The sequence below is a fragment of the Trachemys scripta genome, chromosome 8 (genome assembly GCF_013100865.1).
Source record: "Trachemys scripta elegans isolate TJP31775 chromosome 8, CAS_Tse_1.0, whole genome shotgun sequence".
Classification (NCBI taxonomy): domain Eukaryota; kingdom Metazoa; phylum Chordata; order Testudines; family Emydidae; genus Trachemys; species Trachemys scripta.
The window spans coordinates 44494132-44566220 of record NC_048305.1 but is presented as its reverse complement, the minus strand read 5'-3'; the positions used below and the strand labels follow the sequence as shown (position 1 = coordinate 44566220).

At 48.6% G+C, this 72089-nt stretch overlaps 1 protein-coding gene across 1 annotated transcript; it reads right to left on the bottom strand.

Annotated features, from left to right (window-relative positions):
• Positions 1-38662: 38662 nt before the first annotated feature.
• Positions 38663-68291, bottom strand: FAM78B (family with sequence similarity 78 member B). The gene is made up of 2 exons (XM_034780436.1): positions 68029-68291; positions 38663-43044 (listed from the first exon to the last, which is right to left on the bottom strand). Exons 1-2 carry the CDS (start codon positions 68289-68291, stop codon positions 42522-42524), a joined length of 786 nt encoding a protein of 261 aa, XP_034636327.1. The 3' UTR covers positions 38663-42521.
• Positions 68292-72089: the final 3798 nt, after the last annotated feature.

Below are 72089 nucleotides of genomic sequence, written 5' to 3'. Positions count from 1 at the left end.
TTTTTGTGGACAATATCTTGTTTGTTTGCCATTGGTAAAAGTCCAACATGATTTCTCAAATGGACCAGTGTGGTGCTGACAGTCATTTGGTCCACGATCAATCCAGTAAGCTACATCATCAGTACTGAAATCAACACACATAACAGGATCTTTTCTCCTATTATTTACAGCATGAGCAGGTTCAGTCTCTGACATCTACACCTTCTAGAACAATGTCTGTTTTACCACCAGGAGTAGGATGATCAGTTACAGTCTCTGATTTCCTCGCATTATTTCGATCTACATTAGTATGACACCCCCCTGGTTTAAGTGGGGATAAGTAATAAAAAGAGAACAGAAAAATGGAGGAAGAGTGTGTAGTGGAGTGTAAAGAAGTCTAACAAAGTTCTGATTTTTTCCATGATGACTACTTTGATGCTTTTTTTAAAATATCAAATATTAATTTTTTTCCAAAAAAATCTCATTTTTTTGGTGCCCCCTGCTTTGCTGGTGCCCTAAGCATGTACTTTGTCTGCCTATTGGGTAATCCAGCCCTGGGGGGATGAGTTTGTAGGACTACAGGGTTTGCCATGGTGGCATTGGCTCAATCTCCCTTTCCCCAAAGATGTACCACATGCACTTACTGGCTGCTGCCCTCCCTCCCCAAGTTGGCTGCGTCTCATCCAGGTGTGGCGATCCTGCAGGTTCCTATGCAAAGAAAGATTATCCTGCTCTGAGCAGTACTAGGCCAGACGCCTTCACCTTCCTGGGCAAAGAGCACCTGCTGCCCCAGAGCTGACACCTTGTTTCTAGCTCTCCTGTCCTGCTTCTGCCAACAGGGGAGAGCACAGAGCAGAACACACCCACCCCACCCCACCCTGTCCTGCAGCCACCTGGGCGATGCTGCAGAGCTTCTGGGCCTGGTCCAGCTCCTGGAAACCTGCAGAGAGAGCAAGACTGAGCCCAGGTTGCTGTTAGACCCTGGGTTGGGGCAGCGGGGACACGGCACCACCTAGAGGAGTTTAATGAGCGGGGTGTCATCTTAGGCAGAGGAGCAGATGGTGCTGTCACCGCCCTTGGAGAAGCCAGGAGTTGGTCCCACTGGGTGGGTCCCAGCCCAGCTCCTGCTGGACAGGGGTCCCCATCTCAAAAGCTCCAACCCCACCTGTGCTAATCGCCCATCCTTGGCAGCCTCAGCAGAGCGGCACAGTCAGGCCTTCCCCTCTCTGCCCAGAGCAGGTCCCCTAGGGCAGGCTGGTGAGGGGCATTGTCAGAGGGTGAGGCGGGAGAAGTTTGATCTGCAATCAGTTCCATCTCCTGGCAGCGCATCCATCTGTGGGGCTGGTCACACAAGCACCCACCTCCCGCCCCTCACGGCCTCTCCCTAGACTGCTGTGCCAGGTCTTTTAAGCTTGCAGAGTCTGAACAGAGCTCAGACACTGCAGTCCCTGGCCACACGCTTGGGGCACATAGCCTCTATTCAGCACCTCAACCTGAGAGCTCTGACCATGCAGTCCCTTGCCCAGCCCCTAGAACAGTGGTCCCCAAACATTTGACAGTCATGCCCCCGGTCTCTGTGTTCGTGCCCCCACCAGAAGCCAGGAGCGTGGCCAAGGCTTTGCGGGAGGGGGGTGGGGAGAGAAACGGATGCAGACAAGTGTAAGGGGGCTGGGGCTGCAGCTGGGGATAGGGCTGGGTCTGGGTCCGGAGCCAGGGGCCAAGGCTGGGGACAGGGTTAGGTGCAGTGCAGGGCTGGGAGCTGGGTCTGCGGTTGGGGGCGGGGCCGGAGTAGAGCTGGGGGTGGAGCGGTCAGGGCTGGGTGGCGCTCCCTCCTGCCCCCCCAAGGGGGCTTGCCTGGCCCACTGCACCTCCCCAAACGTTCCTCCATGCCCCCCTAGAGGGGTGCGCCCCGCAATTTGGGGACCTCTGCCCTAGAACCTGTGCTGACCCCTCAGGCTGCCCTAGAGCTTAAACACACCCTCTCCCAGGATCCCACTGAAGGTGTGAGCTGACCTCTCTCAGGAGGGCCTGTGAGCAGGGGGAGCCCATAACACACACGCACTCGGTGCAGGACTCAAATGCAGCACTGCTCCTTACTTACCAGCATGCAAAATACACAGTTCTCTACCAAACTCTGAAATCTGGCTTGCATGTCCCCACTTGGTTCCCTCGGCTCTCCAGAGGGTGCTCTGGGCTGGGCTCAGGGTGGTCTGGGCTCCTCCAGCCTCCTTCTGCTGCAGGGTGTGGCTTGGGTTCTGAAACATGGATCCATCTCTCCTCCAGCTCATCCCCTAGGGCTGACCCATCCCCTTCCCCTCTGCTGTCCAAACTCCCTACGTGTGCCTCTCCGACCACCCCCAGGAGTCTATTTATAACCCCCAGCTTAGTCACCCCTCTCTCTTTGTCCTGCTTGGGGAATTTCCACTCCCCTAAAGCCCAGCAGATCAACTTGGCCAGACTGGTTTCCCAATGCAGGCACCCTCCTTAGCGTAACTATTACGTGGTCACAGCACAGTCATTAGAGATAAGAACTCCCCATTGCCCGTTGTCTGGTGTGGATCCTGCCCACAATGGTGAATACTAGGGCTGTCAAGCGATTAAAAAACATTAATCGCGAGTAATCACATGATTAATCGCACTGTTAAACAATAATAGAATACCATTTATTTAAATATTTTTGTATGTTTTCTACATTTTCAAATATTTTGATTTCAATTACAACACAGAATACAAAGTGTACAATGATCACTTTATATTTATTTTTGATTACGAATATTTGCACTTTAAAAAACAAAAGAAATACAGGTCTGTCACATCTTGGCGCATTTAACATGTGCAATTTCAGATTTATGCGGTCGGCAAAAACAAAACAAAACAAAACAAAAAAAAGAGAAAAATAACAATTTAAATACTGTTTCTGTAGTGCGGGCAATTCCGCCCGCCATTACACTCAATGTAATTTTGACTATACGTGATTTTCTGTTTAGGTGCTGACTGCGGAACGTAACCTCAGCATAAGATGAGACAGACCTGTAGTATTTTTCAATTCATCTTATACAAGTACTGTAACGCAATTTTTTTATCATGAAAGTTGAACTTACAAATGTAGAATTATGTACAAAAAATAACTGCATTCAAAAATAGAACAATGTAAAACTTTAGAGCCTACAAGTCCACTCAGTCCTACTTCTTGTTCAGTCAATCACTCAAAAAAGTTTGTTTACATTTACAGGAGATAATACCGCCCACTTCTTATTTACAATGTCACCTGAAAGAGAGAACAGGCATTCTCATGTCACTGTTGTAGCCAGATATTTACCTGCCAGATGCGCTAAAGATTCATATGTCCATTCATGCTTCAACCACCATTCCAGAGGACATGTGTCCATGCTGATAACAGGTTCTGCTCAATAGCGATCCAAAGCGGTGCAGACCAATGCATGTTCATTTTCATCATCCAAGTCAGATGCCACCAGCAGAAGGTGGATTTTCTTTTTTGGTGGTTTGGGTTCTGCAGTTTCCACATCTAAGTGTTTCTCTTTTAAGACTTCTGAAAGCATGTTCCACACCTCGTCCCTCTCAGATTTTGGACAGCACTTCAGTTTCTTAAACATTGGGTCTAGTGCTATAGCTATCTTTAGAAATCTCACATTGGTACCTTCCTTGCGTTTTGTCAAATCTGCAGTGAAAGTGTTCTTAAAATGAACAACATGTTCTGGGTCATAATCCCGAACTGCTATAACATGAAATATATGGCAGAATGTGGGTAAAACAGAGCAGGGGACATACAGTTCTCCCCCCACGGAGTTCAGTCACAAATTTAATTAACGCATTATTTTTTTAACAAGCATCATCAGCATGGAAGCATGTCCTCTGGAATGGTGGCCGAAGCATGAAGGGGCATACGAATGTTTAGCATAACTGGCACATAAATACCTTGCAATGCTGGCTACAAAAGTGCCATGTGAATGCCTGTTCTCACTTTCAGGTAACATTGTTGTCACGGAGTCACGAGGGCGATGTTCTGGAACTGCTCCATATGAAGCCAGCCAGGACTCTGGGGGAGCATGCCTCCTCTCTCTGAGCATACTGTCTCCAGGGCAAGAAGCTTATACAGCTTCGACTTTCCTGGGTCTGACCTCGGAGCATTCAGCATCCCCTTCCACATTGTGTGCTTCCCACAGCGAGTCCGCCCGGGTGGGGCTCCTGGGGAAGCCAGAGGGCCCTGCACCCCAACTCCGCAGTCAGATATGACTCTCAGCCAGTGTAAAATGGAGGTTTATTAGTTGACAGGAACATAGCATAGAACAGAACTTATTAGCACAGAAATCAGTGACTTTCAGCCAAGTCCATCTTGGGGAGTCCTGGGCCAGATGGCCTGTACTCCCCCTCTTCCAGGCCCCCCAAACACACTGCCAGCTTCCAGCGACCTGATCTCAGACACCCCACTGATTCTCCCCCTTCTTTTTCTCTTTCTTTCTGGGCAGTCATTTGGTCATCACCTGGTTGCATCCCCCTCCTGGGTCTCATGTTATGAAAGGCATGGGTCATTGCATATGTGCAGGCAGTTGGAGCAGCTTCACCTGCCCCAGAGGTCTCATCCAAAGTCACACACCCCTATTCCCACCACCGAGGTATTGGTGCAGCACACAGGGAAACTGAGGAACACACAGTATTCATGTAAAACTCACATAGGCTCAACAGTAAGACTCACACACAACATAACAAGGGAAAATCCCCACTTCATCACATTGTAAATAAGAAGCGGGCAGCATTATCTCTGGTTTGTCTTAGCAATTGGCTGAACAACAGGTAGGGCTGAGTGGACTTGTAATCTCTAAAATTTTACATTGCTTTGTTTTTGAGTGCAGTTATGTAACAAAAAAATCTACATTTGTAAGTTGCACTTACACAATAAAGAGATTGAACTACAATACTTGTATGAGGTGAACTGAAAAATCCCATTTATTTTATTTGCCATTTTTACAGTGCAAATATTTGTAATAAAAAATAATATAAAGTTATTGGGGCTGACCAAAGTTACCTTGGGCTGTTGTTACAGCATGGTTCGGGGGAGCTAGTGGTGAACTGGCTTTGACTGCCCAGGCTGGCTTGCAGCCACTTGGCTGGATAAACAAATGAAGAGATAGGCAAGGCCCAAGACTGTGAAGTGTGAGAATAGGAAGCAATAGTGTTTCCTGCCAGAGCCTGCTTGTGGGTGAATACGCCCCCCCCTTAGAAGGAGATGATGATAAAAGCAGCTATGTGAATTGCCTTAGATGAACAGTCTCACCTGCGGACCCTGGCCTTGTGGGTGCCCAGGAATTCCCCACACTGGAGCAGCGCCTGCTACAAGCTCTCAAGGACAAGGCAGGAGGGTCCAGGACTGTCCGTAGCAGAAGGGGCCTAAGCATTGATTCTTGCTTGCTTGCTTGCTTGCTGGAAAGCAACTATTTAGTAATGCGTGAAGACTGGGAGGCTTATTATACGTTGGCAATAAAACCTGTTATGCACCTGGCGTGGCTTCACCTAGTGTATCCGAGCCTCCCCCGCCCCGGGACCGACACCTGGTGTAGTTGGCAGGATACACTCAGTGACACCCCCGGGAGGTGTAGCCAGATGTGGGGCAAGTGAGGATGTGGGGTTGTGGCCACCGACAAGATACCCAACTGGGGTAGTACCTCCCACTGGGCACTGGTGGCCAAATTGTTATGCCAGGTGGCTCCCCCGGTTGGATGGGACAGGAACGAAGTTCCCCTCACCCTGGCCAAATTGGCTGAGCAGATGGAGAAGGCAATAGAGTTATATGGGCATAATAAACTTTATGAGGATTGGGGGTGGGGGTGGTTGTTCTTGACGGTGGTGGAAAAGCTGTCGGCAGATAATAAGCAGCTAGAGAAGAATGTAAGCATCCTGGCGGATGATAAGCGGGCTCTCATGGATAAGAATAATATGTTAACTGAGGCCTTGGAAGCGGCTTAGCAGAGGGCCTGCAAGCAGCAGGAGATAGCTGAGATTATGGCGATCTGCTATGCCCAGGACTGCCATCATCGCCTCCTGCAGAACCCCTGCCCCACCGTGTCACAGTCCAAGTTTAGGGCCCTTATGGCGTCGGATTGGGAGCTCAATTGAAATTGAACGCCTGACTGAGGGGCAGATTGTGGTTTAACAGCCCAGAATCCCCATTATGAATTGGATTCTGTACCCCAGGGCAGTAGTAAGCTTCATGAATAGTTGGTGCATCCCCAGGTGGAGGGTGGGGCAGCTTCCTCCCCCCCGCTGCAGCCCAGCCTCCACTCGAAGCCCCCATTGTGCAATGGGGTGCCTCATTTGATAGTTTGAGTGCCGCCAAGCAGGCCTACGCCTGGTTTACTGATGGCTTGGCCAGGTACATTTGTAATACGCGGCGCTGGAGAGCTGTCGCCTCAAATCCTCTTCACCAGTTGCACAAGACTGCCGAGGGACAGGGAGCCTCCAGTCAATATGCTGAGCTTTATGCTGTGCTGCTGGCAGTGAGGTGGGCACTTGCCCTTGGGGACTTCTAGGTACACCTGTACACTGACTCTTGGGAAGTGGCTCAGGGACTGGCCACCTGGATGGGCCACTGGAGAGCCCAGGATTGGGCCATCCATGGCAAGCCCGTGTGGGGCGCCCCTATTTGGCAGGAATTGTATTCTGCTGCGCAGGACCTTTTGATTTATGTGTTTCATGTAGATGCCCACCAGAATCGTACCCAGGAGCATTATTGGAATGCTGCCATGGACCAACTGGCCCACATAGCCTAGTGTACGGCGGCACCCGCTGATGAGGGGCAGGCCTTTTCCCTCTTGGCTTCCTGGATACACACACACTCAGCGCACTTGGGTCCAGAGGGGGCGTACTGTTGGGCGCAGGCCCGAGGTATCCCCACTTCACATGTAGCCCTAAAAACAGCTAAAGCCATTTGTAAGATTTGCCAGATTGTTAAGCCCTTACAGGTGGAAGCCCCAGACAGGTACCACGGGGAGACCAGCCTACTCAAATTTGGCAAGTTGATTATGTTGGCCCACTCCCTCACGACCACCGCAAGGCGAATATTCTCACCATGGTCGATATGGCCACCGGCTCTGGAGAGGTCTGGCCAGCATCTCATGCCGATCAGTGGAATACAATCACTAAATGATTCCTCCCACTGGCGTGGACAGGTGATGCTGCAAATCCAATCCTCTTATACAACTGCCCTACAAGAGTTGCTTAACTGCACTGGGAATGATACCTGTTTTCTCGTAACCCATGGGACTATGTGGAGCTTCACCAATAAGACTTACATAGAGGGGCGAGACCCCTTTTGATATTGCTATATGTACTTTCTGTTTTTGCCCTGCTGAATTGAAGCAAACCACATTTAGTACTTTTGCACGACTCGTGTAGCCCCGTAATTGTGAAGCCACAGATTGATGAAATTAATGTAAATATTAATGTGGGTGCAGGCCGTGTTGGGTTGTACAATGTGAGCTGTTGGCCCTGGACAGACGGTTTGTGGGAGCAATGGCGAGCCTCAGTTGGCCCACGGGCGGGGAAGGGTTGCAAAAAAGGAGGGCCTTATGGAGACAGTGCTAGGAGGGGTTAGGACTGGTATGGGGATATTAAATTCCTTTGATATAGAAGTATTGCAAAATAAGCTTGCCACATTGGGCGCCCTCAACTCAGGGGTGATCCAGCTGCAGGCGGACTGGCTCCCCTTGTTGTTGGGAGCGTCAATTCAAAATTGGAAGGACAATGGCAAATGTGGAAGGTATTAAACCATAGTGGTTGGGAAACAGCTCGTGTTGCTGCTAATATTGCACAGAATAGTAGTTTAATGGTGTCATGTGTAGTGGAGCAAGTTGTAGCTTTGATGCAAATAGAGATGTTGTGGTTAACCCTGGTGCAGGAAGAACCGGTTGGGTCACAATGAGTGCTTGCCCCCGTTTTTTGAGGGGTGCTGAAAGGCTGGGTTTGTGTTAGTGCCGGCCCGATTTTTATTAATGAGCACCTGCGTGTCCAATTTCAAACTGTGCGCGCACATCCAGGGCAAATTCCCTCAATGTGGTCCGATTATGTGGCCCTGCCACGAATTACTGGCACCAGTATGTGGGCCCCTGAGTTCCACGGAGATAAGGTGATGCTCGGTAGTAATAGCACCTACTTGATCCATGAGTGCCAACACTGGGAGTCCGCTTGGGTGTGCCCTGAGATTCCCCCCACTCCCTAGCCCTGCAGCCTCCGGCATGTCGCCTGCTCCCTCCCCAGATGACAGCCCCTCCCGCCACCTTCCCAGCAATGGGAGAAGGGTTAAGTTTGCTTTGGGCTGGTGCAGGAGATGTGAGGTGCGGGGGTCACCTCGCAGTCTCGGGTGCAATGGATGGGCCACTAAGGAGCTGACTGGAACCTGCTGAAATGCATGTGGGGGGACCAAAGCCCTTTCTCGTCCAAACAGGTAAATGCCAGATCTCTGGAATGTTCTGGCACCATGCACCTCGCCAGTGCGTCCAATGCTGGGTCCATGAAACCCCCTCTGTGGTTGACCAAAGGCTTTGTAACAAGGGAGCAGTATCCTTTCCAGCTGCCATATTCCTGTGCCCCTCGTGCTAGGCAGACCATGGGAACAGGAGTGCCAGCAAAGGCCCCTACACCAGGGGTAGTCAATAGGTGGACCGTGTCCCAAATCCAGACCACCAGACGCATTTGAACAGACCCTGAAATCCTTCTACTTACTTATGATCATATTTATTGTTATTATGTTTTAAAATTTTCCTCTGGAGTGTGGACCTTGACTATACCTTCACCAAGAAATTTGGACCTTGATAAAAAGCAATTGACTACCCCTGCCCTACACAGCTCGGGAAGGCCATCTGCTCAAAGCCAGCCAGTATTTCGGGGCCCTTAGTAATTGTCACCACCCGTGGGCAAACCACAGGAATAATCACCTCCCAAACCTTCATCACCACAATGGCTGGCGGATGGCTTGTCACCACCAAACTGACCAGCCACTGACCTGCAGCAGTCTGGGACGGCCAGCTTCCATATGGCAATGGCAACCCATTTCTGGACTGGTATGGCCTCACTGCATCCTGGGGCTCAAGGGTCGGGCAAGCTCCTCACATGGCTCCTGTTTCCTGACTTGGTGGGCTAAAAACACTTCCACACCCGGGCCGAGGACAGACAAGTTCTCCCATAATACATTACATAACAGTTCAGAGAATGGCTTGGTTTAAAAATTGCCAGTTATGGGGAATCTGCCACAACCGTTGGCTGTTAAAAATGTGTGTCTTATTTCCAGTCTGAATTTGTCTGGCTCCAAATTCCAAGGATTGGATCTTGTTAGAACCTTTGCCTGCTAGATTGAAGAGCCCATTTTAAAATTTCTCCTTCCAAGTAGGTCCTTAGAAACTATGATCAAGTCAAACCTTCTCCTTGCTAAGTTAAATAGACAGAGCTCCTTATGTCTCACTGCAAGGCAGGTTTTCCAATCCTTTAATCATTCTGGCAGCTCTTCGCTGAATCTCTCCAATGTTTCTACATCCTCCTGAACTGTGGGCACCAGAACTAGACCCAGGATTCCAGCAGCAGTCACACCAGTGATAACACAGAGGTGACATAACCTCTCTGCTCCTCCTCAAGGTTCCCCTGTTTATACATCCAAAGATCACATTAGCCCTTTTGGCACAGTGTCACATTGGCAGTTCACGTTCAGCTGATTGTGCAAGATGATCTCCAAGTCTTTCTCAGAGTCGCCGCTTCCCAGATAGAGCCCCCCATCCAGTAAGTGTGGCCGGCGATCTTTGTTCCTCGATGTACATTTACATTTGGCCATATTAAAATACACATTGTTTGCTTGCGCCACATTCACCAAGTGATCCAGACGCTCTGTATCAGTGACCTGTCCTCTTCGTTATTTACCATCCCTCCAATGTTTGTATCGTCTGCAAACTTTATCAGTGATGATTTTTTGCCTTCATCCAAGTCATCGATGAAAATGTTAAACAGTGTAGAGCCAAACTCTGATCCCTGTGGGACCCCACTGGAAACACACACATCAATGAGGATTCCCTCTTTACAGTTACCTTTTGAGAATTCTCAGCCAGACAGTTTTTAATCCATTTAAAAGGTGCCACCATGTTAATTTCATACTGTTCTAGTTTCTTCATCAAAATGTTGTGTGTCAAAGTCAAATGCCTCACAAAATTCTAAGTATAGAACATCAACCCTATTACCTTTATCAACCAAACTTGTAATCACATCAAAAAAAGATATCAAGTTAGTTTGAGAGGATCTATTTTCTATAAACCCATGCTATTGGCATTAATTATATTACCCTCTTTTAATTCTTTATTGATTGAATTGGATATCTACCATTCCATTATTTTGCCAGGGATCAATGCCAGTCTGACAGGCCCATAATTACTCAGGGTGTCCTATTTACCCTTTTAAAATACTGGCTCAACATGAGCTTTCCTCCAGTCCTCTGGAATTTCCCCAGCGTACTAAGACTTATCGAAAATCAGCATTAATGGGGAGCAAGCTCCTCGGCCAGCTCTTTTAAAACTCCTAGATGCAAGTTATCTGGATCTGCTGCTTTAAAAGTAGCTGCTGTTAACATCCTCCTTAGTCACTGTTGGAATAGAAAGTATTTTATATTATATAACATGAATACATTATCTGGCATTTTCCCAAATGGAAAACAGAAATATTTATTGAATACTTTGGCCTTTTCTACTTTATTGTCGTCAGCTCTACCATTTCCACCTAGTAATCGACAAATAGCATTGTTAGATTTCCTTTTATTCTGAATATTCTTAAAATGGGGTTTTATTGTCCTTAACTCAGCTGGCCATAGATGAGCTCCTTGTGTCCTTTGCTTCCCTTAGCAATTTTCTACAATTCCTAGCGTCTAATTTATATTTCGCTCCATATGTTACATATTGTATTTTTTATAGCTGTTTTCACTTCTCCTCCAAGCCAGGTGGTTGTTGTTTTTTCACCTGTGTAGCCTTCTTTCTTGTTTGGGGGATTCTGGCTTTTTGGGCATCTAGTACAATGTTCTTATACAACTCCAAAATAGCATTCACAATTTTCTGATTAAATCCTTTCTCCCAGCTCATTTGACTCATCTCTGTTTCCAGCTTTGTGAAACTGGCCCTTTTAAAGCAGAAGTGCAGATATAATTATACTGGTTTGGACATTATTCTGTTTGCACATGACAAATGTAATCAAGTCATGATCATTGGCACGTAAGCAATGATCAATGAACCCAAGATGCTGCTCCTTAATAATAAAATAAGAGCTGGGTCTTATTATTTTATTTTATCTAATGCTTTTCATCACTAGAGATCAAAGTGTTTTAAAAAGGTCAATAATATTATCCCTATTTTACCAATAGGGAAACTGAGGCAGAGAGCGAGGCAGTGACTTGCCCAAGGTCACCCAGTAGGCCAGTGGTGCACCCAGGAATCCTTCTCCTCTGGTTTCCACCCCAATGCCCCCTGTTACATGATTCCCAAGCAATCAATCAGTCCAGGAATGTGCTCCCTTTCCCCAGCCCACAACTCACGGCAGACCCCACATGCCTTGAATGGTGTGTGATGCAGAACGTGTCTGGTGGGACGGGGCTCTGAGGGTCCAGATGACGCGGCCCTGTTGGTTTCTATGCGGGGCGGAGGGGAGATGTCTCTGATGCACCACCAGCTGTAACGCTCCCCACAGTCAATGCACAGAGGGGGTTTCTCTCTGTGCAGCTCCAGAGGGTGCCCACTGCTTCGCTCACTCTCCAGTTGGGATTCCCAGGTGAGGATTCTCGAGTTGGAGACACAATCCCGTCATCATCTGGGATAAAGAGGTGTCTGGGCATGAGCCGTCCCCTGGGGGTTGGAGACAGGGAACCTTGGGAATAGAAACCACACACAGCTGTGGCACCGATATCCACTGCTCCCAGGCCACAAACCCCAGAGCTGAATGCACAACATCCATCTGCCGAGAGGAGGAGATGGAAGAGGACAGCTAGGGAAGGAAACGGCGAAGGGAAGGTGACAGAGTGCGGGGGCTGCAGGGATCTCTCTCTCTCTCTTTGGATCCCCAAGATCCTTTCTGGCTCAGTCATTAGCCACTGGGCTGGATACAGGATTCTCCAGAGGAGGTTCTCTGGCCTGGGTGATTAAGGAGGCCAGACTGCATGGGCCTAATGGTCCCTTCTGGCCTTAGGACTCTATGTTTATGTTTTGTTTTACGTCTCCAGAACACTCTGGTACTTAGGGGGTGAATCCCCCCAAACGGAAAGGGGTTGCTCAGAGCTATGGCAAATACTGCACATCTCTAGCCGAGACCGGCCTCTGCAGAGCTCACAAGAGGAGGCAGAGCTGGGGACACTCATGCTGCTTTCCCAGGGTCCCAACTAAAGTTTAGGCCCTAGCAAATTTTTCCTCCACACATTTAACTCGTTGATTGGTTCGGAGGTGCTTTATCCCCTCCCTCACCTGTGTAGATGCCTCTCAGGATCTCTGATTCCTCAACGCCCTGGGCAGCTGGGACAAAGGGCTCCTCTCCTCACTCCAGGCAGGAGATGATCTCAAGCTTGTGAATGGGAAAGTCAACAGGTAAGGTCCCAGCCTGCCAAATGTCTCAATGAATGCTGTTCCATTATTTAACCCCAGCCACCCTTCCCGTGCTCACAAGGACATGGGATCCGCACAGCTGGGGAAATACTACAGAAGCCTTCTGGGGAGGTGAAGTGTCTGCGAGGGGGGTTGATGTGCCCCTGTTAAGACACCAGCGCCTTTGTTAAATGCCAGTGGACCCTCTAGCTCCAACTCAGAGGGCTAAATCCAATCCCTGCACTGACACTACTGTCCTCATCCCCTCTGGGGGCAAGTTACGAGGGGGAGGGGCACAGGCTAAAGGGGAGGATGTGACTGCCCCATGTATCTCCCCTACCGAGTGACCCCACCCACCTACCCAGCCAGGACCGCCGCATTCTCCCGACCCCTTGTGACCTGCAGGGAGGGGCCTGCAGGTTCTATCCTTCTCTCCCTATGCCTCCCTCCTCCCCTAGGCAAGTTTGACCCACTCTCCCTGGTAGCCGGGCAGGGAGCGGGACAGAGCCGCTTCTGCCTGAGACAGTCTGGCTGGGAGGCCGCCTGGGCTCGGTTGCCGGAGGTGAGGGAGTGGTGTTCCGCCTCGCTTGGCCCTTGTCCCTGCAACAGGGCCCAGATTGGGGGTGGCCCACTGCCACCCCAATTGCCAGGGATAGAGGTGAGCGAACCAGAGTCACCCCCACCCCCAGCATGTTTCTGGCTGCCCTCAGCCTAGGCCCTGCTGCGGAGACAGGGGCCGAGTGAGCTGGAGTCCCCTCTCTCCAGCCCCCACCACCAAGCCCATGCAGATGTGGCTATGTCCTGCTCTCTGCCCGGCTGCCAGCATGAGCAGCCAATTTAGCCAAATTGGCGGGCGGAGGGAGAGAAGGCTCAGGGAGAGAAGGTAGAAGAGCCCCTGTCCCTCCCCGGCCCTGGCAGGCCAAACTGGGAGGAGGACACTTGATCCCCCATGCCCCTCCCCATGCATCGCCTCCTCCCAGGAATTACCCTGTTCTTTAGCTGTAGTCCAGGGGGCTTGTCTTGTTATTTATTAGAGTTATTTATAGAACTCCAATGGGGAGCATGATAATTTCTAGCAGGCCCAGGCTGTGTTGCTCCTCTGTACATCGGAGGGGGATGGGAACGTTTGCAGAAATGTTTGACTTTAAAAAAAATAGGAAAAAATGTGGACAGTTCAAAATTCAAGCTGTTGGCACCATTTCAGAAATGGCTTGGGTGGTGATGGGCTCAGGGGCATTTTTCCTACAGCTGGGGGGACTCGTCCCAAAAACACGGCTGCCATTTTCCCCTGACATTGTGGTTGTTTTCACAATTTGCAATCAGGTGGAGGGTTCAAAGAATCTCACCAACATTTCCCCCTGCCCTCAGCAGCTTCAATGGAATCTGCCTGCACCTCCTAAAACACAATTGTTGTTCCCTCCAATCACAGAATCATAGAAGATTAGGGTTGGAAGGGACCTCAGGAGGTCATCTAGTCCAATCCCCTGCTCAAAGCAGGACCAACACCAACTAAATCATACCAGCTAGGGCTTTGTCAAGCTGGGCCTGAAAAACCTCTAAGGATGGAGATTCCACCACCTCCCTAGGTAACCCATTCCAGTGCTTCACCATCGTCCTACTGAAATAGTGTTTCCTAATATCCAACCTAGACCTCCCCCACTGCAACTTGAGACCATTACTCCTTGTTCTGTCATCTGCTACCACTGAGAACAACCTAGCTCCATCCTCTTTGGAATCCCCTCCCCCTTTCAGGTAGTTGAAGGCTATTAAATCCCCCCTCACTCTTCTCTTCTGCAGACTAAATAACCCCAGTTCCCTCAGCCTCTCCTCATAGATCATGTGCCCCAGCCCCCTAATAATTTTCGTTGCCCTCCGCTGGACTCCAATTTGTCCACATCCTTTCTGTAGTGGGGGGACCAAAACTGGATGCAGTACTCCAGGTGTGGCCTCACCAGTGCCGCATAGAGGGGAATAATCACTTCCCTTGATCTGCTGGCAATGCTCCTACTAATACAGCTCAATATGCCGTTGGTCTTCTTGGCAACGAGGGCACACTGCTGACTCATATCCAGCTTCTTGTCCACTATAATCCCCATGTCCTTTTCTGCAGAACTGCTGCTTAACAAGTCGGTTCCCAGCCTGTAGCAGTGCATGGGATTCTTTCTTCCTAAGTGCAGGACTCTGCACTTGTCCTTGTTGAACCTCATCAGATTTCTTTTGGCCCAATCCTCCAATTTGTATAGGTCACTCTGGACCCTATCCCTACCGTCCAGCGTATCTACCTCTCCCTCCCATTTAGTGTCATCTCCAAACTTGCTGAGGGTGCAATTCATCCCATCATCCAGATCATTAATAAAGATGTTGAACAAAACTGGCCCCAGGACCAACCCCTGGGACACTCCCCTTGATATCAGCTGCCAACTAGATATCGAGCCGTTGATCACTACCCATTGACCCCAACAATCTATCCAGCTTTCTATCCACCTTATAGTCCATTCATCCAATCAATACTTTTTTAACTTGCTGGCAAGAATACTGTGGGAGACTGTATCAAAAGCTTTGCTAAAGTCGAGATATATCATATCCACCGATTTCCCCATATCCACAGAGCCAGTTATCTCATCATAGAAAGCAATCAGGTTGGTCAGGCATGACTTGCCCTTGTTGAATCCATGTTGACTGTTCCTGATCACCTTCCTCTCCTCCAAGTGCTTCAGAATGGATTCCTTGAGGACCTGCCCCATGATTTTGCTGGGGACTGAAGTGAGGCTGACCAGTCTGTAGTTCCCCGGGTTCTCTTTCTTCCCTTTTTAAAATATGGGCACTATATTTGCCTTTTTCCAATTGCCTGGGACCTCCCCCAGTTGCCACGAATTTTCAAAGATAATGGCCAATGGCTCTGCAATCACATCAGCCAACTCCCTCAGCACCCTTGGATGCATTAGATCTGGATCCATGGACTTGTGCACGTCCAGCTTTTCTAAATAGTCCTTAACCTGTTCTTTCACCACTGAGGGCTGCTCACCTCCTCCCCATACTGTGTTGCCCAGTGCAGCAGTCTGGAAGCTGACCTTCCCTGTGAAGACTGAGGCAAAAAAAAGCATTGAATTCTTCAGCTTTTTCCACATCATCTGTCACTAGGTTGCCTCCCCCATTCATTAAGGGTCCCACATTTTCCCTGACCACCTTCTTGTTGCTAACATACCTGTAGAAACCCTTCTTGTTACCCTTCACATCCCTTGCTAGCTGCAACTCCAATTGTGCCTTGGCCTTCCTGATTACATCCCTGTACGCTCGAGCAATATTTTTATACTTGTCCATAATCATCTCTCCAAATTTCCACTTCTTGTAAGCTTCCTTTTTGAGTTTAAGCTCACTGAAGATTTCACTGTTAAGCCAAGCTGGTCGCCTGCCATATTTGCTATTCTTTCTACACATCGGGATGGTTTGTTCCTATGCCCTCAATAAGGCTTCTTTAAAATATAGCCAGCTCTCCTGGACTCCTTTCCCCCTCATATTAGCCTCCCAGGGGATCCTGCCCATCAGTTCCCTAAGGGAGTCTAACTCTACTTTTCTGAAGTCCAGCGTGCGTATTTTGCTACTCTCTTTTCTTTCTTTTGTCAGGATCCTGAACTCAACCATCTCATGGTCACTGCTGCCTAGGTTGCCACCCACTTATACTTCCCCTACCAATTCTTCCCTGTTTGTAAGCAGCAGATCAAGAGGAGCACGGCCCCTAGTTGGTTCCTCCAGCACTTGTACCAGGAAGTTGTCCCCAACACTCTCCAAAAACTTCCTGGATTGTCTGTGCACTGCTGTATTGCTCTCTCAGAAGATGTCAGGGTGACTGAAGTCCCCCATTAGAACCAGGGCCTGTGATCTCACCAGTACCATGTTCTGCCAGTTCCTGCACACCCTGTCCAGCGTAAAACGGTAGAGAGAGATCTCATGAGGTTCCCTAGCAATGGGTGAGCCAACATGCCCCATGTCCCCTTGGTTAGAGTGCAGGAGCGAGGTTTGCACACTCGCGCCAGCATACTGCATGACTGAGTCTTGTGATCCCTGTGTTCCTAGCACAGTAATGCTTGCTGTGACAACATGACAGCTCCTTTAGAATGACTCCACTGTGGTGCAGGGCCTGAGCCCAATGAATCAGATGCCTCTTTAAGTGAGGGCTGCCCCGGCCCATGGTCTGTGCCAGGTGGCAGGGGGAAGCTGCCTTTTACCACAGAGCTACACCCATTGGCACCCTGAGATTGCATTAGGAAAGCTGAAGAAGCTGCAGCCATGGGCTAACATAGAAGAGGATAATTGAGACTTGGGCATCGTGCAGGGAGAGTAATCTGTGGTGTCACTAACTACAATAGCTAGGTCAGCAGCTCAAAAGCTGTGCGCCATTGAGCTACTCTTGGCCCAGGACTGAGGCACTGACACGGTGCATTAATGGTCTCCCCAGCCCGGATTCTCATAGGTGCTGCAGCAGCTTTTTCTGAGGGTATGTTTACACTACGGGATTATTCCGATTTTACAGAAACTGGTTTTTGAAAACAGATTGTATAAAGTCGAATGTTTGCGGCCACACTAAGCACATTAATTTGGCGGTGTGTGTCCATGTACCGGGGCTAGTGTCGATTTCTGGAGCGTTGCACTGTGGGTAGCTATCCCATAGCTATCCCGTAGTTCCCCTCCGCCCATTGGAATTCTGGGTTAAGATCCCAATGCCTGATGGGGCCAAAAACATTGTCGTGGGTGGTTCTAGGTACATCCTTCCCTCCCTCCTGGAAAGCAATGGCAGACAACCGTTTCCTGGGTGAACAGTGCAGACGCCACACCGCGGCAAGCATGGAGCCCGCTTAGCTCAAGACAGCAGTCATGAACATTGTAAACACCTTGCGCGTTACCATGCAGTTTATGCTGAACCAGAACCTGCAAAACCAGGCGACGAGGAGTAGGCTAGGGCAGCGTGGCAACGAGAGTGATGAGGACATGGACATGGAATTCTATCAAACCGCGGGCCCTGGCGCTTTGGAGATCTTGCTGTTAATGGGGCAGGTTCATGCTATGGAACGCCGATTCTGGGCCTGGGAAACAAGCACAGACTGGTGGGACCACATAGTGTTCAGGTGTGGGAAGATTCCCAGTGGCTGCAAAACTTTCGCCTGCGTAAGGGCACTTTCATGGAACTTTGTGACTTGCTTTCCCCTGCCCTGAAGCGCCAGAATACCAAGATGAGAGCAGCCCTCACAGTTGAGAAGCGAGTGGCGATAGCCCTGTGCAAGCTTGCAACGCCAGACAGCTACCGGTCAGTCGGGAATCAATTTGGAGTGGGCAAATCTACTGTGGGGGCTGCTGTGATGCAAATAGTCAAAACAATCACTGAGCTGCTGCTACCAAAGGTAGTGACTCTGGGAAACGTGCAGGTCATAGTGGATGGCTTTGCTGCAATGGGATTCCCTAACTGTGGTGGGGCGATAGATGGAACCCATATCCCTATCTTGGCACCGGAGCACCACGGCAGCCAGTACGTAAACCGCAAGGGGTACTTTTCAATGGTGCTGCAAGCACTGGTGGATCACAAGGGACGTTTCACCAACATCAACGTGGGCTGGCCGGGAAGGGTTCATGATGCTCGCATCTTCAGGAACAATACTTTGTTTAAATGGCTGCAGCAAGGGACTTACTTCCCAGACTAGAAAATAGCAGTTGGGGATGTTGAAATGCCTATAGTTATCCTTGGGGACACAGCCTACCCCTTAATGCCATGGCTCATGAAGCCATACACAGGCAGCCTGGACAGTAGTGAGGACCTGTTCAACTACAGGCTGAGCAAGTGCAGAATGGTGGTAGAATGTGCATTTGGACGTTTAAAAGATCGCTGGCGATCTTTACTGACTCGCTCAGACCTCAGCGAAAAGAATATCCCCATTGTTATTGCTGCTTGCTGTGCACTCCACAATATCTGTGAGAGTAAGGGGAAGACCTTTATGGTGGGGTGGGAGGTTGAGGCAACTCGCCTGGCCACTGATTACGCGCAGCCAGACACCAGGGCGATTAGAAGAGCACTCCAGGAAGCGCTGTGCATCAGAGAAGCTTTGAAAACCAGTTTAATGACTGGCCAGGCTACCAGTTTGTTTCTCCTTGATGAAAACCCGCCCCCTTGATTGACTCGTTCTCTGTAAGCAACCCACCCTCCCCCTTCAATCCCATCTTGCTTTCAAAGGAAATAAAGTCACTATCATTTAAAAATCATGCATTCTTTATTAATAGATTATAAAAAGAGAGAGAGAACTGAGAAGGTAGCCCGGGTGGGGTTTGGGAGGAGGATAGGAGGGAAGGAAAAGGCCACTAAAAAAGTTCAAAGTAATGACAGCCTTTTGGTTGGGCTGTCCACTGGGGTGGATTGGGAGGGTGCACGGAGCCTTCCCGCCTCCTCCCCCCGCTTGGCTAACTGCAGGGAAGGATTTCTGTTCAGCCACAGGCAAACAGCCCAGTAGGAACGGCCACCTCTGTTCTCTTAATTAAATTCCCATATTTCAACCAGGTTACCATGAACGATATCACTCTCCTGAGGATAACACAGTGAGATAAAGAACGGATGTTGCTTGAATGCCAGCAAACACTGGGACCATACGCTGCCAGGCTTTGTCATGCAATGATACCAGATTACTTGCTACTAGCATGGCGTGATCAAGTGTCCTACCATGGAGGACGGAATAAGGCTGCACTGCCAAGAAACCTTCTGGAAAGGCTTTTGGAGTACCTCCAGGAGAGCTTCATGGACATGTCCCTGGAGGATTTCCGCTCCATCCCCAGACACGTTAACAGACATTTCCAGTAGCTGTACTGGCCGTGAATGCATCCCAAGTCCTCAGGGCAAATTAATCATTAAAAAACGCTTTCTTTTAAATCATGTTTTATATTTACAAAGGTACACTCACCGGAGGTCCCTTTCATGGCCTCATTGTCTGGGGGTTGGGAGGGTGCTTCAGTCAGGCTGAGAAAAAGATCCTGGCTGTTGAGGAGAACGGAGTGCTGTGTGCTCTCCGCAAGCTCGTCATCATCCTCCTCCTCCCCATCTGCAGAATCCTCAGACATGGCTGAGATTACCCCCGCCTCGGAATCCACAGTCAGAGGTGGGGTAGTGGTGGCGGCCCCCCCTAGAATTGCATGCAGCTCAGCATAGAAGCGGCATGTCTGGGCTCTGACCCGGAGCGACCGTTTGCCTCCTTTGTTTTTTGATAGGCTTGTCTGAGCTCCTTAACTTTCATGCGACACTGTAGTGAGTCCCTATTGTGGCCTCTCTCCATCATGCCCTTGGAGAGTTTTTCAAATGTTTTGGCATTTCATCTTTTGGAACGTAGTTCTGCTAGCACTGAATCCTCTCCCCATATAGCGATCAGATCCAGTACCTTCCGTACGGTCCATGCTGGTGCTCTTTTTCAATTCTCGGACTGCATGGTTACCTGTGCTGATGAGCTCTGCATGGTCACCTGTGCTCTGCACACTGGGCAAACAGGAAATGTAATTCAAAAGTTTGCGGAGCTTTTCCTGTCTACCTGGCCAGTGCATCCGAGTTCAGATTGCTGTCCAGAGAGGTCACAATGGTGCACTGTGGGATAGCTCCCGGAGGCCAATACCGCCCACTTGCGGCCACACTAACCCTAATTCGAAATGGCAATACCGATTTCAGCGCTACTCCCCTCATCGGGGAGGAGTACAGATATCGATATTAAGAGCCCTTTATATCGAAGGGCTTCGTTGTGTGGACAGGTGCAGGGTTAATTCGGTTTAACACTGCTAAATTTGAGATAAACTCCTAGTGTAGACTAGGCCTGAGTAACCAAGCCAACCCACCCCTAAGCACCCTGCACGGTGACCTCCGCAGTATAAATGCATGTCAGCAAATTTGGGGGTGATGTCGCAACCGGGGGAGTAATAATCACAGGCAGACAGAACTGAACTGCAGCCTGAGCTGAGGAGAGCAGTGCAGTGCCGGTAAATAGGAATTTAATAGGACTATACCTAGGCGGAGAAATAAAAAGTACAGATCCCAAAGAGGGGGATCAGAACCAAACAGTTGCAGCCATCACATTAGAGCAGGCTTGCATTAACTGACTCCCTTAATTCTGGTGTGCAGTGTAGTTGTAGGTGTCGGTCCCGGAATGTTAGAGAGACAAGGTGTGGGAGGGAAGAGCTTTCACCAGTGGACGTTGATCCAATAAGAGAGATGAGAGTTTGAGCCACACAGGAATTCTGGGCCCGTGTTACTTTGCAGTGGACACTGGCAAGCTCACACCAGACTCGGTATGCAGCCCTCTGCCATAGGTGGGCGCCATCCACTCAAAAGCTATGGGAGGGGCGGCTATGTCGGTACCTGGGCATGCAGGCGTGGGAGCTGGGCAGTGCTATTACAGCACCAGCGTCTGATGCTTGGTTCCTGGGAGTGCAGCCAGCTCACTGGTACGCTGACTGCAAACAGTGCCCTGGACCTTTCCATGGGGGAAGCAGCACTTGCTGGCTCCCAGGCACCCCGGCAGGCTGCACTTTGCAGGTGCTTCTGGGTTGCACCCACACCCCATTATCTAGTGCAGACAATAGACCGAGCATAGGAGGCTCTCCTCAGCAACTCCCTCCCCCCCCTCTCAGCTGCTCCAGCCCTGTGGCTCAGCCCCCAGCCAGGTCACTTACAATTCTCTCTTCGGGGGTAACAGACCCCAGTGGCTTCATGCCCAGGCTTTGATCCAAGTCCTGCCACCCTAGACTCCAGGGTCTTGCCACCATCTGTCTCAGTGGGCCTGGAGGAGAACCCAGGCCCTCTCAGTTCCAATGCAGGGACCATGTAGTCAGCAAGGTCGGGGGCGGGGGGTTTGAAAAGAGAGAGTCCCCAAATGCCTATATGAACACAAACCACTTCTGCATGGTGACGCTGCTTGCCCTGTAGTCCCTGGCCTGACTTGGCTGTGATGGGAAAGAGACGACACCCCTTCACTGCATGGGCTGACCATACTGACCCCACCATGCCCTTAGTCCCTGCCAGCTCAGGGCTTCCAGCAGCGCAGAAAAGGGCCTTCCTTCTCCAAGCAGCACTGGCAACCCCTGCTCAGCTGGGGGCAGAGACAGGAGGCATAACCACAGAGAGGTGCCAGGGAGCTCACCGTGCTATTGCCTGAATGTGCCATCAATGGTGAGGCAGACCCGGATAATATCCTGCCACCATCTGTGACCAAGTGGGAATTGTGGGAATATTTTTATTAGGCCTATGCGTGCCTCAGTTTCCCTCTGTGCTTTGTATTGCTATGCATAGAGAGCACCAGGGATCGGTGGTGCCTGGAGACCCAGTTTCGGAGATGTAGAAGCTACAGGCCTGCTCCTGTGGAACTGTATGGGTCTTTGGGGCCAAGCCCCCTAATGGGGTCACTTCCAAGGTAGGGCCTAGACCAGACCCTATGGATGTGAGATACCATCCATAGCACATTCCCTATGGGTCCTCTTCCATGACTTCATTCTCATCCTTGCTTTGCTGATGGTCTGCAGAAGAGGAAAGACAATGGGACATGGCTACGGGGCTGGTGGCAGAAGCCCTAAGCTGAAATGACCAAAAGATTGTAAGACATCTTACATGATGCCTGGCCAGGACACACAGGAGGGGCCCTGCTGCTCCATGCCAGGCACTTGGAAGGACGCACAACACATGGCTTTTGTTCCAGAAACTACTGCTTGTGCTTGACAGCCTAGCCAACTATTGACCTCCTAATCCCAAGATGGAGGAGAAAGTAATGGCAAGCCAGCTCCAGAAGGATATACACGTCTCAGCTCACCTCTGCTTTGGTCAGCCTGGTAGTGGCTTTGGCTAGCAGTCGATGCCCTCCCGCTGGCTGTAGATACAGAGGGAGCATCCCTGTCTTTAGATCTAGCAGCAGCTGCCTGGGATCATTACGTTTTGTGCCAGCTGAGTGGGGCTTTGCTCTCTGCTTGGGACAGGGACTGTCCTTCACCCTGTGTATGTACAGCCCCTAAGAGCTCAACAACCGAAGGTGGGAAGGGAAAGGGATGGGACGGGACAGGACGGGATCGGGACAGGGTCACACACCAGACTGACAGGAAAGCCCAGTTCCCTGAGTCTCAGGCCAGTGTCTTATGCACTGGCTTCCTATTGGCTTCTGAGTGGGGGTTAAGCTGTGGGGGTTAAGAAACCCTCTCTCCCCGGCACGTGGGCAGGGTTGCTTCGACCAAAGCCCCCTTGGTGTGGAAGAGAGGAGTGGCTGGCTTGGTGTTCAGGAGGGGCCCTTGAGTCTGGAATTCCCCCCCTTCCCCAAAGTTTGGGGGTTGGGTGTAGGTATGGGGTTGGGTGCAGGTGTGGGGTTGGGTGTGGGGTCAGGGTCCTGTGGGAGCCAAAAAGGGGTCACTTCAGGCCTGCCGCCTGGCTCCTTTTGTGCTCTGAGAGGCTATTGCTTTGTTCTGGCTCTTTGTGCCATTGGCAGCTGGGGTTGAGCACTGTTTTTCCCAGGCTCTGTGCCTGCTTGGCAGACGCCCTTTTGTGTTTATTTTGATTTCAGTTTAAGCCTGCCTCTCCTTGGCACACTGTGCCCAAGAAGCAGACCCAGCACAGACAACGGCCCACCACTGATAAGGCTACCACAGACTCCCTGTGCTGAACAAGTTAAACTAGACACAGGGATGACTATCACCATAACGCTCTCCAGCTACAGGCAAGCATCTTCCCTGCTTAAGTCTGGTCCAAAGAGCACAGTTCCTCCCTGCCAAGAATATCTGAAGAAGGCACAAACTTGTTAAGTGATGTTGTAATATCATTCTAATCTGTCAGGCCCGTGAAATACTCATTGAATAAATAATGTTTGCACTCCACTAACATACATCACTGCCTGGTACAATCAGGACTCTGAAATGAACATCGATTAAAAGGACCAACCCATCTAGGGAACAGATTTGCTGTACCGTAAGCAGAGACGCTGGAATTAATAGGTTTCGGTTTCATTATAAACAGCCTCTCGTTTGGGGAAAAACAAACCAAAAGTCCCCACCCCTAATACTGTACTCAGGGCCCCTTATAGGCTGAGCAAGAGCTGTACTGAACATGAACACCCTGGCTCTGTCCCAATGAGTGGCTGAGAACCTACCCAGTGCCTCCCGCTCAGCAGCCTCTGGAGGTTCCAAGGAGGGATCGCAGCCACAGGGCGCTAGGTGCTGTACACACATATGACATAAAGAGGGTCCCTGCCCAATCCAGAATCCTTACAGCCTAAGGGCAAGACTAGAGACAACAGGTGGGGGAAGGGTTCCAAGAAACTCAGTCCCAGACAGTGATGAAAGTGGAGGCGAGCGGCTGCAGGGAAGCAGCTGCTTGGTCTCGTAGATACATGGACTTTAAGGCCAGGAGGGACCACCAGCTAGTCTGATCTCCTGCATGTTGTAAGCCACAGAACCTCACCCACCCACTGCTGCTTGGTCCTTGAGCTTGGCCCAGGCCTTTGGAGGCAGCAGGATTGGGTCTGGGATGCCGGTTGGCTCAGTGTCACATTCCAGCAGGGCTCCAAGCCTTCAGACAGGTCTAGGAGGGACGATTAGAGCCAGCATTTCTCAGCCCTTTGCCGGTGATAGAGAGAGCAACAGGCTTTGTTCCCTGGAAAGTGTGGGCAAAGCCCAATAGGGATGGAAGAATCCAATGATCAGTTGGCTGGACCCCAGTATTGCTGGGCCAGAGAGATGTCTTTGTGGTGACCCTGCCCTGAGAATGTCAAAGACACAGCCCCTCCCACCCCTCAGCACTGAGCCTTCCAGAACCAGTGCTGATGGATACCCTGACAGGGTATGTCTGCAGCATATGTAGACACACCTGAGCAAGCTGTGATCTAGCTAGCTCAAATAACAGTGGCAAAGCTGCAGCAGCATGGGTGGCTGCACAGGCTAGCCCTGCCTGCCCAGTACCCTGAATAGTGTCATATACTGAAAACTGTGCTGGAATTAGAACAGGAGTACTTGTGGCACCTTAGAGACTAACAAATTTATTTCAGCATAAGCTTTCATGGGCTATAGCCCACTTCTTCAGAAGCATAGAGTGGAACACACAGACAGAAGATATTTATACATACAGAGAACATGAAAAGGTGGAAGTATGCATACCAATTGTAAGAGGCCAATCAATTGAGGTGAGCTATCAGTAGCAGCAGAAGAAAAAACTTTGAAGTGATAATCGAGATGACCCATAGAAGGTATGAGGAGAAGTTAACATGGGGGGCGGGGGGAATTCAATTCGTGTAATGACCCAACCATTCCCAGTCTCTGTTTAGGCCTAAGTTAATTGTGTCTAATTTGCATATTAATTCGAGTTCAGCAGTCTCTCTTTGGAGTCTGTTTTTGAAGTTTTTTTGTTGCAAAACTGACACCTTCAAGTCTGTCACTGAGTGATTAGAGAGGTTGAAATGTTCTCCCCCTGGTTTTTGAATGTTATGATTCCTGATGTCAGATTTGTGTCCATTTATTCTTTTGCGTAGAGACTGTCCAGTTTGGACAATGTACATGGCAGAGGGGCATTGCTGGCACATGATGGCATATATCACGTTGATAGATGTGCTGGAATGGTAGGCTGTCATTTTAATTTGTAAGGGGTTTCCTGATCCTGCTTGCAGGCTCAGGGGCGCTGTAGGAAAGTGTCATCAGAGTCAGTCTGCAAAGAGCCAGCCTACAGCAAGATGGGGTGAGTTGTTTCTCCCCTGCCTTAGGGAGCAGCCTGCTTTGTCTCTCTCTGTTTTGGGGTTCTTCTGTGTTCTCATTCTGAACCCTAAGAAAGAAAGTCATGGAATCCTCTTCCAGCAAGTGGATTTGATGTTTAAACTAATCTCTGTGTGTGCTGTGAAACATAATCCCGAAAACTGGTGATGAGAATGGGATTATTAGGGTGGGAGGGGGAGGACAAAGCAGGCAGCTGCCTGCCACAACTCACCAACCTTGCTCTCTGCTGGCTCTGAATAAACTGACTTTGATCACATTCACACTTCCCTACAGACCTCCCTATCCTTCAAACAGGACCAGGAAACCCCTTACAAATTAAAGTGACAACCTACAATTCCAACATGTTTTTCAATACAACACAGGTACGTACCTGAGGACTGCTGCAGTGTCACTGCTACTGTTACTCAAGCTAGTTTGGACTGTGTTGCAATCACATTATTTCACATTATTTATTCCCTTCTGCACCCTCACGTGACACCATCCAGCCCCAGTGATTTCCTGCATATGAGTTTGTCATGTTGCTCCATAAATTCCTCCTTCGATACTTTAGCATCTGCTAAACCACATCATGATTTCCTGTGGAACGTGCCTGTGGAATTGATGATTTCCCACAGCATCTTCTCTGGGTACAACTAGGGAGCATGTGACAAATCCGCCTTCTTCACAAAGCTGGTGGATGGTAAGAGAGAAACAGCCTCTCCTGTGGATGCCTAAAGCTGGATTCCCAAAAAATGAGGCCCTCCAAATTAGAGGTCAGTTGGACATTGAGGTCCATATGTCCAGACACAGACCCAACTCTGATCCTCCACTAGGCCCAACATCTCATATGCTGCCCACCACATGCAGGTAAAGTCTCCTGCCCTCCTGCTGTATAGTTCAGAGATCGCAGCTGTTCACTTCCAGCACACAAAATCCAGAGAGCACGTTCCCCCACGGGTCATTCGCATCTAAGCAGAACCTACCCAACCTCCATAGATAGACCAGAATTTTTCATCTAAAATCAGAGCTTCGTCAAAAACTAGATTTTGGGTGAAAACATTTCTTTTTCACAGACTTTTCTTTTAAAAAAAAATTCAAATGAAACATTTCAGAAAACAACCAGACTTTTTTTTTTTGGAGGGGGGTTAATTTTTGTCCCAATTTTCCAGTGGGGAAAGAAAGGGGGGAAAGTTTTACTTTCTCTCACTTTTTATTTTTTTTTAGTTTTCCTTTCAAATGTTTGAATAGGGGGGAAAAAGTTTAAAAAGCCAAAACTTATTTCTGGGAGGTACTCCTTGCTTTCATTCCCTTTTTTATTCCCTCACCCCCAATTTTTTCCAGTTGAAAAAAGGAGAAAACGGTTTTTACAAAGTGGTGGTGGTAGAAGGGGGACAAAAGCTGCATATTTTCCAGTTTTCAAATGGAATTCAAAATGCGAATTTCAATACCAAACTGTAGCATATGGGACTAAGGCAGTGTCCTTTTCAATAGTCTGCAGGCCCTCGAGTGCAGCACGAGTGCAGCTTCTACGTTGCAGAAGCCACCATACCCCAGGTAGCAGACTTGGCAAGTCTTTGTATATTCAGTACGCAGTTATTTAGGACCCATGCAGTCTCTTCCTCTTGCTGTTGTTGTGTATGGAACAATAGACACAGCTGAGATAAGAAAGACATTTTCACTTAGTCTCATTTTGACATTTTTTGGTGGAAAAATGTTGAACTAATATGTTTTGTTCCAAATTTTTCATGGGAAAACCCCTGCTGATTTTCCAGCCAGCTTTCCTCTTGTTTGTATTCAACTTCTGTTATTCACAAAGAGGAGCCAATCCTTCCTGTGCTCATGGCCTGCGTGAGCAGGGAACCAGGCCGGCCGCCAGAATGTCAACAAAGAGTTTCACACAATTTAAGACCAGAAGGAACCATCAGATCATCTAGTCAGACCTGTACTGCACAGGCCCCTAAACCCCACCCATTTATGCCTGCACAGAACCTAACAAACAGGATTAGACTGACGTATTCCAGCTCCCTGGCTGTTCACTATTGCAGAGACTAGGAGGGACCAAGGTGCGCTAAAGCCTATGGCCTCTGCAATGGCATGGAGCTGGTTTGGGGAGATATACCCAGATGCTCACACCAAACCTCTGATGGGGCCCTCCCCAGACAGAATCTGGCCTCCTGTTTCTGCAATATTTGACCCTCACTCTGCGGCATTACTGTCTTGTTAAACCTTTCTCTCTTTCAGCTGCTCAGCTCTCATCCCCTAAGCCATTTCAGCAAGTCAGCAGATTGACCTCTGGGCCCAGCTCTGAATCAGCCATGCGTTACCCTCCAAAGCAGAGAAAACTCACCGCACTTTGTGTTTATTGTCAATTATTTTGTAACAGCAGCACTCTGTCATTTACCAACCGGATTGCCACTCGGATCAGTGCGTCCTCTGGATATGGGCTCCCTGGGCCAAACTCCATTGAAGTCAATGAAAGCTGCACTCAGTGGAGTGTTAAAGAGCCAGAAGCAGAGGGGACCAAACCTTCCCTTCTAAGTTTCTGGCTCCTCTATTCCAGAGAGAATAGGGCTGACTTGCCCACCTAGGCCTGTTTGTTACAGAGCAGCATCTGGGGCAACAGGTTGGTTTTCCAGGTAAAGAGATGCATCGTTGCAGTAAGGTGAGCAATCAGCTCCATGGAGACGCAGCATGGAGGCTGTGTTGTGAATTACCTGGCTAATAGCACTCAGACGCCTTCTAGATTTGTTGGTCTCTCTTCTCAGAGGAATGCAATGGCATTACGGTGAGGCTGGGTGGCGACTGCATTCTCAGCGGCCCATCTGTTTCTACGTAGTTAAAGGAATGTTATTTTGATGGAGGCCACAACTCCAGCAAACATCCCAGAAGCAAAGATCAGAGCTGCTCTCACCACAGTGGGGCCTGAAATCAAATCAGCTCATGTATTCACTGCTACCCTGGGCCACATGGCTTAACTTACTCCTCCTCCCCACAGCAGGTGCCTTTCCCGTGGATAACTGAGTCAGGCTGCAGTAATTAACAGGTTTCATTTCTGCAGCTCAGCAGGATACATCCATCTGCTGCTTTTTTCTTCCCACCATTAGGAGATTCCTTCCGCGTCAGACCAGGAAAATGGACCTGCCTTTCATTGTGTCTGGAGGGGAGTCAGGGCTATAAAATCTGCCCCATCCCACTGACCCATCATGGAGCCACACTCTATTGGAATAGGAGAGGGGCATGCCCATTTCTCCTGATGCAGATCTTATGCCAGTTCATTACTCACCTGGTAGGAGGCACCAGAGAGAGGCTGGGCTCATCTTCCCTGACTTTCGCTGTGATGCATTTGTGCAGAGGAATGGTGCTGCAGCTAAGGTACTAGATTTGGGATTGAGGAGATTGGGGTTCAATTCTTTGTTCTGCCACGAACTTCCTGTGTGACCTTGGACAAGTCATTTAATTGCTCTGTTCCTTCTCTGTAAAACAGGGATAGTAGCACTTTCCTACTTCCTAGAGGTCATATGAGGCTCACAACATGGAGACCATGTACCTATGTAGGCAGAGGACACTTTGTAAAAGACCAGGGGACACCTGAGAATGCATTGGCATGACACTAATTGAGTAATACCAGCCCAAAAATTGGGGGCAGGGGTTCAAGAATCTGGCTCCCCAGCTGACCTGGCTTCCAGTTGGCCCCAGGAACCCAGTGAGATTGCCCTTGAGGCTCCATTACAGCTCCAGGTTTACCACAAGGGTCGACATTAATAGCACAGTGATGGTGGCAACACATTGCACTTCTCGATTGTAATCCCAGTGGCCCAGACCCAGAAGTGACCTCAGGTTCAGCCCCCAGCTATGCAGGACCTAGATGCCCACCCTCATTAATGGCACAGTGTCAGTCCAAGGAGAATGGGACTCCACAACATGCATGTACCATTCCCTGCCATCACTGCTCCTGCAAGAGGAGTGGACCTCCCTAGCCCCTACAGAGCAGTGCCAACCCCAGTGACAAATAAGACTGAGGTCCTGGGGGGCTGGCTTTGTACATCAATGACAGAACAGGGCAACATCCCCGCCCTTATACAGTGCACACCTCGCCAGCAGGCTTGCAGGTCTCCATTTGAATGGGGCTTCCTTTGTAAAAGATTGCTTCAAGTGATGCCAGGGAAGCACAATAGTGACTGAGAGAATGAAAGTGAACATGTAGGAAAACAGCTGGGTTCACAACATGCCCCCAGTAGCAAAGTCCAAAGGGATCAGGGGCATCAGGTCTGATTCTGCCTTCCCCTGCATGTGGGGAGGTCACCTACCCCAGCAGTATTGTCAGTTCCAAGGGTACGAAATCATGAGCCATGAGCCCCCCGCCTGCGAAATCAGGAGATTTAAATCAACATTGGGCTCTGCTTTCGTCTTCTGGAGTTTTGACCTTCAGGGGGTCAAACCTGCTTCATGTTTCATTTTATTACATGGGTGTGCAGAAAAGCTTGGAGAGTCCATACCCCAAAGTCCTCCCTCTTCTCCTCCCACTCAGTCCCTAGGGAACAACAAGGATTGGGCACGTCCCACAGGAAAAGAATAATTCAATGAATTTATTTCTACACATACAATACCTCCCCCCACCTAGCCACATAGCCTCTTGGCACAGCAGTGCCAGCAAGGGGATGGTGTATGCATGTCACTTGAGCCCTGTTCTCCCTGGACTGAGGGCATCAATCACCTCTTCACCAACAGGCCCTCTGTTTGCAGATGGACTCCAAAGCAATGGCTCTCCAAAGTCAGTAGAGGAGAACAGGAATGACAGAAGATAAAGGATCCCCCTCATCCTTCCTGGCACTGCCTCCAATAGCTTATGGCAGGAGACTAGGAGCAGTGACTTCCCTGAGGAGGGACAGAAAAGTATAAGGAGGGCTTTCCATCAGGGCCTACAACTGAGACCCTCCCAGTCAATTCTGGTCCTTGAGGTCTTTAGCACGATTCCACAACCATTTGCCCAGGAATAAGGTCTCAGGATTTGGGCCTGATTCAGCAAAGCACTTAAGCACGTGGCTAACATTAAGCATGAGTAGCCACATTGGCAAAAAAACTTTCACACGTGCTTCAGTGTATGCATGTGTGTAGTCCCACTGCAATCCAAGTGGGATCTACATTCATGAAACCCCTCCTTGAATTTGCAGCCACTTTGAGGACCTCAGCTCGAAGAGCCTTCTTTCTAGTCACATTTCAGAAAAACATGTAACTCAATAACCACCACCCTTAGTGCAACAGACGGAGAGACAGGGACAGAGCTCCATATTAGCCATGAGAGATGGGCCAAAACCAGAACTTGGCATCTGAAGTCCTCTGGTACCTGAACTTTCAGGTTTTGGCTAAATAGGAGCTGGATCCAAGCCATGTCTGGTTTTGAATTAGGTCTTGCAAGATCAAACTCCCCAGGAGAAAGCCTTGTAAACCAACTGCTGTTTAGACCAACAACAGAGTGCTGGGAGATGGGATAAAACGGAGACACCTGCAAAAGCCAACCAAGGACATTTCACAAAGCTAAATGAGATGCACCCTTAGTTTGGCTCCTTGCTGCTCACCACAATTCTCTCTTCTCAGACCACACGGGAGTTTGTTTTAAGATGAATATTTTCCTTGCATCTGCTGCCATTGTATTGTTCACTCCCAGAGGCACATGGTACCACATCTTTAAGAAAACCCACAAACATTCAAAGAAGACACTTGTTTGAAACACATACTGAACTGTTTTTTTTAATCCCAGAGAAGTGAAATGCAACATCTGTTTGAGTTTTTAACAACATCCAAAGACAGAAGAGTCAGAACCCCCTACTCGTTAAAGTCATTTTTGTTTAAGGCACTCTGCAAAACCAGCTTTCGTCTTTTCTTCCTTCTGATTTTCCCAACGCTGCAGCAGAATACCCGATTTTTTTTTCTTTTCTCCAAAGTAACACCCACATGCTCCTGCTCTTATCATCATCTCCGGAAATTGGCAACATCAAATACAGCATGAGTCAAAAAGGGGGGAAAAAAAAAACAATAAAGGAAGATAGCGGCAATAAACAAATAAGAGATGGAGAAAGGATCAGAGTAGCCAACTGCTCCCAGGTTTCTAGAAGGAGGATCCTGGGGTTTTATTTTGCATTGGGGTTTACCTGATTTTTGTTCACCGTGTTTTATCATGTTGTTGTACAGGGAAGATTGGGGCCAGGTGAAGTCAATGCTAAGGGTGTGGGAATTGGGTAACTCTGGGCAAGTGTGTCTGGATTGCTGTCGACTGCAGCCAAACACACATTTTCCCTAAAAGAAGGGTTTTTTTCAAACTCACACAGGGCCCAGAGGCCTTTCAATGGGCTGGTGGTTTACAAAAGTAAAATGCAAATAAATAAATAAATAAATAAATACACATACATAAATACATACATACATAAAGTGGAAGCAGCTTACAGTTACACTGGAAAGTCCCAAATTTTTTCAAATGCAATTCTGGCAAAGGGTTGGTTTGCTTTTCTGAAAGCAAGTGCATTCCTACAGGAGGGTTTCGCTGTGTGAGACACACCCACAAATATATATCCCGACATTACAGAATACACACGCGTGCACTTTTTATGAAAACTCCTCTAGAGCGTAAAGGCAATACCTTGTGCATAGTGTCTAAGGATTTAGGGTGCACAGCTGCCACAGTGTGACTCAAAGCGGTCTCATGCAGGCATGTTGCGTTTGGTTGGTGATGGCTGAATCAGATGCTTCTTCTAATCCCCCACCCTGGGTCAGCAAAATCTGCCTGGACATGTCATGAGAACAGATTCTCTCGTGAGGCTTACAGCTCCTCTGGCTTCTGGCTGTGAGCCTGCTGTGAGAGCAGCTTTTGGGGGCATAACTGATGCAGCCAGTGGAACTCAGTGAAGCAGAGGCACGGCTGTGAACATGAAATGTCAGAGGGGAGGAAGGGTAACCCAACACCTGAGACCCTTCCGAAAGTCCCGGCATTCCGGTTTGGTTCTAGCAATGGGAGGAAGTTTGCAGGTTCCTATTTCTGAGAACTAGATCCCCCCCATCCTTCCCTGAGATACGAGATGCTGGCTACAAGAACGGGCAGTAGAAAGGAAACCAAGAGTTTCCAGCAGGAAATGCTCTGATCTGGTGATATTCCATCTCTGGGGGCTTTGCTGATTACAGCCTGTGCCTCCATGCATGCTCACTGCTTAGGGCCTGATGTACATCCGACTGAAGTCAATGGAAAGACCCCCACAGACTTCAACGGGCTCCGGATCAGAAACTTAGTAATTATCTAACTCTACGTATCTCATGCCCATTCTGATCTGGCTCTTCTTCTACTGTACTGTAATAAAGACCCATCTGAGAGATCCCAGTGTGAATCCAGACCTTCTCTGCTGAGTGAAAAGAAAATTATCTTCCCCCAATGGGATTTCAAAAATATCTTAAGTAAAAGGCAGAGCTGTGCTAGCAGCCAGTCTAAAATGTCTGACCATGCACAAAGTGTGATATCTATATCAAACCCATCCGTATGCCCACCCACCAGTGTCTGCTGAGACAAACTACCAAGTATCCCTCGTCCTGAACGTGCAACACAGATGCACACACATGCACTTGAAACATGACTCTGCAATGGTTCTGTATACGCTCAAGACAATGACAAAGCAGGAAGCGTCTCTGCTTGAGGAGATGAGATGCAGGAGGGGCTGGATTGCACCAGATAAATATTCTCTAATCTGCTCAGGAGTATTATATGAATTATGTAGCTGTTTGTTGTCACTGATTTGGATCCGTTGGTAGCTAGATCGCTCCCTGCAACCTGATCTTATTTGCTTTAATATTTTTGTTGTGTGATGCTTAGATAACATGGTGATGGACGCGATAGAAAAACCAATGATAGAGAACCTTAAGAAACATACATGAACATATCAATAAAATGGTTATTATCCTAACATTTTGCACTTGCAAAGCATCTTCCATCCACAGAATTCAAAGCAGCACCGTACAAATGAATTTATTCTCACAATGTAGCCCTACAAACCCCAGGAATACCGTTATCCCCCTACTGCAAATGGGGAAACTATGGAAAATTAAGTGATTTGCCACTGAGCTGGGAACAAATCCCAGGTCTCTCAAATCCCCGCCCTTGGGCTTAACCCAGAAAGCTGTTCTAAAAGAGCAAGATGATTGGCTGATGAAGACGTGACTAGGCAGGAACAGGACCTAGCCATTAACCTCTTAATAAGAACTCCAGCAGGAGCAGTCATGCCAAACACTTGCAACCTCACAACACACTGCGGGGATGAGGGGATTGATATGGATGAGGGGACATGCATTATTGCTTACACAGGTTCCATATGTGCCATGCACAAAAACTCACAAAGTTGGTGTGTAAAGCCCAGCGAAAAAAGTATTTCACTTTCTGCCTGTGACCCCGGTTCTCTGTTAAGGTTTGCTGTAGTGGCTTAGTGCAAAACTTTCATAAGCTTTTCAAAATCCTTTTATAAGAAATATCCCGCTTTCCACAAAGGGCACCACAGTGAAAGCTGCCTTTTTCCCTTCATTTCTCTGCGTGAGGGGCTCTCTGGAGAAGTGCTTTTCCTGATGGATGTGCAGAGCTCTGGAATACTCGGAGAGTTTCAAGTAAAAACAAAAGGTTCCAGGGATGGGGGTTGGTATTTTTCTAAGGGTCTCAGTAATTATAATTAAGGCTTCCGTGACTTTCCGGGATCTCCATGACTTCTGCAAGTGGCAGGTGCGACTGATCCCAGGGCCGCCCAAGCAGCTCAGGCGGCCCCAGGGCCAGCCGCACTGCCCCCCTTGCTGAGCCTCAACTCTTGGTGCGCAATGGACATTTGTCCACATCATACCACACAATTGCTCACGACTGGAAACTGCTGCTTTGGAAAGGCCTACAGAGGGAACAGGCAGGGGCCTAGCACGTTAGAGAGCAGTAGTGGTGATACACTAGGGGGGTGGTACCCAGTATTGGGCCAGACGGCAGTGGTTCAGGTCAGCACTGAGGTACAACCATGGAGCAGAGCGCAGGGGACACTGACATTGTACCTGTATCTGGACAGTTCAGTTCTGATTTTCATAAACATTAAAATTAACCAAAAAACCCAGCCATTTATTGAGTCGCTGCCCTTTACATTTTGCGGAAACTAGAGCAAAATGACCCCTGGGGTGGAAGCCTGAGGAATGAGAATCACCATGGAACCGAACCTCAGTTGGTATAAGTTAGTCAATGCCACTGATGTCAATGGAGCTACATGGATCCCAATAACCCAGCAAATCAGAGGTTAAGTAATTATGCTTCACTATGTAAATACACCCTGGGAATGTCTGATGGGGTCAATCTATAAATCAAACCTAATTAAATAATAAAATCCATTAATCAAAAATGGGAAAGCAGCCGGTCTTTAGGAGGGGGAAGGGAACTATACATAAAGTGGCAAAGTGAGAGCACCACGGTTGCAGCTGTAACTCCTTGCAGAGTGGACACTGCAGCATTCACGCAGGCCTATAACGGCAAGGTCTGTTTCCAATTCCCCCAATGTGCTACAATGAGAGTGCAACGTCCTCCAGATTCCTCCCTTGCTTGCAGAGAAGGAAATTCCAAAGGTGGCTTTTTGCCCTGCTCAGTTAAAGTACTGATACTTTTCTGACTGAATGGGATGATATCTCGTGGGACTTTAAAGCTAGACACACAATACTGGGGAATCAGGGCTTGTCTACAATACACAATAAACTAAACCTATCTTAGGTCAACTTCCAGCCACAATGGTAATTACTGTGGTTTCTCATGTCCACGCTACCCTCCTGTCAGTGGTGAGCGTCCTCACCAGGAGTGCATGCACCTACCTAAGAGGGGCAGTGTGGCAGGCTGAGAGCCCACTCTCAGCTCCACATGGAGCTCCACACTGGGGACCTGGGAGCCCAGCTGGGGAATAGGGAGCGGAGAACCCAGGCAGCAGCTGGGCTCACAGCTGGAGCCCTTCACCCACTCTGAGGTGACAGCCTGAGTTGTGAGCCTGGCACCGGGTTCACAGCAGGGAGCCTACCAGCCTTTTTGTCAATTTCATGGCTCCCTCAGGCTCCCAGCAGCAGCAGGGCTCACAGCTGAAGCTGTGAAATTGACAAGATAGGCTGGTAGGCTCCAAGCTGTGAAATTGAGTCCTGCAAGGGGCCCACAGCTGGGGCTGTCAACCCCAGAGTGCAGGGCGGGGGCTCCAGCTGTGAGCCCAGGAGCTGTGAAATTGATAAGAAAGACAACCAACAACCAATGTAAGTAACGCAATGTCCCACCCTAACTACACCAACGTATGTCCTGCGCCTCTTGTAGAGGTGGAGTTACTATGTCAGTGTATTAGGGTACTTACATCTCCAGGAGCAAGGCTGTAGTGTCGACACTGACACAATTAGATCGACATAAGCTGCCTCACCTCAACCTAACTCTGCAGTGTAGACCTGGCCTCAGTATCTCTCCTAGGTTCTACAGTCAAGACCCTGTGCAGTTGTGCCCATTCCAACTGGAGCATGCTGTCCTTAATTTACATGTATACTAGAAGCTCAGCGAAAACCCACTCTAAAAAAATAAGCAGCTGAATAAATAAGTTAATAGAATCGATCAGCATTCTCTTCCCCGTACCAGGGCAAGATTTCTGCTACCTTACACCACTCTTGTGAGACCAGGCTTAGCGGGGGACCTGTGATCATTAAAGTTTTAGGGTGAAATCCTGGCTCCGTTAAAGTCAACTGCCAAAACTCTCATGGAGTTCAATGGGGCCAGGGTTTATCCCTCTGTGTTTTCAATATGGCAAGTGCTGAAGTGTCTTCAAACCCTAGGAGCAGCAGAAATCAGAGCTGTAAACTGTATCTGGCCATGATCGTTCCCTGCAGCTGCAATGCTAAACAATAGCGGCTGACTCAAGAGGAGCGGTGGGCATGGCTGGATGGCTAATGGGGAGCCCAGCTAGGAGAGGCTGCCTCTCCCAAACAGAGAATGCACAGGAACCTTTTTCTTCACAAGGCCCCTTCCTAAAAAGAGCTAAGAACCAAGCGCCAATCACTGGCCCTATTCCCCACAGGGCTTTTCCAAAGCTATCTGACAGCACCCAGATCTGCTCCACCAGGCAACCCTGAACAAGCCCAGGGATTGGCAGGAGCAAAGTAAACGAAGCACTAGGGCTGGGCAATGTAAACCAGATGCCAACCTCAAACTTAGCCATTTGGCCACAAGTGCTCCTAACAAATGGGCCAAGCGCCCACAGCTGGGCCCAGGTTTTCCAGACCAGTGCTTCCCAAACTGTGAGTCAGGGATCCTTTGGGGTTCATGATGGAGCCATGAATGTCTGGGGGAAAATGTAATTGTTAAGCCAGTTTTTGTTTTTCTAATTAAAAGACTATTAAGCTAGGCTTAAAAATCACCAGTGTTCTATTTACGGGTCTGTGTCTTATGCTGCTGCTGGTGGCCTCTCTGTGCACTCCACTCCGGCAGGGGGCCTTCAGCTGAGAGACTCCTTGCTGGGGAAGCAGGCAGCTGGAAGCCTCTCAGCTGAGAGGCCCTGCTGGTGCAGAGGACAAAGAGAGGCCTCCAGCTCTGGTAGCAGCAGAGAGGGGAAGGGGGTTGATAGAGAGACAGGTGCATCTTAAAACTGTCAAGTGATCATGCACTGAAGAACAAGTTTTCAAATCTAACAAGCCAGGAATCCCTGAATCACTTCCAGGGATCTCAGAGCCAGGGTTTTCAGCAATGGTTCCTGTGAAACCCAAACAGAAATCATTTAAACTTCAAAAACAACTTACGTCTGGTGCTATTAGAGATTCAACCAAACAGTGCGCAGCTCTGCCATTCGAAACAGGCCTGCTCGTCTCACAACAAGCTCAGACTCTGTCCCAACACACCCCAAAAGCCGTAGTTTCCAGTTATAGTTTAAAACCCCCAGATTAAATCTGATTAGATCATTAACAAATTGTATAGAATTGAATAAAGTCACAAAACCATCCTAACTCTGATGTCCCCTTTGCATCTGGTGTCCTGAGTTGGGAAAAGCAACTGTCTTCACTGGTGGGGTGCCATCAAGCCTTAACACATCTGTCAGGGAGCCTCCATACTTAAACATTTGGGAGCCAATGTTCCAGATCATCCAGCAGCTCCTGTTAGGAACAGTTGGAAAGTCCCCCACAGGAAAACACAAACTGAGCACTACAGGAGCTGCGAGGGTGCTCAGCTCTTGTGAAAACCTGTCTTTTAACAGGAGATTTTCCACGGAGGGCACAGGCTCAGTGGGGCCTACAGATCCTGAAGAACCTATGGGCACTAATGTCCCTGCAGTGAAATTAACAGCATCTCTCTGAGCTAACTAACTTCTTTTCTTTCCTATCCAAGAAAGCTCTTGATGAATGTGGTATTTCAGCTGCTCCTATGGCTTTGATTAACCATCTTTTTAGCTCAGAGGTGCAGGTGCATTCACATCTTTGTGCACTGAGCATAGAGTCTGACATTGGTTTTGTTCCATTTCAATAAACCCATGCAACCCCAGCAAGATCAAAATGCCTCACTGGCCCCTCTGCCTCTGACGCTATTTCTGCTTTCACATATGCTTGGCAAAGTCATTTCCACAAGCAACAGGTTTAACCAGCTTCACCTCACAGCTTTTGTGTCAGGGATATTAGCTCGAGAACAACAGATTCCAAATCTCTCAGCTGTCAGATTCCAGCTGTGCAACTATTGCTCTCCCAGAATTCCTCTAAAGGCTTGCATTTTAAATCCACTCCCACAACACTGATTTCATTAGCAATTGCATTCCTCTGGCCTTTTAGCAATTCTGAGAAGCTGGGTGGTATTGTGGGTTTCTCCTTAAAATGGGGAGCAATGGTTACCCAAATTGTGGTTCCAGTCTCAATCTTCCAGACCAAAATGCAGGACATGAACTTTAAAATGATTGGGCAGGAAGCCCAAAATGAGGGGCAGAGCAAAATCTGTAGAGTCGAGAGAGTTTGGAATGAGAACGGATTCAGGGGCGGGATCCAGCACCAAACTGATGTAGCTCCAGAGTCTCACCTTTACAACAGCTGAGACTCTGGCCCCAAACCTTATAACTTCAGGCTAAAATTTTCCAAACTTGGACACTAGAACTGACTGAGAAATGGGAAATGTATTTTGTGAAAAATGCTGACGTTGTTTCCACTTCACAGAGTTAGGAACACATCCCATTTCCATTTTTCTCAACATTTGAGTTTTGGGGTTTTTTGTTTGTTTTTAACCAAAATTGGTTTGAAAATTTTCCATGTTTCAAAAACTACATTTTAAATATCAACAATGATTTAAAAAATATTTTGATAACATTCCAACTAAAATGTAAATAAGACACAAAAAAGGTCAAAAAAATGGAAAATTCTGATCATGCCAACAATTTTTCCATGTCAAGTTTCATCATAAAAAAAAGCCAATTTTTCCCTGAAAAACTTTTGTATGAAAAATTTCAGCAAGCTCTTAGACAGCTACCTCCATATTTAGGCACCTAAATAAGTAGGCTGCTTTCAGATGCTGTAAACTAGGCCACCACAGCTGAAAATGAATTTTGAATTCAACATTTCTGGTGTCCAAAAGGATAAGAAATCAATAACTAACAACAAATATTACTGAGAATAATAAATAGAGAGACAAGAACATGGGATTTTTGGTCTACAGTGGTGTGAGGGGTAAGACCAGAGTCTACTAGCTGCATATAATAGGTGTGGGGTAGAGCTTGGAAAACAACCTACTTCTCCATGCCAGTTTTAAGGGCATAGTGTCATGCACTCCAGCTGCCTGAAAGCCGCACCAGAAAGCTGAAGGTCTGGGGAAAATTCAGCAGCTTTGAAGGATCTGCCCTGAGCAGGCAGGCAGAGGCATGGCCTCCGGGGGCCCATGAACTGGTGAGAGCATGGAGTTCTCAAACTCACCCTGTGGAAGCCTGGCAGTCCTGTGTATCTGCAGGTGCTACCAAGGGATGGGCAGAGAAAGGCTGCCGGTGCACCACCCAAGGATGGAGATAGGCTATAGGAGGTACACAGGAACCACAGGGATGCAGGGCAGCTGAGGCAAGTTGGTGACTCTGTGTGAATTAAGGCTGACTGGGATGGCATTAACGGATGCATGACATTGCAGCGCTCTCTCCGCTGATTCTACTCAGAGCAGCTCTGCTGAAGGCCAAGGTGTCCAGGGCAGGGGGACACAGCACAGAGAGACTTTTCCTGGGGTGAAGAAGAAACCTCCCCAACAGATTTCAGTTCACACTCACTTCATCTCCTCTGTGGGTCCTCAGTAGCTACTCTGTACCCTGGTCATAAGATTCAAATTCCAGAGAGGTTTGCTCAAAAGACCCTGGCGTCATCGGGCAGGTACTGTTCCCAGTGATCTCAAAGGGGGCTTAGCCTGCACAGAGACCACAGAAGCCCTGAACGTACCAGACACCCAAGTGCACCTATGGAGGTCCTGTATGACCCCTGTGACGCAAAAAGCATGAGGCTCATAAGCAAAGTGGGGAAAATGCAGCAAAACATCAACTCCATAAAAAGGAGAGCGGAGCCCTGGATTTCAAAGCAGTGAAATCACCACTAAAATCGGCTTAAAAATCAAGCTCAGAAAAGCAGGGCTAATACTGTAACAAGGGTTTTCTACAAAACTGTCAGGAGAACCTACCACCATGTACACTAACACACACAGCACATGAATGGTGTTCAGTAGGAGATGCTCTGAATGAAGGCAGGCATAATGGAGATCTTTGAACCGTGGAATTATGATGAGTGGTTTCTTTGTTCAGAAGCCTAAATTCACGTAACAGAAACTTTATCTTCCTATTACTGAGAGATTAACTGCTTTTCAGAGCAATAATCCAAGGTTTCAAGAAGTCACTGGGCTCATGCTGGAAGGGCAGATACAGCAGTTTCCATGCAGAATGAATCAGTATCATTTCACAATATCTAGGACTCGATAAGAGTTCCTCTGGATTGGAGTCAATACTAAGGGAGTCCCTGGACATCCCGCAGAGATATCTTTTAAATTAGTAGCTGGGTAAACATGCTATAGATCATCTCTTAGTCACACTGGGCTGAGTAGTTAGCAGTGCCTTAAAATGGTAAAGCACATTCTGTTTATAAACCACACATTTTCTGCATTTCTCTTTTTTTTTTTTTGCTTGTTTGTTTTGTTTCCTGGTGACTGAGATGGGAAAACTAGGAGCTTTGCTTTTAAGACTTTGCACCTTCTTCTCTACCTGACTTCCCTGCCCTCTGCATCTGTGCGCAGAAGGTGGTAGCACTGCTACTTCTGTTCCTTGCTGGAATACCTCCACCCACCAGGCAGCCAGCTCCCCTACACTGGAGGGCCCAGATGAAAGAGCCAGTCAGTATGCATAGGGGAAAACAGCACAAGTTATGACTATAATCCCTTGCACGGCTCCCACTCTGAGCTATGGCTCTTCCCTGACAAGGCTCCTGGGGCAGCCTCCGTGGGGGCAGCAATGCTGTCCAGAGGCCAGCAGGAATGCAGACACCCTTTTCCTTCTGCATATCCTCCAAGGCAGCCTAACATGATGAACCTGCTGGAGGACAGAGATAGGGAGAGGAGAGGTGCATCACACCCCGAGAGGAAGAACGAGTAGGAAACTCCATGAGTTTATGACCCACAGCATTTCTCCCCACTCTGGTCATGACATCACCATCACCTTCACAGCAACCAACTGGGATGCCATTGAGTCAGGTGCTGAAGAAACTCCCAGTGGTGATGGCCCTTAAAAAGCAAAGATCCTGTTACCCCCCACCCCCAAACATCCTCATCAGAGAGTGAAGCTCAGGCTTATTCCCAAAGAGAACAGCCCCGCACCTTCCCCGGACAGGTTCAGCCATGCACTGGTGCCTGGCTAGAGGAGCATTTCACTCACAGACGTGCACGTCTAACCATCCTTCTCGGAAGCTACTGTTTTGTTGCTGCAGGAGGGGACACCTCAGAGGAGTTTTCATGAACAACTATCCTTTCCCCTTGAAGGTGGTGCAAACGCTTCCCTTTGCCCCAGCAAACGGACACACAGGCAGTCCCCATGTCCTAGCGCCATGGCTCCAAAGGCAGGCCTGGGGCCTGGAAGCACACTGTGTGCAGACCTTTATTTATGCTGCTCTGCAGGCAGTTAGGGATGTGGCTTTCCACATGAACAGCTATTCATATGGAAAATGAGCAAGAACCCCAGCTTCTTGCAATGGACTTATGTATTTGAATCCTGGAGGACGTCCAAGCCTTTTGGACATCATGCAAACAGTCAACATCTCCCTGGTTCTCCCTTTGCTGGGTGAACAGACATTGCTCATAATTTGTCATTTTACTGAGAATTATTTTTGCTTCTTTAAAAAAAGGGCTTGAGGGAGAGGGAAATGGAGAGCCAGGTAAGATTAGTGTATCTTAGAACTAAATTACATCTAGATTTCCCTTGGATTTCACTCAAAGGATGGAAAGACCTATGGCAGCTCCTACATTCACAACTACTTGAAACACACTGAGATGCATGCAAAATTTCTTAATTCAATCTGTTTGAAGAAATTATTCTTGGGAAGAGGAAGGTAGTTCACATTGTTCTTCAGTTCAGCACCTTGGACAGTTCCTTGTGGACTCAGAGCTTGTCTGTAGCTAAGTGGAACAGATGGTATGGGTTGTTATTCCCCCCTCCCCCCTTTGTAAACATTCTTTTAGTTCCAATGAGCAAGGTGATCATTTGATTATCAATCAAAACTGCATAGGTATAAAAACGTGGTAACACCCCGCCCCATCGGTCAGACAGTAGGATCGAACTGGGAGACCATGAACATCTGGTGTGCATGGTCTCCATTTCTACATCTAATTGGTTGGGAAGCAGCATTTGCCACAGGCACTGTTTAATCATATTCTCATTCCTTGCATGTTATGGCAAGGGAATATGAGTTATTCAGATAAGAAAGCCTCTTCCAGCCAAAATACCCTGGAAGTACAGAATCCCCCAGGTATGTCATCGGAAGTCCACCAGCTGTGCAATTCCTCTTTTGTGACATAGCTTTGGCCACTATCAAGTACCATATTCTTTCTGAATAAGGAGGAACTCGGTTTCCATTCACCAGAGGTCTGCTTTGGCTCAGAAATCCAGTTCATTTGCACCATACCAACAGCAATGACGTCCTCATGCATGCACGCCCACACACCATCTACTTGGGAGGTATCACTATCAAAGGCTGGCCTCGTTTAGGTCTCCACATGAGGACTTGGGCATCATTGGCATTGGGTTTCACTAGTGCGTTTGGCGGGATGGGTTCCATTCGGCTCAGAATCCGGGGCTGCTCTTGATGAGTCCTTCCCACTAGTCGTGCTCGCTGCCCCAGGAGCTGCAGGGGATCCACTTCAATGTCCACACGCATCCTCCACTTTATAGTCTGCAGGATGATCTTCTCCTTGGTGGTCATATTCATGGCTACTAGCCACGTGGTAAAGCTCTGATCCCTCTTAATCCTGGTCAGCAGTGGTACATTGCTGTCACTCACAGGGACAGCCCATGTCACGCTGGGGTAAAAATTGTCATTCATACTGACTGAGAACCGGGAGACCTTGTTAGTGGGCCCAACCAAGGTCACCGTTTCCGTGGTGTTCCCATACCAGGGGTAGCTCACACCATCAGAGTCACTGATGGCTTTTACTCTCCCTTCTCGCAAGTCAGGAAGTTCCCAGCTGGACCTAGGGAATGAAAACGAAAGAACCAGGTTATAAATGAAGCTGCAGCACAACTACTGGGTAGTTCTGTAGTCTACAGCAGGGTGAGCTGATTTAAATCAAAGCATTTTAAAATCACTGATTTTAATCATGATTTAAATCAGCAAGCAGGAAACCTTGATTTTCCTTCATTTTAACTGTGTTTTGCATTTGTACTTTTTAGTTATTTTCCTAAAAAAAAAAAAAAGGTTGATTCTCACTGGTTGACAACCAGTAAAACACGTTGAGTTGCAACTAAATATACCCTTTATGCAAAATTTAGTGCTTTTTTTATGAACCGAGAAGATACACTGTGTCTATACACATTTATTTAAGCAATTACACCGCTTAAATTACATTTATACAGATTCTTATTTTTTACATTTTCATGATGTTAGAAAATGGTGGATAATGCATTTCTTATTTACCAGATGATTAATTTTTTTTACTTGTGCTTAGTGTCAAATTCTGTTTAGATGGGAATTTGAATGCAATTAAAAATGCAAAAAACCCATAGCATTTTCATTTTTTAAATTAGTTAAATAAATCTACCTTAAATGTGCTGGATATACAAGAAAAAAAGTTTATCAAAACAAGGTTTGCATTTAGAACTGATTTATTAATGCAAGGAAGTATTATTTGTAGTTAGTAAATGAAATTGATTGTTTCCTATCACTGTGTCCTTCAAAGTCTCAGATTCCGACAGATCTCATCCTCTCAGACCTAGTTTTTATTAATAGATTGGAAGAGGAAAACAAGCTTTCCTGCTTTTTCATCTTCCTACTGGTTTTTAACTCTGCATGAACTAATCATTGAACTAAACTAGTTAAATACACGGAAATGAAGAAAACATTCTCGCTGCACCTGCAGAAAATGCTACTTTTTTGGTTGCAGGTGCTTAACCCGTGATTTCTATCTGTTCAGTGATTTGACATTCTTGAAAACTTTGGCAGTAAACATATACTGCTTATGTTTTTAAATGTAATTTATATGATTTTAATCGATTAAATTTAGACCTTAATACATGCTGTCATAATTTCACATAAGATTTCTAAAAATAAACTTGTATTTAATTTAAATTAAAAAATCAATTTTTTAAAAAGCCATTAATTTTTATCCACCCTGGTCTAGGGGGCATTATTAAAGACAAGAAGCTCTGCGCTAACACTCACAGGATGAAATGTTTGGCTGGAGAGAGAAGAAGAAAACAGATAAGAGGATAACAATTTTGTACTTGCAATCCTGCTGAAGGAGTCATTGTTGCATCATCAAAATTGCTCAGCACACTCTAGGTAACATACGATAAGCTGAACAACCCAGTCAGATCTCAACTAGTACTTATCCAGCATCTTCATCACAAAATCCCACCCTGCTTTTCAAATGAATGACCAATTCCTCACAGCACACTGGTGACAGAGCAGGTCAGGCTCAGGTTTTCAAGGCTGACTAGTGAGATTTAGCCACACAAATATTCATGTTCATCACAGATATCAAGGCCAGAAGGAGCCATCAGATCACCTAGTCCAGTGGTTCCCAACCTGCGGCCCAATCAGCACACAGCTGTGTCCCATCCTCAGGGCCATACAGGTCATATATATACATTGTGTGGATGCAGCCCACATAACACAGATAGCTTCATATGCGACCCACAATGGTAAACAGGCTGAGAACCACAGACCTAGTCTGACCTCCAGCATATCACAGGCCATCCATCCTCACCCAGCACCGCACGCTAAACCCAAGAACCAAAATAGACCAAAGTATTACAGCCCACGGGAGACTGGAGTATTATGTGCCACAGGCATAGAACAGGAGGGACCGAGGTGCAGCAGGACTTGAGGCCCCCGCAACAGCAGGGAAATGAGGAAGTGAGATAGACCCAGATAATCCTGGCAGGCGACCCACATGCTGCAGAGGAAGGTGAAACACCCCAAGGTTGCTGCCAATCTGACCTAGGGGGAAATTCCTTCCCAACCCCACACGTGGTGATCAGTTAGACCCTGAACACGTGAGAAAGAAACATCCAGCCAAGCACCTGAGACAGAGAATGCTCGGAGCCACCTCAGAGCCCTGGCCCTGCCCAGTGTCCCATCTCTGGCCATGGTAGGGTGACCAGATGTCCCGATTTTATAGGGACAGTCCCGATATTTGGATCTTTTTCTTATATAGGCTCCTATTACCCCCCACCCCCGTCTCGATTTTTCACATTTGCTATCTGGTCACCCTAGACAGCAGCCCTGACAGTTCAGAGGAAGATGATAAACAAAAAATCCCACCCCTGAATACACTGGGGGAGGGGAGGGGGGAGAGAATCCCTTCCTAACCCCTGCAGGTAGGCAGCTGAAACCCTGAAACACGCTCTTCAGAAATATAAGACATATACTGGAAATGAGCCCCAGGGCTTCTGAGCCTTGCCCCCTACCACCACAACCAGCCCTATCATACAATCACAATGAAAAATCTGTTCCGCTATCTCCTAAAACTAATTAAGTGCTTTGCCCACAACTCTGATTGGGAGGCTGCTCCAGAATCTCACCCTCTGGTGGTTAGACACCTTCTCATTTCCAGTCTGAATTCGTTCATGGCCGGTTTATACCCATTTGTAGTTGTGCCAGTATTGCCCTTTAGCTTAAATAGCTCTTCAGCCTCCCTGGTATTTACCCCCTGATGTATTTACATAGAGCAATCAGATCGCCTCTCAGCCTTCTGTTTGCTAGACTGAACAAGCCAGGCTCTTCCAGTTCCTCCCATAAAACAGGCCCTCCATTCCCCTGATCATCTTAGTAGCTCTTCTCTGCACCGGTTCCAGTCTGAATTCATCTTTCTAGAACACGGGTGATCACAACTGTACAAGGTACTTCAAATGAGGTCTTACCAATGCTTTGTTCAATGGCATGAACATCTCTCTATCTCTACTGGAAATGCTTTGCCTGATACAGCCTAGGATGTCACTGGCCTTTTTCACAGCCACATCATATCGGTGGCTAATAGCCCAGTGATCGACCCACACACCCAGGTCTCTCTCCTCTGTTGCTTCCAACTGATGAGCCCCAGCTTGTAGCAGAAATTCTTATTATTAGACCCTTGGTGTATGACCTTGCACTTTGAACTAGTGAATTTTCATCCCATTTCTCTCATTCCAGTCTTCGAGATCAACCAGATCTACCTGTACAATACTACTCTGTATTGACAAGGCCTCCCAATTGTGTACCATCAGCAAATTTCATTAACGCACTCTTACTTTTTCTGGCAAACTTCACTAGTAACCTCCCTCCAGTCTGATAATTCACCTGTCAGCACAACCCACTGTCTTCTCCCCTTTAGCCAGTTCCTTAGCCACTTAACAATTCTGTACTGATCCCCATCCTCCCTAACTTAACTAGTAATTTCCAGTGTGGTAAAGTGTCAAATGCTTTACTGAAGTCCATGTATATTGGATTTACTGCACTTCCCCTATCTAAAAAAAGAGTTATTTTTCAAAGAAGCAAATCAGGTTAGTCTGGCATTGCATTACATCCCCCTTACCATTTACTTCCATTAATTTAATGGTAATAGGAACTGTGTGGCTAAATCCCCTAGTGCAGTGTTTCTCAAACTATTGTACTGGTGACCCCTTTCACATAGTAAACCTCTGAGTGTGACCCCCCCATTATAAATTAAAAACACTTGTTTATATATTTAACACCATTATAAATGCTGGAGGCAAAGTGGGGTTTGGGATGGAGGCTGACAGCTCGTGACCCCCCATGTAATAACCTCGCGATCCCCAGTTTGAGAACTCCTGCCCTAGTGGGCTTTGAAAACCTCAGCCTAAGTGATCATAACCCAAGTGATAAGATAAGTGACCCAAGGCCACACAACAAGCCAACAGCAAAGCTATTTCCTGGAGTCCAGATTTTTGCCTTAGCCACAAGAACCTCCTTCCCTATTGTAACAAAGTGGCCGTTGGCAGGACACTACTGAGAGTATTAATTCAGGACAAGTAGGGCAGTCACCGCCCAAGGCTGGGGATCCTTCACTACTAATGCACACCAAACCAGCCAAACAGAGAGGACTTTGGTTTTACCCCACTGGCTAACCAGAAGTCATACAAGCAATTCCCTCAGACACTCCAGTTTCCCAGTATCACCACCAGAGCCACTCCTTATGGGGATGAATGATTATGAAAACCAATACCCAGGTAAAAGAAAAAAGGTTCTCCCAATCCCAAAGGACCAAGCCCCAGACCCAGGTCAATATACCAGTCAGATCTTACCCACAAATCATGCTGCTGCCAATCCTTTCGAATGTAAAATCTAAAGGTTTATTAATAAAAAGAAAGATATAGATGAGTTAAAATTGGTTAAATGGAATCAAATACATACAACAATTGCAAATGTCTTAGTTCAGGCTTGTTTCAGGCTTGGGGAAATATTGCTGATTTAAACCAATCAAGTCTCTGGGGTACAAACATCCCAGCTTGGATGGGTCGTTCAGTCCTTTGTTCAGAGCTTCAGTTTCAAGAACAGTTCCTCCAGAGGTCAGAAGCAGGATTGAAGACAAAATGGAGGGGTTTCCAGGGCCTTTTATATCCTCTGCCATGTGGAAAGAAACCCCATTGTTCTTACAGTGGAAAATCACAGCAGCAAGATGGAGTTTGGAGTCACATGGGCAAGTTACATGTCCATGCATGACTCAATTTGCAGGCGGCAGCCATTGCTTACATGCGAGCTTGAATGTTCCCAGGAAGGCTCCTCAGATGTGGATTGGAGTCTTCCAGGGTCCATTGTCAGTTAAGTGTTTCTTTAATGGGCACTTACTCAGAATAATTCTTTCTCAAGAAGCTGACCAAATGCTTCACTGATGCTACTTCGAATCAAACACATTGAGATACAAGTACATAGCCAATATTCATAACTTCAAATACAAAAATCATACACACATACAGACAGCATAACCAGCAAATTACAACCTTTTCATAGACTTCTTACTTGACCTCCTGTGTACAAGATTTGGTGCAACTAGAGGACCTTGGTTGCAACAATGATCTATATGGTCACAGTTCATGTCAATAACGTCACACCTATGCACTAACATGAGCGCAAAGAGAAGAAAGGTCCTTCAACTCGGGAGCCATTTCCCCACTGCAGGGAGCAATCAAGTGCCTCCTCCAAGTTCAAATTCTTGGTTTCTTTGCAGATTCAGAATCATTGTGGACGGAGGCCTTTGCTTTGCCAACACACCTGTAAATTAATTTGACTGCAGTCTAACTGGTTGGGGCAAATTTCACTTCCGAGTCCATTAGGTCATGCTCTCCGCCATCAGCTCTCTTCTGGGGAAAGTGGCCCTTCCTACCTGCCACAGTTGCCGCTCATCCACTCCATTGACAGCATAATCCAGGAAGCAGTTGCCAGAGTTCTGGGGCTGGGTAGGGAATATTTTTATTGTACTACTGTACTTGAATAGTCATGAGAACCAAATCCCTGCAAAGTATCCTGGGAGAACAGTCCAGATCAGATCTTGCTGGAGTTAAGGACAGTTTAGATTTTGCAAAGTGCCCCATAACAAGACCAAGAACCGGATCTCTCATCCTCCTTCTGAAGTTGCCAGAAATAGAAAAATGTTTCCTCTTTTTAGTTTACTGAATTCATTTATTCTGACTTTTAAAAGCTGTGCCCTGCACCAGGCAATAAAACACAGCTATCCATCATTTTGTTACTGTCCTGTCTTAGATCAGGTAAGCATGCTGGACACTGAAGGATCTTTGCGCTGAAAGGTCAGCATTATCAATGCAGGGTACCAAGAAAGGGGAAGGGGGTCAGAAGAGGATAAAAATACAAGTGCACTTGGCTTTTGTTGAAGTCTCTTGTTAATTCAGAGCTCTTGCCTGTAACAGTTGTGAGGCCAACAGCTGCCTACAACTGCATCTCCTGGCAAGTGACAGCTGGGTTACATTTTCCTGAGATGTGGATAAAATCAATTCTCTCTGACATTCCCAAACACTCACAAGTCACTGCAAAAAATACTCTGACCTGCTAATTGAATGCAAGGATTTGGGTCACGCATTCACTCCCTAAGGCAGCAGCAGGTAGGCAGCACTTCAGAGACACAAAGCTGCTCTTCCCTTTCCTCTTGAGTTGTGCTTTTTCCTCGCAAAGCTGAATGGCACAGAGCCCACCATGCCACACCCAAACGTGATGCCATTGAACAACCCAGGATCCAAGCCTGCAGAGCGCACCAGGCAGGCACTTCCTCCAACTGCTGAGCCAGAATTCAAGAGCCAAATACTTTTACATCTTGCTTCTTTTCTGGCATTTTAGACAAAGGTGACTTTTTACAAAATTTGGCACTTTTAAAATAAACAAACAAAACCTGTGAAAGGCACCAGATTACACAATGTGTTTTCCTCGGGGCAGGCACTCCAGACCCTCCAAGGTTTTACTTCCATCCATTCAAATGGCAGAGATGCACAGAATTTCAGGCCAGGAGGAACCACTGTGATCATCTCATCTGACCTCCTGCATAGCACAGACCACAGAATGTTAACCAGCAGTCCCTGCAGTACGTAACCTGTGAGCAGGGCTCTACTAAGCTAATAACTTAGGGCTGAACTAGAGCTCATTGTTTAGAATGGCATCCAAATTCAATGTCAAGTTTCCAAGTAATGACCCATTTCCCACCTCCCTTGGTAAGCTGTTCCAGACATGCTAAACATGAATTTTGAATTTTTCCAAACATCAGATTCCAGACCCTGCATCTTGTTACAAGTTGGCTTCTTCCTATGCAGGTCTAACCTTAATCAAGTCACCTCTTCACCCTCTTTTTGATAGGCTACGTAGCTTGTGTTCTGTTGTAATAAGTAGGCCTACAAAATTACTTTTTACAGTTGAGCTCACGCTTAGAGTAAGTGAAAGTTCATCAAATGTCACAACAACCTATAACAACAAATGCTGATGGGAAAAGGTGCAAAAAAGACAGACTGAATTAGCCCAAACAGAAGGGCCTACTGATCTAACTCAAGAGCTGTGCTAAGATCACGCTTTGTAAACAAGAAAAGCGTGGAACCAGAAATCAGTGAACCAAAGTTGGTATGTTGGAAACTAGGCCTAACTGGTGGGCAAAATAATGAGAGGATAGGCTATTCCACCCATCACTGCCCTTTGAGGGTCCTCAAAAGAGAGACTTGGCAGGGAGAGGGGGAAAGCTGTCCCTGCAACACTGGCTAGAAGCTAAAAAAGGGGACAGAACAAGATTCGTTATCATGATTGCCACCTTCTCCTGGGACCCTGGACCTTCTTCATGTTAATCCTGAAAGATGCCCTGACCAGACCAGGCCAGAGAGAAGGGATCCAGGTGACATTGCCACCTCCACTGGCTCTGGCTAAATCCCAAATATCACCCCCTGCTCCCCAAGTGTGTCCTTTTCCTTCGCCACATTAATTCTTCTCTTCCCTATCTTTCTAACTTTGAATGTCTTTCTAATGTCTAATAAGAATCTGGCTTAGCCAGTCAAGACTGTATACTTTGCAGCCCTGCTGTGAGCCTGTGACCAGAAAGAGCAGCTAAATGCAATGTCTAAACAGCCCGATGCTGGTACGAGTTTGCCAGGTCTCGGCATTGCTGATCAGACCATGTGCTGAGCCTGGGTTTCTCCAGCAGCGAGGTTGCAAGTGAAAGTTAACACCAGAGACAGCAGCTGCATTTTCTATCTTTGCTGTTCTTTCCTCTCCCCTTTTGTGTGTGTTTGTCTTTGTTTTGTCTTCATGCTAATCCCCAGAGCCAAATGCAATTGCCCCGATTCCTGACCCACTGAAGAAGCAGCATCTGCTTCCGTAGGCGCCTCCTCTCCACCACATGGAATTTCTTGTAGTGGCAGGGCAGGCTTTGGTCCTTGGTGCAAAGGAGGGGAATAGAAATAGGGAGCCAGTCTGTTCTAGCCTGTGAGATAACAAGAGAGGCTGCTTTCCACAGGCAAGCCATCAATTCAGCCAGAGCTCACTGTCAGTATCACACCCCGAGCTGCTACTAATGGCAGTCTGAGAAACCATCCCTGGAGTCACCGCTCCCATGGGGCAGTCTGCATTGTTGCTTGAAAGACAAATCAGCAAAGGAAGCACCTCTTCAGGGGTGGCTTTTATTTAGGGTTATCCTAAATTTCACAAAACAAAGAGATCAGCTCCCCATCCCTACTCCCATGACGCACACACTGCCCAGTCATCTTAGTCCTGTACTATAATGCCACTTCCCGCACAAGACCCCGGTGCACACAATTTCAACTGCACCTTGAGATCTGAACCCACATCTCCAGAGGTGACAAGTGAGCAGTCCATGCACTGTTGCGCATGTGCACACTCACTCATGCATGCTCACATTTGTCACTCACCAGATCATACCATCATTAACTAACTCCCTAGTCACTATTGATCTCACACCCTGATCAGAAATCAAAGTATTTCAGGAAGTGCCATCACACTGCACATGCAATGCATGCTGCAAGAATCAAATCCGAATCAAGTCATAACTGCAAAGAAATCAACGCCAATCCATGCCTGTTTTCACAGCGTCCAACAAATGAGTTTTTAGCTCTTTACAGACCTTCGGGGGAGGAGGGAAATCTTTTCAGAAAGGATTGATGACCTCATTGTATGGCAGAGAAATCCCCCTACCAGCGCAGGGCAAGTTCAGCACATTTCCCAGTTGCAGAGCAATTGTTTAAACATGGCCAGAGCGATTACTCAGCAGGACAGGATTCATTCCAGTGCACTGCAGCAACTGTGTCTGCACCAGCAGCTCCTACTCCCTAAAGGACGGTGGGGAAGGGGACAGGAAGAGACAGCACCCTTTACATGCCACTTACAAGGGGGCGTTCCCTGCAAATCTGCATAACGAAAGTGTAAGCACTGTCTATATCCACCTCCATTGAAAAATCTTTTCTTGTCAAGAGGAAGGATAGTCTTGTGGTCAAAGCACTCAACTAGGACCTTGGGCAAATCACTCTGGCCCCAATCCCTCAAATCAAGGTTGCCCGGACAAGCTTAATTCAGCCCCCTTGTGAGTATGCATTAAGATACAGTCATTAATTACACGAAGACATGCAGTGTTTCCACAGGACCTCTGCCTTATTCAGTGCACAGGATGGATGTCCTCTTGGGAGGAACAGGGTGGTGTAGTGAATAAAGCTGTTGTTTGTAGGACCCCTGCCTCATTTGCTGCAGAACCTAGAAAGTGAGAGGCAGGTAAGTACAGGAAGAGAATGGATTGTTATGGCAATTAACTGTCACCCGGGGAAGCTGGGTTCTATCCCTGCCTCTGCCACAAATTTCCTATAGTATGCTGGGCAAGTCACTTAGACCAAAATTTTCAATGATGGTCACTACTTGATCTAACCTGTTGCTCATTTTCTGAGCACTAAACTCAAGCCTGATTTTCAGAAGTGCTGAGTGTGGACAAATGGAATTCAAGTCAATGGGGCAGACCCTCAGCTCATGTAAATGGTCCTGGCTCTATGGAGCTCAGCTAATGCAGGCTGTCCTACCCCCATGAAGCTAAGATATTCACAGCAACGGAGGGTCTGCCCCAATAGAAGTTGCAAGTGCTCAGCACTTCCAAAAACTCAGGCCTTAGCTAGCCACATTGGGCACCCAGTCCAAACACAGTGGAGGCTTCTGCAAATTTTGTCCCACATCTCTTTGTACTTCAGTTCCCCATTTGTAACCTGGAGAAAATACTCTGCTATGTTGTGAAGATAAATTTGGTTCTGTTTGTGAGGCTCCGATACTACAGCACTACAGAAAAGGCCATGAGGAAATTAATAATTTTGAATTTAGAGCAGTTTGGACAATGTGGAGTGAGGAAGGCCTGGAGCATCACATTGAATAACGAGGATAAAAAGAAACATTGAACAGCCGCCTCATTCCCTGAGCACCGTCCATCTTTGCACTGAACGAGCCAGGGTCCTATGGGGAAAAACAGCATGTGAGCATGTAATTAGAGACTCATAATGCATATGCACCAGGGGCGAATTAAGGTGGCACAGGTTCTTCCTAACTTCCGAGTGCTGGACTTTGTAACTTCAAGAACTGTTCTCTTAACATACAGTGGGGTTTTAAAACAGGATTTTATTCGCACCCAAGTGCTGGAAGGTGGTACAGATTCGAGCTCTACTGGCCAACCTGAGCTGGATTCAAACCAGTGGCCAAGAAGGGAAATAAAGGCAAAGGGTTGATAATGCAAGACTGAGCCTAGCTCACCTCTCTCTCCTGAGGCCTGGACAGATATGGGAGGGTGGGGAGTCTCCTGCCAAGCCTGTTCTAGTCACATCCCCACACAAACACTTCCCTTCTGCTGATGGCCAGCACTTACTGCTGGGTTGTTATAAACTCTGAAATCCCCCAATCGCTCCCAAATGCCTCTGCCTGGTTGGGGTGGGAGAAGGGGAACCTTAAATAGTGAAGGCAGGGGAACAGCCCCCTAACCTGTGGCACAGCACCCCACCATTCCAAACCATCCCCACAGGGAAACATTCCTCGTTTTCACATATGCCGATATCCGAAAGACAGCTGGTTAATAACAGGGGTGAATCTGAGGACAAACCTAGCTGTGTTGGGCACTGATCTGCAGTCGCTGTCTCTCTCATGTATATATAATCAGAGCAGCTCTCATAACTAGAGCTGGTTACAGGGGGAGGTGCTGCTAGCATTTCCTCCTGGGTTACCATCTGTTCCGCTCTGGAGAGGCCTCGGAGGCAGGTTTTAATGGGAAGGAGAGGGCACCTGGCACTTTTAAAGTCTGCTTGCAAGATTCCTCTGGCTTCATTTGGTGATTCCCTGTGTGTTTGTTTAGTGCATTTTGTAGGAAATTTGTGTGGGAGCAGCAGATCAGGTATGCTTGCAAGCCCAGCATTATGCATCTCGCACACCTCCTGACAGGAATATCACTGGGATCGATTGTCCTTTCTATTTGCTCACTCAGGGACTTTTCTCTCTCTCCTGCAGGAATTCAGTGGTGACCTGAGCATTACCGGGGAATACAGCACAAGGGCATATGGAAGACATGGCGATGCATAACTCAGCTGCATTCTCATGACCAAGACGACAGAACTTGTCTCTCCGAAGCCAGCAATGGTCCTGCACCATGCTACATATTCAGAGTCACTGAGGTGATAAATACTAAAACCTGGTGACCTTGCTGCTTGGTTTCTATGCCCCTCCTCCCCACACACAGAACCACACATCATCCACAGAATTTACCAAAGGCCAGGAGAGGTCAGCAAGGATCAAAGCCATGGCAGTATTACTTTTAAAGGGGCTAAATAACATCAGGCCCATGTCATCTGCCGCTCTGTAAGCAGAGGAAGAGACGATTACTCAGTAATCGGGTATTTTATAACTGCCAAGCGTTTGTTGCAGACACATTGCCAGCCCACTTAGTGTTCAGTGCACCCCTATGGTGCTGTCCTCACATGGAGCTGGAAAGACTTCTACTGACTTCAGTGGGCTTCAAATCAGGTCCCTAGGAAGCACATATGAGACAAGGCGCAAGCTTAACATGACATGTCATTGCAGGAGAAGTGCAGTGAGTCAATGACCCTGTCTAGTCAGTGCAAGACCCCGCTTGGGGGAACGCAGAGAGGAAGGGACGGCCATCAGAAGCAGAGAGAGGAGAAGGGTGAGGGCCAGAGGGGCACAGGGAGAAAGGCAGAGCTCAGTTGCTCTCTGATCAACTCTGCTGTTCGGCATCAAAGCACGGAACCAGAATGCTGAGCACTTTAGGGTCCCATGAACCTATAAAAAATGCTGCCCCAACTGTATGTCTGCGATTTCTAAAACAAGGTCACCTTGCGCCCTGCCTGCCACCTTCTCCCCCTTAGCCAGGAAGGGTCTAGTGGGGGATGCTCACTGGAGTACTGCCACCCCTGCGGGGCACTGAGCTCCAGCATAGATAGATCACAGGACACTGCACACACAGGAAGCTGGACCCTGGGGGATGCCCAGTTGCAATACATCTCACAGCAGATTCCCTGTCAGTCAGACCCGGCTCCCATCTCACACTTATCACAACCTAAACCAAACTCCTGTTTTCCCCACACAGGCCCTCTGCACTGCTTTCCTTCTGCTCCACCCTGGAGAACGCCTCCAGTCAGCATCCAGCTCCACAGTTGCAGGGGGACTGTTCTCTGCTCCCACACGCACAATGGAGCCACATCCTGCCTCCAATGCCTTCCCACCACTCTCAAATTCAACCTCTCCTCTCCATCCCAGTGCCAAATCGTTCATCTCTGCCCTGCTGCTCTCCCGCCTTCACCAGTGCAGCCTGTTCCTCTTGCATCTTCGCGCCAGTGACCTTGTCCCTCACAGCCCTGTACAAAACCCTGTTGCCAAGCCAGCTTCCTTCCTCATCACTGGCTCCCCTTTCCGCCGCCTATCAACTCTGGACAAAGCCTCACCTTCAAGCCCCTGCATAGCGCAGCCCCTGCCCACACGTCTGGCCTGGTCTCTCTCCCTGGTAGGGTGACCAGACAGCAAGTATGAAAAATCAGGACAGAGTGTGGGGGGTAATATGTGCCCATATAAGAAAAATTCCCGAATAGCAGGACTGTCCCTATAAAATCGGGACATCTGGTCACCCTACTCCCTGGCCTCCTAAGAACACCAGATTCCAGACCCCACTGGCCTCCGTGCTATCCCTTTGCTTTGGGTGGCTTCTATGCACTAGTCATCACGCCCTAACTCATTCTAATTGCTCCTAAAACCTGCATTTGCAGCATCGCCTACTGTGGAAAAGGGGCCAGGCTTACATCAAAACCAAATAGCACTGGAGTTATCAAGCCTTGTGCCCTTAATCCCCTGACCACCTGGTTTTCCTCCTGAGATCCATGCCCCTCCCCTGCCTTTTTCACTGTAAACTCTTTGTGGCAGGGACAGTGTCTGCAGAAGCAGCTAGCACACATGTATCACAGCAAGCCAGAAAAGGAAAGGGTCAGCTGACCATCCCCTAAGGACCATGGCAGCCGCGCTGCCAACAATACTACAGCCATCATGACCGCAAGAGTTAAAGTTACAAAATGGTTTCCTTTCTAGCCGACCCTCATTTCCCCCAGTTTTCACAGGCTCACAGCCCACCGTGGAGCCATCCCTGTTCTACGCTGGGACCTTGCTCAGAGATGAGGGTTTTCCCAGTGTGAGCAGAATGGTGTCTGGCGTTTTTTGTTACAGAGGCGTGGAACTAATTCCCCTCTGCAGATGCTTTTAAGACAGGGCCACAGCACAAAAAGGCTGGGCCAAGTCATAGCCCGAGCTTGGCCTGGTCAGACTTTCATTTAACAAGCATGTGCTACTACACATTGACACTGCACAAGAGAGAGTCCCCTTCAATCTACAGGGGCACACCTGGGCCTGACCCAGCTCCTGGCGAAGGTAACGGGCTCCTTTCCATTGACTCCCCGGGGGCTGGATCAGGCCCTGAGACACGCTGCAAAGCCAGCAGAGCGCACGCTGGTCAGCCTGAGGCAATCCCAACTCCAACAGCAAAGCTCTTAAATCAGCAACAGATTTTCTGTTTGCCCTTCAACTAAATCTAGGAAATTAAACACAAAACAGGCTGCGTCAGTGCAGCTTTAAGCTGCACTGTTAATCGGGAGCAGTGCTTAGGGCGCCCACAGTGCTTAATCTATAATGAAAGAGGTGCCAGGGCTCAAGCAACTAGGCCCCAGGGCTCAGCCCAGGCACATTAAGCACTGGGCATCCACCTGAGACTCTGCAGCCCTGGTTTCAATTACCCGCTCTGCCACTTGACCACTCTGTGCTTCAGTTCCCCAGCTGTACAATGGGGTAACAGCATGGCTATGCCGCATAAGGTGCTGTGAGAAAGGCTCAGTCACATGATAATGGAGGCCTCTGACAGGGGGTCGAGTACCTTGAGAGGCTGGCCCAGGGGGTTTCCTGGGTTGTTTTATTTCTGTTTAGCATCTAAGCCACATCCCACCCTGGCACCATACGACAAAGATGCTAAATGGGTGGGTTGGCTTATAACACTGGGGCTGCAGGCAGATAAAGATGAAAGTTTTTTTTACTGATCCAGGTTGGGAAAGGGCAGGGAGAAAAGGGCCAAACCAAGCAACCAACACACATCCCAGGATTTGGCAATATTAGCACATGGACTGCCCCAGTCCCAGGAAATGCCTGCTGACACCCTGTTCTCATTATACAATTCCCCATTGACTTAATAGTCTAACCTGTTACAGTCATTAGAGGCCCTTGATAGCAATATCTGGTTCCCAGGTGTGTTTATGGGCTATAATCACCCAACCCATAAAATAAACCCTGAGGGAAGACAAGAAAAAGAAAGCATCCAAAAAGCATGAAAAAAAACCAGAAAGCCCCTCAGAATACTTGATCAGCCTGTCACAGGGCCATCTGTCTATCTAGGTTCTCATGTGGCCCTCATGACCACACTACCTGAGAGCCTCACCATCATGAATGGATTTTATCCTCACAACACCCCGGTCATTCAGGTAGAGAAAAATCAGCCCCATTTCATAGCTGAGGAACTGACTCACAGAGAAATTCAGTGACTTGCCCAAGGTTCACACAGGGAGTCTGCAGCTGAGCTAGGAATTGAGCCAATGCCCAATCCATCAGGCCATTCTTCCTTCTGCGAGCACCTAAGATAGATCCATTGATCAATCAGAAATGCAGAGCTCAGTTTCCCCCAGCAGTGTCATTGCAGCTGGGTTACACACATGGGCTAGCTCCTAGTTCTGGTTTCTGTGTTAAGTTTGCAGCTCAATATATTTTTGTTTTGTCACGGCCCTGCGTGCTATGAAACACAGAACAGGGCTGAAAACACCCTGCTGCTGGAACATTGGAATTTCCTGACTTTGGCCTAAGACAGCTGCCTCCATGCTGCTTCATCCAAGCACACGGATGGGGAGTGGACAGAAACAGCAGGGAATGGGCAGCATCTCTGTTCCATCCCCAGCACAGCTGCATCATTGCACCAGGAAAAGTACCTGCACTTGGCGCAGCCAACTTGTCACCCCAGAGCAGGGGGAAAACTAGGAAGCAAAATATGACTGAGGTGCTCCAAGGGCCAATTCCAAATGAGAACGAGACTCCAGAGAGGAGAGGAAGGATGGTCCAGGGGTTAGAACAAGGGTAGGCAACCTACGGCACATGTGCCGAAGGCGGCACGCGAGCTGATTTTCAGTGGCACTCACACTGCCCAGGTCCTGGATACCGGTCCAGGGGACTCTGCATTTTAATTTAATTTTAAATGAAGCTTCTTAAACATTTTAAAAAACTTATTTACTTTACATACAACAATAGTTTAGTTATATATTATAGACTTATAGAAAGAGACCTTCTGAAAACATTAAAATGTATTACTGGCACGCGAAACCTTAAATTAAAGTGAATAAATGAAGACTCGGCACACCACTTCTGAAAGGTTGCAGACCCCTGGGTTAGAAGCGGGCTTGGGACTCATTTTCTCTGTGGGCACGTCTTCACTACCCGCCGGATCGGCGGGTAGCAATCGATCTATTGGGGATCGACTTAGCGCGTCTAGTGAAGACGCGATAAAATCGATCCCCGATGGCTCTGCCGTCAACTCCGGAAATCCACCGCGGCAAGAGGCGGAAGCGGAGTCGACGGCAGCGGTTGACTTGCCGCTGTCCTCACAGCCAGGTAAGTCGACCTAAAATACGCAACTTCAGCTACGCTATTCACATAGCTGAAGTTGCGTATCTTAGGTCGACCCCCCCACCCCCGTAGCGTAGACCTAGCCTCAGTTTCAGCTCCCCATCCGTAAAATGGGATAATAGTACCTCGCTTGAGGTGTCATGAAGGGATGTTCCCCTCCCCCACAACAGTACTGTGGACATAAATACTTTAAAGATTGTTTGATTTTTAAAGTAAACTAATAAAATCTAAAAACAAAACAAAAAACCCTAAGCAGTGTTTTTCCCTTAACAGGGAGAAGAGCCAGAGACTCCTAGGGCTTTTCTAGATGGCTAGTTAATGCAGTGAGCTGGAGTTTAAATCTATAGCGCACTAACTGTGTGGATTCTACTAGCATGCACCAAAAGTTCACTAGTGCACTTTAACTCTGCCACGGTTAGCAACAGTGCGGGTGCCAAGCCTGGATAAGAGAGGAGGGTTTTGCAATTGGGTTTGCGACCCACTTGGGTAAAACCTTACCGCACCGGAAATCGTTAAGTTAAACCAAAACCGGAGGACGGTAGGTGCAGCTGGAACTCAAAACCCAAGTACGACAGAACTCAGTGGCAGTTGAAAGGAAGCTGAGAGCTTGAGACATTGAATCCTGACAACCAAATCTGTAACAAGAGCAGGGGCATGGAATGTACATACTTTGTACAGTACGGGAAAGCTGGCACAGGCTACTTGAGACGTGAAAAAAATAGCATCCAAATGTACTTGGCCTCAGTGAGACAAGATGGCAAGGAATGGCAAGTTGCTGTCAGACAGTGCTACAATCTTCTATGAGGAAGGCCAAAGAAGAACTGGTAGAGGACAGTGAGAGAGGATACTGAATGTGGTGGCATCACGTGGGCAGAAATACCACAACTAGCGAGTGACCATAATCAGGGGAGAACTGGACTGCCTGGTGTGTCAGCGGCACAGGAGGGACAAAGGTCTAAGGTAAGTGCACTTTGATCTACCTCACTCTGAAACACGAGTAAGTCACTTAGTGTGCAGTTGCAGGGCCCACAGAGCCAGTTACTGCACAGCTAGCACATGGCAGATTTACGCCCCAGCTTACCATGCGCAAACTCTGTGTTCAGACAAGCCACCAAAAGTCCCCTAGGGACTTGGCTATTGCTATAGATTATACATAGAAGATTCTCAAATACTATGGTGATGGGCAACAACAGAAAACCTTTAGGGCTCGTTTACACAGGAAAACTTACCAGTATTACTATCAGTATAATTATACTGCTATAGCTTTCCATATGGATTCTCTTATGTGGAATAGCAGATTTTCAGTTTTGCTTATGTTGCATAATAATGCTAGTAAATTTCCTCATGTAGACAAGACCTCAGACAGATGAAAGAGAGTATGTTAGCGCCTCAAAATCTAGGGCAATGGGGGCCATATAAGTAGCTTAGCTAACAAGATCCAGTAAGAGAGGCTTTTATAAGCATGCTTTTCACAAAACACACCCTAGCCCACACTCACATGCTCTGTTTCACTTTGCAGTAAGGAGGACTCAGACTAGGTATCAAGAACTAAACTTACATGGGATTTTTTTTCCTTATAACTCCCATTTGCAAATAGCATTACTGTATACTTCTGCACCTGTAACCTTCAGGGTAAGCCCCCTTCAAAAACAAAACAAAGCTGTATTTTATAAAAGGGGGGGCTTAGTACCTGAAAGAGTTGTGAAACGCATAGCATCAAAAAACAGAACAAACATGTAAAAGAAAACAAGGGAATTCAAACTATATTTAAAATAATGTTATGACCCAAGTGGAGAAAAGGAAGGAATTACTCCAGATGATAATACCTAGCTCTTTTCCTCCATAGACCCTACAATACTTCACAATCTCCACAATCTGCATCCAAGTGTCACAATCGCCCTTTTACAGGGCACAGAGAGGGGAGTGACTAAAGTCCTCCAGCAGCTGTCGTACAATGCTTGACAATGACTGCTCTGGTCACAATTGTGAGCTCCACTGCCCAGCAGTCATGGAGACCAGAGGCCACCTTCCCTTGTTTAAAAACCTCATGAATTTTTGCAATGCCTTTCCTGGATTGCCCAGCTTGGCAAGCACACCCAGCTCCGGTCTGGAGCAGACAGGAGGTATTGGATCTCCTGGGCCTGTGGGGAGAAGAGGCTGTGCAGGCACAGCTACAGAACAGCCAAAGAATCATGGACCTCTATGAGCAGATTGCACAGGGGATGCGGGCAAAGGGGAACAACAGGGATTGGCAGCAGTGAACGTAAGAACGGCCATACTGGGTCAGACTGATTGACCATCTAGCCCAGTGTCCTGTGGCCAGTAACAGGCTCCCAAGGGAACGAACCGAACAGGCAATTTCAAGTGATCCATCCCATCATGCAGTCCCAGCTTCTGGCAAAGCAAAGGAAACACGCCAGGCATACCACAAGGCAACAGTCAGTCCGAGGCTGAGCCACAAACATGCCACTTTTTCAACAAGCTACATGCATGGCAGAGACCCCCACCACCAGCCTGCAGACCAGACCTGACACCTCCAGGGACCCTGAGACACACACCCCTGCTGTGAACAGCAAGGACAAGGAGGTGGAAGGTGGACATGTGACTGAGGGAGGGGGCAGCTATGCTGCAAGCCAGGACCTGTTTGAGTCTCCACTGCAGTTGAGCACGGATGAACCCGATGCAGGGGAAGGAGCCTCGAGAAAGTGCGTGAATACATTTCCCATTACTGATGGTGCCCAGCCCCAGCGGAGCAGGATACAGCTAATTACTTTTTATTAATTTACTCGTATTAGTAAGAAGTAGCAATACGACCTGTAGACGTGGGGCGGGACAGGGGGAGGAGAGGCTGTGCAGAGCAGTTTGTTTATGTACAGAGAGAAGTCCCTTGACTCCTCCTGAGAGATCCTGATGAAACCTTCATAGAGGTCCTCTGCAATCCTCTCCCAAAACTTTCTTGGGACGGCAGCCTAGTTTCTTACTTGGCAGTAGGACGCTTTCCCATGCCACTCCACAATAATTTCAGCAGACATCACTCTAGTAAACAGCCTAGCAGCCTACGGGCCCAGGCAGCTTCAGGATGCCAGCAGCAGCTGTGCTCTCTGTGCCTTGGGCCTGGTCTACACTGGGGGTGGGGGAATCGATATAAGTTACGCAACTTCAGTTACATGAATAACGTAGCTGAAGTTGACGTACTTAACATCGACTTCCCGTGGTGTCTTCACCGTGGTGAGTCGACTGCTGTGCTCCCCATTGATTCTGCCTGCGCCTCTCGCAGCGCTGCAATACAGGAGTTGATGGGAGAGCGCTCGGGGATCAATTTATCATGTCTAGACTAGACACGATAAATCGACTCCTGCTGGACTGATCACTGCCCGCCAATCCAGCAAGTAGTGTAGACATACCAGGGCTGGTTGAAAACAGTGCCAGTGCTCAGTGCCCTATACTTGTAGTTTCATGAAACTGAACAATTCCCTTCTCATTCCACCCCCACCTTAGCGGGCCATGCTCACCGTGGCTGGAGCTGCAAGTGGGGCTGTGCACAAGCCCCCTGAAGCAGAAGTGTCAATAAACATGTCTGGTTTAAAACTTTAGGGGCGCAAGGGAAGGAAGTTCTAAATCTGACCTTGTGTTTCCGTTGTGACTCTATGGGCAATAGTACCTGTGTGTGCTTTATCTGCAGCTGCTGACATTGCAGCACCCATGGAACACCTGAGTCAGATGAGGAGGAGAAAGAAGAGGACTTGGGATGACATGTTCAGTGAGATCTTGCAAGCCAGGGCTGCATCAGACCATGAGCTAAGGGCCTGGAGGATGAACAATGCAGACAGCCTGGAGAAGGAAGAAGCGGACAGGAGTCCCAGCAGGAAAAGGAGAGGGCATGGGCGGAGCCCCCATTTGGGGAGGCCAGCCCCCAGCTCCATCCCTTCTGCCTGCATGCCCCCTCCCTCCCCACAGCCAGAGCCCCGAGACACACACACATACACATCCGGCCAGAGGAGCCCAGGGGCCAGCTGGAGCCCTGAGCCCCCTCCCGCCACCAGAGCACTGAGCCCCCCCCCCCCCACACACACACACGCCCCGGTGCGGCCAGAGGAGCCCCGGGCCAGCCAACCTCCCCCAGCCCCCCCCCAGACGTGTCTCACCTTCCCAGACCCCAAGCCACCCCGTGGGGAAAGCACTGGTTTCTTCTCTTCTGGGAGAAGAACCCAAGCTTTTGATATGCCCCATGCATGTTCTGGGGCAGCTGAGGAGGTAATCTGTTACTCAGTAATCTGGGGAGATTACCGATGAACCCAGGAAGCTGAATAGCAAATACCGCCTCCTCAGCCACCCCAGATCCTGCATGGGGCATAATAATAAGCAAAAACTTCCTCCGCCAAACCTGCAACTCAGCCTTCCCTGATCTATTATACCGGCCATCCATGGGAGAGGGAGATGCATCAGGACATAATGGGGAAGTACCACAAGTAGCATAGATGCTGCAGATTCCAGTGGACCTACAGGTTCAACAATCACAGTCTCGCCTCCCTTTGCAGTCAGCGGAGAGCTCCACTGCATCATCTCCCTAAAGCCTCCATCAACATTTCACATGGCATCAAGGGTCACATCCCCACCCCTACCACGCTGTACCAGGGGACAGTAAGGACAACCCAGCTTCACATACATTAACCAGTGAGAGCCATCGTTCCTGTATGTGTAGCCGAAATGGACTGAAATGAACATGAATGTTCCTTCACCTTGTTTGGTTCTTTTCCTTTATTTCCAAAGTCTTTCTTGTATTTGTTCTTTAATTGTATATAGTGTCTATGCACTGGTCTTGGTACACAATAAAAATATATTTTTGAGAATGTAATTCATGTTTATTTCACAACCTATGATACCGCATGCCTAGTATTACTGAAAGTGCCCAGCTGTTTGGTATTGGACAGAACTCATGGGATCAGTGACAAACAATGCAATAATTATAAAAGTACAGCATGCACCACAACATTAACAGGTGCATTAGCAAACAGTATTATAATCCCAAATTTGCACCAAGCACCAGTAGCTGAATCTTTGCTTGGTGCTGTTGTGGCGGTCGATGTATGGCTTCATGAGCCAGAGGAGTAAGGGGGAGGCTGGGTCTTCCAGGTTCACTACTGGCATTTCAGCACTGCCAGTGATAAATCTGCCAGTCAGGAAAGAAAGTTCCTGCTTGTAGCTTTCCAAACAGATCTGTGTTCTTAAAGATACAAGCATCATACACCTTCCCAGACTAACCAACTTTGAAGTCGGTGAAGCGATCCACCAATACTTGCATAACCATAGAAAAGTAGCCCTTTCTGTTGGTGTACTCTGTGCCAAAGTGGACTGGTGCCAAAATAGATATATGTGTGCTATCGCCACACTGCAGTTCAGGAACCACATTGTGGCAAATTCATCCACTATGGTCCCGCACATTGCCGACAGTTACAGTCCTGCATAGCAGGAGTCGATTAATGGCCCTGCGCACTTGCATGACAACGGCCCCCAGAGTGGATTTTCCAACTCCAAACTGAATTCCTGCTAACTGGCAGCAATCTGGCGTTGCAAGCTTCCACAGTGTCATCACCCCTTGCTTCTCAATTGTCAGCGCAGCCCGGCTTGACAAAGCCCTGTCTGGGATGATTTAGTTGGTGTTGGTCCTGCTTTAAGCAGGGGGTTGGACTAGATGACCTCTTGAAGTCTCTTCCAACCCTAATTTTCTATAATTCAATGATTCATTCTGGTGTCCCTGCGCTGGAGGGCTGGGGCGAGCTCGAACCACACATCCAGGAATGTGACCTTCCGCACCCAAAAGTTCTGCAGCCACTGCTCGTCCTCCCAAACCTACATTGTGATGTGATCCCACCAGTCAGTGCTTAAATTGTCAGGCCCAGAAGGAGCTCTCCAAGTCTGCAGCTGCTCTATGAACACCATCATCCATCTTAAATTGGTTTTTGCTATATCCCACAGCAATCATCATTTCCCCTCTGCTGCAGCCCTTCTTGTGGCTCTGCAGATTCCAGATGAACATGACAATAGTGCAGAGCTGTGCAAGCTCCATGCTTCTGTCAGTGCATGTTTGTAGGATTTTTAAAAAAGGCGCAAAAATTGTGAGATAGGAATGGCATTATGGGATGGAGAAAGTTGCATGATGGGAATTGACCCCTCACTCCCAGTCATCGCTGCGTGACTCATTTTTGCCTCACCATGCAGTGCCAAAATTTCCCAAAAGACAGTGCGCCGGAAAATGACAAGTTGCACATTGGTATACCTACCCATGGTGCACTGCACTGTGCACTGACACAAGCATTCCTACTGAGTACACACAGCACCAATGCAAAGAGGCAAGTATGTACGCGTACAAGCTAAATACCAACAGTGGTGGCTTTATGTCGACATAGCTTACATCAACCAAAGTTTGCAGTGTAGACACGGCCTCGGGTACTACCACAATGCACATTACAGAAAACCCCAAAATACAGAGAACTTCAGATGGGGGGGGTGTTATTGGTCCCTTAATAAAACATGTTTCAAGGAGCAGCTTGATTTTTCTGAACATTTTCCTTGTTTAGGAAGCATTCGGAGCAGTCTTTATGATGTAGACCCACACACAGAAAGCCTGATTCTCTATTGTCCTACATATCGTGTCCTCATTTCACTAAGGGCAAAGCAAGCATAAAACCCTACCACTACTTTACTGGGAAGCATTTTACCGCCATTTTGTGCAGGAATAAGCGGCAGCACGCGGTACACAGCATAAGACAACAAGGTTCCTAATAATGAAGCATGCAATGTTCAGATGCTGAGGCACGACCTCTACCCAGCAACACAGTCCACATTCACTCAATTGCAAACTCAGCAATCATAAATTCATGTCCGTTTTCACATGCAATGCACCCAAATGCCAGCGCAGGGAGTATACTACAAGTCCATAAAAGACACATCACCTTTTTTAGGCTGTGGAAAACAAGACTCCAACACAACAAACAAAGCACATGGCTCCATTTTTCAGCTCTCTCCCAAGTTATCAGCACACACTTATTAGCCTGGAAAAATTAAGTTTGTAATGACGGTTACACACAGAACACAAACACAAATATTCCTTTTTTTAAAAAAAAGATACAATTCATCTACTATAATAAGCCTCCTCTACATTCCCACAACCCAGATGCATCTAGAGAAGGATGCACTAGCCAGAGTCATCAACCGATAATAACTCTTATAAGTGCCAACAATTCCTGATAAAACACTAAGTCCACCTCCGGTTTTAAAAAGTACTTAGATGGTGCAGTCTTTCTATAGCCTTTGACTCGAATTCCTGAAGCATGACTAGTATTACAATTAAGCACCCAGCAGACTAGAACCAAAACCTACAAGGCACCTTGGCTTCATTTTAATTGGTTACCTTTTGGATTGATTCAAGATAGCTATCAGGGACTTGGATATGGGTTTGGTTCAGGAATCACTGGGTGAAGTTCTCTGCCTGTGTTATGCAAGAGATGATCATAACAGCCCTGTTTGGCTTTAACATCTATTAATCCAGAGAGCCCTTACAAGTCCACTACATAGAAGTTTTAAGACAAACCTTGCAAGCCACATCTCTCTTTCAAAAAGGAATTGTTTCTCACCAGCTGTGAATTGCGCCGAGACAGTTTGTATTCATTTAACAGCTAAAACTAACAAAACACCTTTAACACCTGATCCACTTCCTGCCCTAAAATGAAATTCAGAGGATAAAATCATAAGCAATCTCAGCTGCTGTCGACTACACCTAACAGTCAAGACCACATCTCTTTCTTGGTGTCGCATAGGTAACAGGCTGCTCATTAAGAAGGGTGAGGATCTGTGCACTGTAATAGCACCATAAAGCAGCGCACACTTGTGATTAGGAAGGCCCGAAGATTAAAGGGTATTGCTGACACCAGTACAGGGCTCTTCATTCTCTGTAAGAGAATGCCCCCAAGCCTTTTCCAACAGTTCTTTCAGTAGGGTTTTATGCAATATGCCCAATTTAGTAACATTACACTAGTATTACAGTCGTTCCCCATGATAACTGGGTGTCAGCATAATGATTAGGTGGGTATTAGCAGAGCCTGCCAGCTCCCAGTCAGGGCACGCACACAATGACAATTCCACAAAGCACTCAGAGGAATGTGGGGATCTTTCCGCTCTCTCTGGTTCCACAGGGTGACATTTGTCAATGAACACTTCAAGCAAAACAGAATGGGACACCCGGATACTCTGCATTCACGGGGAGGCTGGAAATCCCAGCATTAACAGGAAGACTTCCTGCACCACTCCCTTCCACGCAAACAGGCAGAAGAGAATCCGAACCCGCCTTAGCATTCCCAGGCAACAGGCAGGGAAGCAATTTTGCTCACCCCTATTCTACCAAGTTGAGCTGCAAAACACACACAGAGAGACACACACAGCAATAAATGGCTGGTGGGATTCCCACTGTCCATGCAATGTTAATAGGTTAGCGCTTTCTCTCCTTCCATGCTCTTAAAGTGACAGAACCCTTCCCTTCTAGTGCTGGGGTGCAGAGTGGGAAATGGGGTGATGTGAGATGGGCTGTTGGTGTCCCGTACATGCACAGGCCACTATAGGTGCTGTAAGGGATGGGGGGGGTGAAATGGGGAGGGCGAGGCTGGAAGAGCAAAGGAACGTGGAGGGGGTGGGGTAACTGCAGTCCTTTACATGCCCAAGTCACTGTAGGTGTTGTAGGGGATGGTATGGAGGCGGAGGGGATGACTTTACACAACCAAGTTGCTGTAGATGTTACAGGTTGGGGGATGCATGGGGAGTATCAGGCAGATGTGGGGTGCAGAGTAGGATGTGGGGTGCAGAGGGATGCCAGGGTCCCTTACATGCCCAGATTGCTGTGTTATAGAACTCCATATAGTTACAGGGTGGGAGTGCAGGGCAGGGGTAGGAGTACCAGGGAGCAGGGTGGGTGCAGGGGGATATAGGGGCACAGGGGGGGTCCCATACATGCCCAGGTCACTGTAGGTGTTGTAGAACTCCATGCGGTTGTGTGGGGGGGTGCAGGGTGGGGGTAGGGGTACCGGGTTGCAGGGTGGGATGTCAGAGTGCAGAAGAGGATATGGGGGTACCGGGGGTCCCTTACATGCTCAGGTCACTGTACGTGTTGTAGAACTCCATGTGGTTACANCATGCCCAGGTCGCTGTAGGTGTTGTAGAACTCCATGTGGTTACAGGGGGGTACAGGACGGGATGTGGGGGTGCAGGAGAGGATATGGGGATACCGGGGGTCCCTTACATGCCCAGGTCGCTGTAGGTGTTGTAGAACTCCATGTGGTTGCAGGCCTGCACCCAGCCCACCACCCAGGTGTGGCGGCGCGGGATGGGAGGCATGATGCCCCGGGCGGCGGCGCGGAAGTAGGGCGTGCGGTAGCGCAGCACGACAGGCGAGCTCTCCTCGATGGCGGTGGCGCCCGGCTCGATGGTGGCGGACACGTCGCTCAGGACGATGTTGTCGCGCCGCACGCGCGCCTTGCACGCGACGCTCTGCAGGCAGCCCATGGCCTTAGGCGGGCCCCGGCCCGGCTCCCCGCGGCCACTGCTCCGGGCGGGGCGGGGGCGCAGCGCTGCCGCCGGCCGCCCCCGCCCGGCCGCGCATCGCAGTCTGGCCCGGCCGCTCACCTGCGCCGCCGCCGCCGGGGATGCTCGGCGGAGCGGGCGCGGTTCGCGGCGCCGCGCGAGTCCCTCGCCGGCTGCCGTCCACCCCCCCGCCGCACGCGGCGCCGGCGCGGGGGGATATGGAGGGGCTCAGGTGGGCGACAGGGGCTTGTATGGGGATACGGTGGGGCTTGGGGGCAGAGATATAGAGAGGGTCATGTGGGGGGCAGTGGCAGGACGGGCTCACATGGGGTAGGGGTACAGAGGGGCTTGGGGGGGCAGAGGGATGGAGTTGCTCAGGTGAAGAGGCAGGGGCACACATGGGGCAGGGGTGTAGAGGGGTTTAAATTGGGCATAGAGGTATAGAGGGGCTCAGGGGAGTAGGAGGTGTAGAGGGGCTCATATGGGCAGCCAGCAGGGCTATAGAAGGGCTCATGTGGGGACCAGGGCTCACAGCGCGGTCTGGGGTTTAGGCCTGGTCTATACTACCCGCCTGAATCGGCGGGTAGAAATCGACCTCTCGGGGATCGATTTATCGCGTCCCGTTGGGACGCGACAATCGATCCCCGAATCGGCGCTCTAACTCCACCAGCGGAGGTGGTAGTAAGCGCCGCCGACAAAAAGCGGCAGAAGTCGATTTTGCCGCCGTCCTCACAACGGGGTAAGTCGGCTGTAATACGTCGAATTCAGCTATGCTATTCACGTAGCTGAATTTGCGTATCTTAAATCGACTCCCCGCTGTAGTGTAGATGTACCCTTAGAGGCGTTCACGTGGAAGTCCCAGGCAGCGACAGAAGTAGAGGGGGCCATGCAGGCAGGCAGGGACTTGAGTCGCAGTGGGGCCATGGCGGGGGTGAGGCAGAGTCTACGGGGTGCAGGGGTACACGCGACAGAGTGGGGCTTTGGCCAAGGGATAGCTTAGGTCACATGCCCAGTGTTCACAAAGGAGGCTGGGCCAGTCTGTATTGCATGGCTCCTGTGTGGTGCCTCACGTGGCAGGGGAAGTGGTTCATATGTGGTGTGTCAGGTGGAGGTGGGGCAAGGGGTGTCACAGGGCACATGTGCAGTGCCTCACATTGAGGGTGCGGATGGGTTGGTTATGCCAGGGGGTATCTGTGACCAAATGCATCCCTGTATTCACACCCTACCTACTAATGTAACAATCTTTGTGCAAACTATGCCGTGTAAAGTATCATTTGAAAACTGGACCATAATATCATGATGAAACATGTGCAGTAACAGTAAAGCTATGAACATTATCTGAAATCATAGCTAAATTGGGGGCAGGAATAGCTCAGTGGTTTGAGCATTAGCCTGCTAAACCCAACATTGGGCATTCAATTCTTGAGGGGGCCATTGAGGGAGCTGGGGCAAAAATCTGTCTGGGGATTAGTCCTGCTTTGAGCAAGGGGTTGGACTAGATGACCTCCTGAGGTCCCTTCCAACCCTGATATTCTATGATTACCAGACAAGTCTGGGGAGGACATAAACTAGTTTCTCAAAAAGAAGTGAGCTGCAGCCCACAAAAGCTTATGCTGAAATAAATTTGTTAGTCTCTGAGGTGCCACAAGTACTCCTGTTCTTTTTAAAGGCCAATATGAGGCTGTTAGCAGGTGTCATTAAAGCTTATGGGCCATCACCTGTCAAGTGGCCATTCTTTGGCAACTATGGCCAATGGGAGCTTCGGGGGAGGTACCTGGAGGCTTGGCAAGGGCAGCGCATGCAGAGCCCTCCACCCCCACCTACCCCCAGGGGCCACAGCGCTTCCTGGAGTGGCGTGGGGCTGGGGACAGGGCAGGCATACAAGCAGCCTGCCCTGGTCCCGGTGTGCGCCGCTGCCACCCCAGAGCCGCTTTAGGTAAGCGGCACTGGGCTGGAGCCTGAACCCCACCTGCACCCTGCCCCCCAACTCCATGCCCTAAGCTCCCTGCCTGCATCTTGCACCCCTCCTGCACCCCAACTCCCTGCCCTGAGCCCCCTTGTGCACCCCTCCTGGACCCCAACTCCCTGCCCCAAGCCTCCTTGTACACCCTGCACCCCTGTGCACCCCAACCCCCTGCCCTGAGGCCCCCCCACAGTCTGCACCCCTTCCTGCACCCCAACACCTTCCCTGAGTCCCCTCCTGCACTCCGCACCCCTCCTGCACCACAACCCCCTTCCCTGAGCCTCCTCATACACCCTGCACCCCTCCTCTGTCCCAATCCCTTGCCCTGAGCCCCTTCCTGCCCACTGCACTTCCTCCCACACTCTGCACTCCCTCCCACACCTGAACCCCCTGCCCCGGCCCTGCATACAATTTCCCCACCCAGATGTGGCCCTCGGCCCAAAAAGTTTGCCCACACCTGATCTAATTGATGGAGTTAAAGGGATCACTGAATGCTGCCTGTAGAGTCCCAGGGGCGGGGAGGGGGCGCAAACTAGTGGGCGGGTCTTGCTCCCTTCGCTGGCAACTGGGGAAGTGGCCTGAGCCCTGAGAAGGGGATAAGACTGTACTGAAAGTGCAAGAAAGGGGCTGGCATTTAAACAGGCCCAGAGAGGGGTCTGAAGAGCCTGGAGAGGACCAGACGTGTGTTGGACTTTGTTACCCCAGAAGGGGACTGACCTGGGTGGAGAGCTGGGACAGTGAGAACTGGTGAAGACAGGGTCTCCTGCGAGAAAGCCCTGGGTGCAGTGCTCTGTAACAGCGCAGGGATGAACTCGAAGTTAGCCCAAAGGGGCTGAGAACTGAGCCCAGAGACAGGGTTAAAGACACTAACAAGGGCGCAGTGATAAGCCTTGGTGGTTCATCCATTGTTGATTGTGTGGCTTGGCCAGAGGGCTGAGCCACTGAGGACTTTGCTGAGTAAGGGCACCAACGTTCGGGGGTCCCAGAACCGAAAAAGCAGTGCAGGATCACACCCAGCCAACAGGTGGTGCTCACAAGAGATGAGTGTCCCCCCCATGTCACTTATTCGTTATCCACACCACTGTTCTTATCCATTGATGTTCTTGTACCATATTCATCATTGTAATGTCTGAGCACCTTCCAGTAATGCATAAAACAGCTTGACAAACGTGTTGCGTATGTTCTCGCAGCCTCTCTCCAAGGAGAAAAGTTTGTGCAGGAGATAGTTCTGTTTTTGAAATTTTTATAATATGTATATACACACAAATGCACACTGCTATATATTCATGTTGGAGAAGTCAGGTCAAAGAAACGTGCCTTGCAGAAGGTGGTGAGGTTTGTGATGGTCCTTCATTCTTGGGGGAGTTCATTACACAGACAAGGACCTGCCCCCGAGAAAGCTCTCTCTCCTGCACAGATGAGCTTTCCCCTTACTGTTGAGAAGTCCATAGGGGCAGAGGAGTGGAGTTGTTGACCATGGTCTTCATCCCGGAGGTTTAGATCTTTTCAGATCTCTTGCACCTTGAAGATGCGAACCAACCCCTTGAACTTGATTTGATAGTCTATGTGGGAACCAGAGCAGGGAGGGAAGAACGGGCTCTGATGTGCTTGTGATAGGCTGCGTTGCCGAGGAGACGCATGGCAGCATTCTGTACCAGTTGGAGTTTCTTAAGTGCCAAAGACTTCATGCCCAGGTATGTCGCATTGCTCTAGTCCAGAGGCATTGAAGTTGTGAATAATGGAGGCCAGGTCATTGTCCACCAGCATGGGATGGATGTGCTGTTAGTTCTCATGTCTTCCCAGAGGCATGTTTTGAC

Excerpts from the sequence above, each read along its gene's own strand:
- FAM78B (XM_034780436.1), bottom strand. The coding sequence starts at position 68,291 with ATGGGCTGCCTGCAGAGCGTCGCGTGCAAGGCGCGCGTGCGGCGCGAC. Across the intron at positions 43,045-68,028 it reads ACCTACAGCGACCTGGGCAT|GTCCAGCTGGGAACTTCCTG; the intron begins GTAAGGGACCCC and ends TTCATTCCCTAG.